A 70,292-nucleotide genomic window follows, 5' to 3' on the forward strand; every position below is an offset into this window, starting at 1 on the left:
GCAACCCCAGCCTCAGAAACCAAGGGGATTATGGCCCGCCGGGGTGCTGGCCTGACCTGAGGCCGCAGGGGCAGGCCGGGGCAGAGCAGGTGCAGGGAGCCCAGAGGGCTGGCCCGGAAACTGGGCTCTGGATGGAAAATATGTGGCTGGCTGGAGCACGTGTGTGCATGTGCGTACACACATGCGTGTGTGCCTTGTGTGTGCACATGCATGGGGGAAGGTGCCTGTGTGCAGGTGCAGGCGTGTGCAGGTGCTGTGCTGTGTGTGCGTGTGCGTGATTGGGCATGTGCATGTGTGTGGATGTGTGTGAGTGTGTCCAGGACTAGAATAATGTGCCCTACCTTCTGGGGGACCCCGTATTGGGAAACTACCTGGTCATCCATGGGACGGGACCGGCCCCCCAGGAGGAGTCTGTGCCTAGTGGCCTGCCCCCTGGGTGCCCTCGGCTTCTGCGAGGCTGGGCCTCCGGGCTGTGGGAGGCAAGGCCGTTCCTTACAGCGAGGACAGCGGGGCCCATGTCATGACCGAGGACTCTCCGTGGTGACGCCCCTGGAACCCGACTCAAGCCTGGGGAAGCCTTGAAACCCTCTGTGCCTGAGCCACCACCCCGGAACCCCCACCCTCACCCAACATTTATGTGGGGGCTTCACATGCCAGCTCTTCGGGTGCCCTGGGGGGAGGCAGTTGTCCCCAAGCGGCCAGCCAGGTGTGCAAGGGTGTGACCCCCTGGAGGCAGCGCCCTCCTGTCTGCACTGGAGGCCCCCATGGGCCCTGAGAGGCCGGGACACGGGCTGTGTGGGGGCTCGAGCCCGCCCTTCCCTCTCCCTCCCCAGTGCCTGTCACTGAGGCTCTCAGCAGACACGGGAGGCCTGGGGGCACGCGGGGCGTCCATGAACCGCCCTCTGGCGCGGGAGGTCACCTAAGGCTCCCCTCCCCGGCCTTGGGGGAACAGAGCTCCTGCCCTGCGGGGTGAGGGAGGATGCCTCCCGAGGGCACCCCCGAAGTGCCAGCGGCTCCGCCTGGAGGCGGGGTCACGTGGGGGGGTGCACGGGGTGTAGGCCGTTGCCTTCTCCGCCAGCGCTCGCCTCGCCGGAAGCCCGAGAGCCGCCCGCAGCCCCGGGTAGAGGAGGCGCGCGTCAGAGGCGCGGGAGCTGACGGTAGACGTCAAATATTAAATCCTATCTGGTTATTACCCGGAGTATTAGCGACGTAAGTAGCTTAACAATTACAGCTGTGATTGACGAGGCGGCAGCCGCGATCCCAAACACCAGCTGCCAGGAGGCGCGCTGGGGTGGCAGCGCCTGCTCCCCGGGACTGACGCGCCGCCTGCCCCCTCCCCGCCCAGCGCAGCCCGTGCCGGCCGGTCCTGTCCCGCCGGTGGCCTGTTCACACGCTGGGCAGCGGGACGTGGGGCCGCCGCCTCCCTCACCGGCCCCGCGATGGGAAGGCGCCCCGCGCCTCGGCTGCCAGGCTGGACCTGCGGAGGCCACGCCCTGGTCCCCAGGCCTCCGCGCCCCGGGCCGCAGCGGGAGCAGGCCCGGCTGGCCGTGAGGACGCAGCGCCCCCGCGGGATCCCCACCCGCCCCGTCTGCTGGGCTTGGCTGCGTCCCCAGGGTGCGGAGGCCACGCTCTCGCCAGGGCTTCTGCGCCAGGCTCTGGCCGCCGGCTCGCTGTTCGGGAGCCGCTTTGCTGAGGGACGCGCTCACGGTCGTTTCCTAGGATGGGCTCTGCGGGGCCGGCGGACCCAGAGCCCACCGGGGCTCCCCGGGAGGGGCCCCGGCCCGGGCAGAGCGGCAGTGAGCCCCAAACAGCGGCGTCTCCGCTGACGCCTCCGGGCCCCAGCCACGGGCTGCATGTCCCAGGGTGGGGGGCTGGTCCCCAGCTCCGCGGCGAGACCTGCGGCGTCGCTGGGGGCCGAGCTGAGGCAGGACCCAGGCTGGGCGCCGTGGCCACTGGCCCTGCTTGGCCACCCATCGCCGCGGGGAGACCGCTCGGGGGTGGCCCACCAGGCATCTGTTTGCAGAGTGAGCGCCTGCCCCCGCGATGGCCGCTGGCGTTTCCTGCTCCCCAGCCCACAACGTGCATGCATGGGGGGCGGACGGGCTGCCCGCGGGGCCGGGGCCGGGGGCTGTGGCATCAGATGCCACGTCTGGGCCTGGGTGGCCACAGCCGCCCGTGAGGAGGTCACTGACCGCGTCCTGGAGGTGAGTGGTCGGTCAGGCAGGGAGGTCGCTTCCTCCCCAGTTTCACCTCCGCAGTGTGGACACGTGAGGGATCACAACAGCCACGGCAGCAGACCCGGCTCGCGAGGGGCGGCCTCGGGGCACGTGGGCGTGTTTCCCTGGAGGGGAGTCTGTGACAGTGACTCTGCTCCTCAGGCGCCGCCGCCGCTCCCGAAGGAGCAGCCGGAGGGGCGGCCCGGCCCTGGGTGCCTGCCAGGCCTGGGAGGCCCTGGCGTGGGAGGCGAGATGCTGCCTGCAGGGGCGCGGGAGGGGGCCCTGCGTCGTGCTGGGCAGGCACCAAGGCCAGGCCGGTGCCCGCCGTGTGCGGGCAGCTGCAACCACCGGGCCGGGTCTCTCCCCGGAGCCCAGGGAGACAGCGCGGGGGACACGGACCCCAGAGCACCGTCCCAGGGGGGAGCCGGAGGGAACACGCCCTCCATTCCCGCGCGTGGAGCGGGGGGCCCCAGCTGGGCCTCCCTGGCCCGGGGGAGCCGGAGAAGTGGGGATGCGGAAGAACACCCTCCCCCATAGTCCTCAGGGGCTGCTCCCCCCTGTGCACCCTTGTTTTCACTTCTGCTCCCCAGCATGTCCTCGGGCTAAGCCACTGCAGCCGAGCACGCCCAGCTCTGGCCGTTTCGCCACGATGTGAGATGGGCAGAGGCCAGTGGGCCGGAGGAGGGTTCCCCAGCCGCTCCAGGGGGCTTCCTGGCCAGGCCCCATGGGGCAGTTTCCTGCCAGCTGGACCCCTGCCCGGCTCGTGCCCACACAGCCCGATTTCAAGCGCTGGGCGCACACCGGGCCGCAGGTACCAGCAAGCACAGCTGTTGCGGGCACCTGCAGGCCCTGGGGGGCCCTTCTCCGCTGCCTGGGATGGTAAGGGGGCGCCTGTGGCTGCAGTGGGGAGAGGATGCTCCTTACTCTGTCAGGGGAGAGGATGCGCTGTCCCCGGAGCCGCCGTATCCCCCTGCCCGGGGTCCTGCGCAGCCGCTGTCGGCTCCGGGTCAGCTTCGCTCCGAGGGGCATCGGGTGAGCCGGGCCTCAGGCTGTGCGGCTGAGAGGCAGCGTGAGGGGTGCCTTGGCCAGGGGGTTTTGCGGGCACCACTCCATGTTCCTGCTCTGGGCAGCCGTGCTCAGGCCCTACAGCTGCAGTGGCCGGTCTCCACGTGGCACCCTGGGGCCGTGGCTGTGGGCACGTCCTGAGGTGGGCGCGCCGTGTCCCGTTACGCTGTGCTCAGGCCACAGACGTGACTGCTGCCCTGAACCGAGCACAGCTCACCTGGGAGAACACAGGCCAGGCTGGGGCGGCGGCAGCCCTGGGAACTCTTGTCCTGGCCACGTGGATGCAGCAGCGCCGCAGCGGGGCCTGCCCTGCACATCCTCCTCCCGGGGGCCGCGGTGGTACCACTGGGACCACGTGCCCAGCGCCCCACTGCCTGGCGCCCACTGCGGTGTGTTGTGAGCGGCTTTCGGTTTGCCCAGCACCCGCCCGCACAGGAGACAGACTGCCCGGCCGGCTCGTGGGCTCGTGCCCTGCTGGGCAGGCGGAGCCAGGGCAGTGAGGCTATGGGGTGGGGGGGTGCGCAGGCGGGAGCAGGAGGCCTGGGTGGGGCAGCTGCAAGGGGCCTGGCAGAGGGGCGGGACTCAGGGCTGTTGGGCAGCCGGCCAGCACGGCCTACGTGAGGTGAGGGACCTCGGCTCTCAGGGACCTGTGGGCACGGGAAGGGCACGTTGGAGGACGAGGCCAGAAACGCCCTTGGAACCGACAGCAAGCCTGCCTGGCCGGCCTCAGCGAGGCTGGGAAGGGGCTGGGGTGTCTCTGGGCCCTCCCACCGCGGGGGCCTCCGGCTGTGCCCACGAGTGTGTCCAGCCCAGGCCTGGTCTCAGGTGCTGACCTGCAGGTGGGCACAGGTGTGGGTGAGATGGCGTGTGTGTTCGGGGAGCAGAGGGGGGCACAGTGCCGGGCGGGGATCAAAAATGTAGTCGAGGGCCTCCCTGGTGGCGCAGCGGTTGAGCGCTGGGCTGTGAAGCTGCTGCAGCCTCTGCAACGCCGATTCGATCCGCGGCCGCCGGCGAGGGTCCCACATGGCGCGCAGACCTCTCCTGCCGCCCGCTGCTCCCCTCACGTGTATTTCATCAGCCTGCCTGTTCAGCTCCCTGCTCTGTCTCTGGTGCATCCTCTCACTCCCCACACCTCTGGCCTGTACCCCGGTTCTTGCATAAATAAATAAATCAATAAATCTTTAAAAAAAATTTTTTAAAAATTCAGTCGATTCTCAGCCCACACTCCAAGCTCCCCTGAGTGAAAAGGGAAAGTGTGTTCCCTCTGTGTGGCCTGCGCCCCTGCTCCGGTCCCCGCCGTGTCACCTTTTCAGAATGTCCCTGAGGGGGGCCTGGCCAGGCCGTGCCCTCGAGACCAACATCTTGCACCGGGCAGGGCAGCTCAGGGCTCGTCAGTGGTAGCGTGATCCGCGAGTCCGGCCCCTCCTTGCTGCTGCTGTAAGTGCCCGCAAATCTGCAATGAATGTGGGGGGCTGGAGGACACGGGTCTTGAACTCACTGGGGTGCACGTCTGCAGGTGGGTCGCGCGGCAGTGGGGCTGTCTGTTCGGCAACTTGACGGCCTGACTGTCCAGAAATGTCCAGAAAGTGGCAGGACCCGCCCTTCCTGCCCCCCCCCCCCCTGCAGGGCACAAGTCTGCTCCTTGGCGCCCTGGCCACTGCGGGGCGCGCGCTCGCCGCGGTGCCTCGGCCTCCCTCCTGGGGGTGCAGAGGCTGGAGTCTCGTGGGGGTTGAATTTTCATTTCCTTAACGACGGCAAGTCGAGTGCTTTCATAAGCTTATCTGCCATCGATGCATCTTCTGTGGTTAAGTATCTGATCAGATCGTTTGCCTGTTTCTGTCTGGGGTTTTTTCCTGGCTGAGTTTTATAAGTTCATGTATTCTGGAAAGTCCTTTATCAGATGCGGATTTACAAGTATTTTCTTCCAGTCTCTGGCTTGTATTTTCAGTCTCTGAACAGTGTTTTCACAGAAGCTTGACTCTGACCAAACACGACGCGTCAGTGTTTGCAGAAGGACCTTGTCCCCGGGGTCCTGTGGATGGCGCAGCCCGGCCAGAGGCCCAGCGCAGAGCGAGTTTTCTTCTACGGTGTCCGGCTTATCCGGGCGGCCTCCGGACACCGCCCGCGTGGAGGTGACTGTCCGCATAAAATGCGAACACGTGTGAAGGTTTTGACCGTCTGCACAGGATGTCCCGTCTGCCCAGAAACCATTTTTGAAAGGATCTGTTCTCTCAGCCACGCCGCCCTGCCCCCGGGACCCGCGCCGCGCGGGGCCCTCCTCCGCGCTCCCTGTCGGCCCGCGGCTCGGGGCGGCCAGCCTCCTGGACCTTCCCGCTTGGCTGCTGTCCCCCGAGGTGCACACGGCTGGTCCAGCACACCCTTCCTCGTCAACTTGGGGGCATCTCGCCAACACCAGGAAATGCCCTGCTGAGCTCTGATGGCGACTGGTCCCCCTTTGCAGCCCCGGGAGCGCGGGCCTCGCCCCGGCCGGGCCTCCCTTCACCTCTGTCCTCCGCCTTCCCTCCTCGCCTCAGTTGCAGACCTCGCGTGTTTTGTGCTCGCTGCCCTCGTGGGGGTTATTTTAAGTAGCAATTTTTTTTAAATTTCAAATTCAAATTGTCCACTCCTGGTGTCCAGCTCGGGAGTGTCTGGGCCACCAGCTGTCTGAGCAGCGACTGGGCGCTCAGAGGGGCCTGTGGGGGGATGGCAGCGGCTTCTAGGGAGACCCCCCCGGGGCCTGACTGGCCCAGTGTCCTCCCTGGGTCCTGAGGACACCTTGACCCGGTCCTGGGTCCACGTTTGTTGGTTCTTGGCTCAGGCCTGGATCATGAATGGGCGTTGAGTTTTGTTTACTGAGGTGGCCACGTGGCTTGTTTTAGCCAGTCCACATGGGAGCTGTGGGCCTCGAACTGGCCTTGCATTCCGGGAACAAGCCTGGCTGCCACCGCTGGGTCCGTCTGCTCCCGTGGGCATCCTGTCTCCCTCCTCCCGTTCTGCGTTCTCGTGAGGTGGACACTTTCTGACGAGTCTGTTTCATCTCCTCTGTGGACTCTCTTGACAACATTTTAGTGGCCACCCTAGAGCGTGTGTGTGTGCACGTGTGCTTGTGCACTCACACGCACACGCACGAGCTCAGACACCCTTGAACAGCTGCCCTGTGTGGAGCGCAAGCCCCGTCACAGCGAGGCCAGCCCCCTTCCGCGCGGCGCTTCCCGACGGCCGCGGTGCTGCTGGGCGTGTAGACGAGGGCCTCGCAAAATCTTTCCTTAAAGGCCCAGATGGCAAATATTCCCGACTTCACAGGCTCTCTGGTTTCTATGGCAACTGCTCGATTTTTTGGTGGCAGCGGGAACATGGGCGTGAAGACTGCGCGTGGCGGGCGGGGGTTCCCGGTGAAGCCCCATCTGACCCAACACAGGCGGCCGCCACCACGCGGACGGTCGGCTCAGCAGGGCGAGGGTGACGGGAACCCCTCTGCTCCGCCCGTGCCCTGCCCCGGGCCGCGGGCACCCGCTCCTGGCAGAGGCGCTGCGTTGGCATCTTGTGGGCCCTGCAGCCTCGTCCTCTCCTGAGGAGCCTTCATTTCTGGCCCGTGTTTTCCGGGGCAGAGCCCGGGGTCACGGCCCCCCCTCCCTGGCAGGTCAGGGAGCAGCTCTGCGGGGACGCGCCCCCCAACGCCGCCTCGGGGAGACCTGGCTGTGCACCCTGAGGACGGGGCGCGGTCTCCCACGGTGTCTCTCGCATCCCTCCTGCGTTCTCCGCCGGGTCCATGGCTTGGCGTCTGCGTTGCTTTTCACTCTTGGAGAATCTCTGGCCAGTCTGACCCCAGGGTGTCCCCGCCCCGCCGGCCCCCGCTGGAGGTCCAGTTGCGCTGCTTTAGATGCTGCGCCTGCCCCCGGCCGCCTGGGCTCCGACCGGCTTCTTCCTGCGTCTCTTTGTGTCTCCCCTGGCGCCGGGCTGGGCTGCTGGGCACCTGCCGCCCCTCGTGCCCACCTGGCATCTCCGGCGGGGCCGAGGCTTTCCCGGGCATCCGTCCTGCCTGGTGTCTGGTTCCAGCGTCCCACGAGGTCTGTCCTCAGGCCTCGCCTCCGCCGACACCCGCTGCTGGGCTTGCTTCTTTCGGGAGCGCCTCCAGCCGGGGTGAGTGTTCTCCGCCGTCCGCGTCCCGTGTGCACACGCGTCCTCTGGGGTTGTCTCCTTGTGCTTCTGTGGGTCTCCTCGCTCCCGCGGGACGCTGCAGCCTGCGTGGGCCAGGGTGAGGCGAGACCATGTCTGGACGGGCACCTGCCTGCGAGTGTTCTCGGGAGGACGGGCCTGTGGGAGCTGCCCCGCCTGGCCCCGAGGGGCATGGGGCGGGCCGGGAGGAGGGCGAGCTGACACTGCTGGGCCCTCGCTGGACGCCGTGTGCAGAGGGTGCCCCGCGTGCGGCTGCCCAGCTGCGTCCTCAGACCCCGCTGTGGTGGGAGCGGGTCTGTCCCGCCCCAGGCCCCGGGGCTCTCTGCTCTCCTGCTCACCCCGTTCCCGGGGAGCTCAGGCCCGGCCCACCATGGTGAGAGCTCCCGGAACCCTGGGCAGGCGGAGCAGGAGCCTTCTAGAAAGGGGCTGGGGGCCCTGCCCCCGCCCTGGTCCTCTCGCTGGGCCCTTACCTCTCTCCTTGGGCTCTGTCTGTTCCCTCCACAAGCCTTAGGTGGGGTCACCATCTCCCTGCGTGTCTGCAGCTGCCCCCAGCCCAGCGCTTCTGGCGGGCACCCGGCGGCCTCGTGTCCCTGGGACCAGCCCCTCCAGCTGCTGGCCCCGTCCCGAGGCAGCCACCAGACCCCAAAGCAGAGGCCCCCCCAGCAGCCAGCCCACCCGCCAGGCCCGCTCCAGAGAGGCCTGAGCTCGCTGAGGCCTCACCTGCTCCCACCGGCCTCCACCTCCAAGGGCTCTGCTAGGCGCGAGCCAGAGCCAGGGCCATCGCCCGCTCCCGGCTGCCCTGGGCTCTTGTGCCAGGCCCACCACCGTTTCCGGGCCGGCGCTTCTGAGGCTGTGAAGCTCGGCAACGCTCCCAGGACCAGGTTCTGCTCCCCGAGATGTGCCTGCCCGGCGGTGTTGCCCATGACCTCTCAGCGGGGCTGTGGACACCCCCCCACCCCTGCACGGCCGCATCTGCAGTGCTGAAGGGCCTCCATGCCCCTGGCCCGGCTGATGCCCGCCTCCTGCTCAGGGGAAGAGGAGCCAGCGTGAGAGGCTCTCAGGTTGTCTCGGCGTTTGCTCCTGGGCAGTCTCAGGCGTGGAGGCCCGCCCGGCATGGACATACCAGCACGGAACCAGTGGGGCTGGGAGGGCCCCGGGGCTGCCCGGCCCCAGCCCTCGGGCGCCGCAGCCCCGGACCCCCGGGGCAGAGCCCGCTTGTCCCTTCACCTCCTATTTCTTCTTCAGGCCTTTCCAGGACGGCAGAACCTTCCATGTCGATCGCCTCGAGCAGTCCCTGTTCAGGAGAATGGCCCGGGGATGGGGTGACCCAGCAGCGGCAGCAGCCCCACCCCAGGGCCCTGGCCCGAAGCCCACAGCGTGGGCCATATTGGGAGCATGGGCAGAGTGCAGACCTGCCGCTGCCGCCCGTTGCCCACCCCCGCTGGCCCCGGGGCGGCTCTGAGCCTTTGCTGTGTGTCTCGCAATCGCAGCGCTAATCGCAGGGGTGCCCTGTCACCGGCTGCGGAGACGTGGCTGCACTGCTGGCCGTCCAGACCCCCAGGGAACCCAGGTGGGCCCACCTTCTGCCCGAGCCCCACCCTGCTGCGGGTGGCCAGGGGGGACCTGCCCTGGCGTCCCCTGTCCACGCCACTGTACCGTGGAATTGCTGGTTAGGTCGAGAGCCCAGCTTGGGCGCTGCCCGCTGCTTGCCGCCACGTCCACCTTCCCTCGAGGGCTGCGCCAGCTCCCCTCTGCGGTGGGCGGGAGTCATTGGGTTGCAGGTGGGGAAACTGAGGCGCCAAGAGGTATGTTCCCGGTTGAGCCAAATGGAATCCCTCGTCCCTGGCTCCAGAGCCCTGTGGGGAGCCGGGGGAGCAGAGCAGGCCCGACCGAGGCCCCGCGGCGCGTCCCACCCTGGCAGCGACAGGCGGCCCGGCGTGGTCGAGCTTGTTTGGAAACGCCGTCCTGTCTCTGTTAAGATTTAATTATCTGTTGCAAACAGCATCTGTGAATTAATGTTGCTCAACTCATTCCGGGCTAGAAACGATCAAATATTTGGTAGCAGGAAAGCCAAGTGGTGATAGCTGAGCAGCACAAGCGCCCGCGCGCATGCCCCCAGGCGCGGGCGGGTTGGGCCCAGCACCAGCACCCGAGCACCCGAGCACCCGAGCACCTGCGGGCTGGAGCTCTGCCGCTCCGCTCCCCTCCCCCTCTCGCTCCCCCCCACCCCTCCTCTCATGCCCCCTCACTTCTGGCCTCAGAACTCCACAGACTCCCGAACCCTCCCAACAACAGTCCTGCTAGCCTGGCAGTGTCGCCTCCGGGCCCTCAGCTCCTGTCCTCCGTGCACTGGACTCGCAGCTCCCGGGCCGCTGGCCGCAGAGCCTGGGTGTCCGCGTGGGGCAGTGGACGGGCGCCCGGCGTGGTGCCTGAGGACACTGACGGGCTGCCTCTCAGCCTCTCCGAGAAGTTGGGGTTCAGAACGTGGCCCCCGTGGGCGGGCAGGACTGGCGGGAGACCGGTGCAGGCTGGCTTCACCCGTGTCCACCACCAGGTGGACGGCCCAGCTAGTGGGCTCCTGCCCTTCCCACAGGCAGCTCCCTGGAGCCGTGAGCGGGTGTTGCGGCCCTGGGACGGCCTGGCCCTCTGGGAAGGGCCTGGCCTCTTGCCTGTTTGTCTTAAATTCCCACGTGAAGTGACCCCGGCTCAGCCTGGACCCCCTCTGCAGGGCTCGGCGCACGCCACCCACTCCCTTCTCGGGCGCCGCTCTCAGCCCTGGCACCACAGGCCTGAGGGGTCATCCTCTCCCGCGGTGTCGCCCGCCCGCCCGCCCACGCCAGGGGGTTCCACGCGGGGCTGCGGCCTCGGGCCCAGCCGCAGTGCACACGCCTCCCCCGCTAGCCCTGTAACCGATCTCTGAGGCCCACGGCGCAGGCGGGAGGAGGGGGGCATGCACCCACTTAAATGTCGAGCTGCCTGCCGGGCCGTGGGGCCAGGGTGGCGCCTGGGGGGATGCCCAAGGCTCCCCAGAAGCACCCTCGGGTGGCCTCTGCTCACCCGGCCGGCCGCTGTCTTGGGCTCCTGCCGATGGCTGATGGGCGCGGGACTTATGAAGGGCAGCCAGAAGCGCAGAGGGGGGGACGGATGGCGACTTGGGTCCCCACAGCCCCCCAGTGCTGAGCTAAAGAAGCCGTTTCAGCGTGTGGCGCGCGAGGGCGCGAGGGGGCCTCTGGCACCTCCAGCCTCATGCCCCCACCCTCGGCCCCACACCCTCAGCCCCCCAGCCCGGGGATCGGCCGTGAGGCTCAGCGCGGGGTGCTCTCCGGGGGCGCTGGCGGGGCGAGGGCCCTTGGCCTGGTGCTTCCCGCTGCGTGGCGGAGCGGCGGAGAGCCCGGGACCCCGCCGTCGGCGAGGAAAGGCCAAAGAGTGTTGCACGAATTCTCAATGACCCTGCGTCTGGAGACCGGGGTCGGCGCAGCGACTGTCCACCAGGCCACTGTGCCCTCGCACACGCGCAACCCGCAGGCTGGGCCGTGCCTGTCCGCCACCCATTCCCGCACGGGCGGAGCGGCCCCGGGAGCCGGCCAGCTCCTGCACATGCCTTTGTGGAGGCGTTTGTGGGCGTGTGAGCTGTGTGCACATGTGAGCTGTGTGCACGTGTGAGCTGTGTGCACTGCGAGCTGTGTGCATGTGTGAGCACTGTGTGGTGTGCCTGTGTGCTGCGTGCCCACGTGTGCTGTGCTGTGTTCTGTGCGTGTGCCCTGCACGCATGTGCTGTGCTGTGTTCTGTGTGTGTGCCCTGCACGCGTGTGCTGTGCTCTTGTGTGCTGTGTGCGGGGTGGGGGGCGGCAGGGCTGCGCCTTGCAGAGCCCCACAGCCTGTGCACCCACAACTGCGAGCCAGGCTGGAGCCATCGCAAGGCAGGTGACTTCCCTGCCAGGGCCGACGGGGCCGCACGCCCCATGAAGTCCTCCCGCCGGGTGACGCAGGCGCCTCCACGTGTGTCCTGACGTGGGCCTGGCGCACTCCTGGAGCTGTGGGCTCTGCGTGTGGGCGCCCGGGGTGGGCGCCCCGTGTTTGTGCCATTAACCTCAGGGGCGAAATTGGCACAGAACCGTGGCCTCGAGCCTGAGCCTCGTCCGAGCCGAGGAGCGGGCGCCTGAATCTCCCCACCCCTGCCCGCGGGAGCCCTGGGGCCCAGGGTGCTGGCGTGGCAAGGGCTGTGCCGCCGCCTCTGTGAGGGCTGTGGGGGGGGGGGTGAGGGCAGGGGCTCGACGCTCGCGGGGGACTGCCCCGGAGGAGGAGAAAGACACGCCTTGCTCCAGGCGGCGGGCCAAGTGGGTGCCGGCTGCAGACGCCCGGAGCGGAGAGCAGAGGACAGCAACTGCCTGCGCAGGGCGGCCTCTGGCGGGAGGCGGGAGGCCCGTGGGCTGTGTGACCAGGGGCGGGGGCCTCCCGGGAGGGACCTTGGCCTGAGATGGAGGGGAGCAGAGAGGCGCCGCCGCGTTGAATTAGCTGCACAGTGTGTGCAGGTGTGTGCAGGGATGGGGTGCGTGCAGGTGTGCATGGGGGGTGTGTGTGGGGTGTGTGTGGGGGTGTGGGGTGTGTGGTGGTGTGTGCAGCTGTGCGTGTGGGTGTGCAGGTGAGTGTAGGTGGGGGTAGGTGGGGATCAAGAGCCCCCCTCGGAGTCGCACGACAGACACAGAGGACCAGCAGGACGGAGGTGCTGCCCCTCGGCAGTCTGCCAGATATGAGGGGCTAAGGATATGAACCTCACTTCTGAGACAGGTGGCTGCCTGGGAAAGGAGGGGGTTACAGCCAGCCTGCCCCTGGGGCCCAAGAAGTGGGGGGACCCCCAGTCCTAGGACAGGTCGGGAGGCTGGTGACCCCACTGTATGGTCCAGGAGCTTTGCCCTGGAGCGGACGAGGGGCGGGACCCTCCCCCTTGCCGGCCGCCGGGGGCCGCTGTGTGCGGGGAGGTGCCTGCTCCCCAGGTAGCCTCCTGGCCTGGGAACGTCTTCTGGGGGACAATTGACAGGCGCACTGCTCCCCACGATTAGACGGGTGATCAGATACACAGGGCGGCCGGGCCCCGCGCTCCCGGCTCTCAAGGCACCCGACGCCGATGGGTGGACGCAGCCGGGCCCGGCGCCAGCGACAAGGGCAAGCGAGAGGCTCCTGCATCAGCTGCAGTGGCCGCAGCTCTTATGCAGTGGGCTCTTATGCCTTGAGGGAGCCGTTTGGGGCTGGTCCCCCATGGCTTCTCTTCTTGGCAGCCCAGGCATTGATCCCCTTATTTCGGCTGGCACATACAAGCTACCCCCACATTTAATAGCTACCCCCCCAAATTTAGGTGCTTCAGGCAATGTGCATCGACTGAGTTCTGAGTTCTGGGGGCTCTGATCCTGCCCTGCTCTCGCCCTGCGGTCGGCAGCACGGCTGGGACGCCTTGGCAGGCGGGGCCCGGTGCCAGCTGGTTGGCGGCTCCCGGCAGCGCCCGGTGGTCAGGAGGGGAGGCCCATGCAGGGCCCTCCTGCCAGGCCAGTGCAAGGCTGTGCACCCAGAGTGCTCACCACCCTCCCTCCCTCCTCCTGTCTCATAGCGCAGCCCGCGTGTGGAAATGGGGGACCCTCGGTCTTAGCCGTGTCGAAGCCCCGACATGAGCTCCCTGTCCCCACACCCCGCCCATGGGTTCGCTCGCCCCTCACCTTGACTGGACTCAGCAGGCCTCCGGGGTCCCCAGTGGGTGTCCAGGTTACCCAGCTCTCTGGCAGGGCCCTTGGAGGCGAGTGTTTGGGGTTGAGCACGCCGTGGGTGTTGGAACACGAGGTGCACGCATGCCCATGGCGGGGCCGGGCCCTGGTGACGCTGCCACTGGGAGGGCGCAGCCAGTGGGCAGAGCACAGAGGCCCCACAGCCCTGTTCGGCCCTGCCCCACCCCCAGGTGCCACACCTCCGCTTCCAGAGTGCCAGCTTGGGTGCAGAACACAGAAAAGGGGCCCTGGAGCTGGAGTTGCGGCCTGGGATCTCCGCAGGAAACCAGCTGTCCCAGGCTCCATCTGCGCCTGTTCCGGGCTCAGGGTCTGATGCATCGAGCCCGGCATGCGTGTCCAGGGGCCAGCAGGGCTGTCCAGGGCCCCTGCGGGATGAACTCCCCTCACTTGGCACTGGTGCCTGGGGACTTCGCTTTCACCAATGACAACTTGTGGCTGCACCAAGCTCTGTCCCCTCTGGGGACCTGAAAACTGCAGCCATCCAGAGACAGGCATGTGCGGGCCTTGAATTTGGAACCTGGGCTAGAGATCCAGGAGCTCGAGGCCTGGGGGCGTGGCAGGAGAGTGGGTTCCACTGGCCTCCCTGTGCTGCCGTGGGCTCTGCACTCTGTGCCCTTGCTGAGACTGACCATCCCTGGCGGCTACCGTGGCCACACAGTCCTTCCCTGAGGGCCAGAACAACTGGAAATCAGTAAGACGGTGTGATGTGCATATTGAGTGTGGTGTCCAAGTGGCTCTAACAAATGCTGTGGGAATGTTCTAGAAGGAGGTAGCTCTTCTGAGGTCGTCAACAATTATTTCACTGAGGAAGTCACCCTAGAACTGGGTTTTAAGGCTGTATAGGAGTTTGCAAGGCAGGTAAGGGTTAGACAACCTTTGTAGGTGAAGAAAAAGGCGTTTGTAAAGGTGGGATATGCTGGGTGCGGGGAAGGTCAGTGTAGGGAGACCTGGCCCGGCGGCATACAGAGCTGACAGTGTGCCCCAGCTGGACAGGACGTGCAGGCGTCGGACATAATCAGAGTTAATGATGTGGAAGAAGTAACATCAAGCCTGTCTCAAATAACAGTAATGATCATAATTTATTGATTCAATATACCAAGACTTCACCACCACCGTCACCTCCAACGTCACTACTTCCACCACCATCACCATCACCACCACCACCACCACCACCATCACCATCATCACCATCACCACCATCACCACCATCACCACCACCACCACCATCACCATCACCACCACCATCACCACCATCACCATCACCACCATCACCACCACCATCACCACCACCATCACCATCACCATCACCACCACCATCACCATCACCATCACCATCACCATCACCACCACCATCACCACCACCATCACCACCACCACCACCATCACCACCACCACCATCACCACCATCATCATCACCATCACCACCACCACCACCATCACCACCATCACCATCACCATCACCACCATCACCACCATCACCACCATCACCATCACCATCACCACCACCATCACCACCACCACCACCATCACCACCACCACCACCATCACCACCATCACCACCATCACCACCATCACCACCATCACCATCACCACCACCATCACCATCACCACCATCACCATCACCATCACCATCACCACCATCACCACCACCACCACCATCACCACCACCACCATCACCACCATCACCACCATCACCACCATCACCACCATCACCACCATCACCATCACCACCACTATCACCATCACCACCATCACCATCACCATCACCATCACCACCATCACCACCATCACCATCACCACCACCACCACCACCATCACCACCATCACCATCACCACCATCACCACCATCACCACCGTCACCACCATCACCATCACCACCATCAGCACCATCACCATCACCACCACCATCACCACCACCACCATCACCACCACCATCACCACCATCACCACCATCACCATCACCACCACCATCACCATCACCACCATCACCATCACCACCACCATCACCATCACCACCATCACCACCATCACCACCATCACCACCACCATCACCACCATCACCACCATCACCACCATCACCATCACCATCACCACCATCACCATCACCACCATCACCACCACCATCACCACCACCACCATCACCACCACCATCACCACCATCACCACCATCACCATCACCACCACCATCACCATCACCACCATCACCATCACCACCACCATCACCATCACCACCATCACCACCATCACCACCATCACCACCACCATCACCACCATCACCACCATCACCACCATCACCATCACCACCACCATCACCACCATCACCATCACCACCATCACCACCACCATCACCATCACCACCATCACCACAATCACCACCACCATCACCACCATCACCACCATCACCACCATCACCATCACCACCACCATCACCACCATCACCACCATCAACATCACCACCATCACCATCACCACCATCACCACCATCACCACCACCATCACCACCATCACCACCATCACCACCACCATCACCACCATCACCATCACCACCATCACCACCACCATCACCATCAGCACCATCACCACCACCATCACCACCACCACCATCACCACCACCATCACCACCATCACCATCATCACCACCATCACCATCACCACCATCACCACCATCACCACCACCATCACCACCATCACCACCATCACCACCATCACCACCACCACCACCATCACCACCATCACCACCATCAACATCACCACCACCATCACCACCACCACCACCATCACCACCATCACCACCATCACCATCACCACCACCATCACCACCATCACCACCACCATCACCACCACCATCACCACCATCACCATCACCACCACCATCACCACCATCACCACCACCATCACCACCACCACCATCACCATCATCACCATCACCACCACCATCACCATCACCATCACCATCACCATCACCACCACCATCACCACCACCATCACCACCACCACCACCATCACCACCACCACCATCACCACCATCATCATCACCATCACCACCACCACCACCATCACCACCATCACCATCACCATCACCATCACCACCATCACCACCATCACCACCATCACCATCACCATCACCACCACCATCACCACCACCACCACCATCACCACCACCACCACCATCACCACCATCACCACCATCACCACCATCACCACCATCACCATCACCACCACCATCACCATCACCACCATCACCATCACCATCACCACCATCACCACCACCACCACCATCACCACCACCACCATCACCACCATCACCACCATCACCACCATCACCACCATCACCACCATCACCATTACCACCACTATCACCATCACCACCATCACCATCACCATCACCATCACCATCACCATCACCACCATCACCACCACCACCACCATCACCACCATCACCATCACCACCATCACCACCATCACCACCGTCACCACCATCACCATCACCACCATCAGCACCATCACCATCACCACCACCATCACCACCACCACCATCACCACCACCATCACCACCATCACCACCATCACCATCACCACCACCATCACCATCACCACCATCACCATAACCACCACCATCACCATCACCACCATCACCACCATCACCACCATCACCACCACCATCACCACCATCACCACCATCACCACCATCACCATCACCATCACCATCATCACCATCACCACCATCACCACCACCATCACCACCACCACCATCACCACCACCATCACCACCATCACCACCATCACCATCACCACCACCATCACCATCAGCACCATCACCACCACCATCACCATCACCACCATCACCACCATCACCACCATCACCACCATCACCACCACCATCACCACCATCACCACCATCACCACCATCACCATCACCACCACCATCACCACCATCACCATCACCACCATCACCACCACCATCACCATCACCACCATCACCACAATCACCACCACCATCACCACCATCACCACCATCACCACCATCACCATCACCACCACCATCACCACCATCACCACCATCAACATCACCACCATCACCATCACCACCATCACCACCATCACCACCACCATCACCACCATCACCACCATCACCACCACCATCACCACCATCACCATCACCACCATCACCACCACCATCACCATCAGCACCATCACCACCACCATCACCACCACCACCATCACCACCACCATCACCACCATCACCATCATCACCACCATCACCATCACCACCATCACCACCATCACCACCACCATCACCACCATCACCACCATCACCACCATCACCATCACCACCACCATCACCACCATCACCACCATCAACATCACCACCACCATCACCACCACCACCACCATCACCACCATCACCACCATCACCATCACCACCACCATCACCACCATCACCACCACCATCACCACCACCATCACCACCATCACCATCACCACCACCATCACCACCATCACCACCACCATCACCACCACCACCATCACCATCACCATCATCACCATCACCACCACCATCACCATCACCATCACCATCACCATCACCATCACCACCACCATCACCACCACCACCACCATCACCACCACCACCATCACCACCATCATCATCACCATCACCACCACCACCACCATCACCACCATCACCATCACCATCACCATCACCACCATCACCACCATCACCACCATCACCATCACCATCACCACCACCATCACCACCACCACCACCATCACCACCACCACCACCATCACCACCATCACCACCATCACCACCATCACCACCATCACCACCATCACCATCACCACCACCATCACCATCACCACCATCACCATCACCATCACCATCACCATCACCACCATCACCACCACCACCACCATCACCACCACCACCATCACCACCATCACCACCATCACCACCATCACCACCATCACCATCACCACCACTATCACCATCACCACCATCACCATCACCATCACCATCACCACCATCACCACCATCACCATCACCACCACCACCACCACCACCACCACCATCACCATCACCACCATCACCACCATCACCACCGTCACCACCATCACCATCACCACCATCAGCACCATCACCATCACCACCACCATCACCACCACCACCATCACCACCACCATCACCACCATCACCACCATCACCATCACCACCACCATCACCATCACCACCATCACCATCACCACCACCATCACCATCACCACCATCACCACCATCACCACCATCACCACCACCATCACCACCATCACCACCATCACCACCATCACCATCACCATCACCACCATCACCATCACCACCATCACCACCACCATCACCACCACCACCATCACCACCACCATCACCACCATCACCACCATCACCATCACCACCACCATCACCATCACCACCATCACCATCACCACCACCATCACCATCACCACCATCACCACCATCACCACCATCACCACCACCATCACCACCATCACCACCATCACCACCATCACCATCACCACCACCATCACCACCATCACCATCACCACCATCACCACCACCATCACCATCACCACCATCACCACAATCACCACCACCATCACCACCATCACCACCATCACCATCACCACCACCATCACCACCATCACCACCATCAACATCACCACCATCACCATCACCACCATCACCACCATCACCACCACCATCACCACCATCACCACCATCACCACCACCATCACCACCATCACCATCACCACCATCACCACCACCATCACCATCAGCACCATCACCACCACCATCACCACCACCACCATCACCACCACCATCACCACCATCACCATCATCACCACCATCACCATCACCACCATCACCACCATCACCACCACCATCACCACCATCACCACCATCACCACCATCACCATCACCACCACCATCACCACCATCACCACCATCAACATCACCACCACCATCACCACCACCACCACCATCACCACCATCACCACCATCACCATCACCACCACCATCACCACCATCACCACCACCATCACCACCACCATCACCACCATCACCATCACCACCACCATCACCACCATCACCACCACCATCACCACCACCACCATCACCATCATCACCATCACCACCATCACCACCACCATCACCACCATCACCATCATCACCATCACCACCACCATCACCATCACCACCATCACCACCATCACCACCACCATCACCATCACCATCATCACCATCACCACCACCATCACCATCACCACCATCACCATCACCACCACCATCACCATCACCACCATCACCACCACCACCACCACCACCACCATCACCACCATCACCACCATCACCATCACCACCACCATCACCACCATCACCACCACCATCACCATCACCACCATCACCACCATCACCACCATCACCACCACCATCACCACCATCACCACCACCATCACCACCATCACCACCATCACCACCATCACCATCACCACCACCATCACCACCATCACCACCACCATCACCATCATCACCACCACCACCACCACCACCACCACCACCACCACCATCACCACCATCACCACCATCACCACCACCATCACCACCACCACCATCACCACCATCACCATCACCACCATCACCACCATCAGCTCCACCGTCACCTCTACCACCCCCACCAACCTCCCTGATGAACATGTGAGGAAGCTGAACTCCAAGGAAACCATGTAATTTTCCAAAGTTTGCACAGAGAGATAATGGCAAGGTCAGGCCCTGAACCCAGGTCTTTCAGCTCCAGACCCAACACAGTTTGCACTGGGGTCTTAACACTGGGCTGCCTGCAGCCCCCGGGCATACGCATTCTGGAAGAATGGGCGCCCTTGACTCCAGAGTGAGAGGGCTCTGCGCCTGCAGGGCGGTGGGGGGCAGGGCGAGGGCGGCACAGCTCCCTCTTCTCCCCCCGCATGCCCTCTTTCCAGGGGTATTACTGCAGAACCACGACCTGCTGTGGGTGCAGTGAGTCCCCAGGGCACACGGAGGCCCAGGGCGGGTGCCTCCACAGACAGGGCGCTGGTGGCTGTGCAGGGGCGTCCGGCGCATCCCGTGCGGAGGCTGTGGGGACTGACCGGCAAGGGTGATTGGAAGGCGGCTCGTCTGGGCTGAGGAGGAAGAACATCGCAGAGATGGAACTCACCCTGACTGTCTCCCTTGTTGCTGCAAGCCCAGCTGTCTGGGTGGGCTGCAGCAGGCGAGGTGAGGCCCTGTCCTACCCAGCAGCTCGCAGCCCCGGGCTAGGCTACTCAGTATCTGATCAGGCCTGAGGCGGCAGGTCCTTGTTCGGGGGGTGCCACGGTCCTTGCGGTGCCATGATCTGTTGTTGCTGTAGCCTGAGGGGTGCAGGAGGCAGGCGGCCCTTGCTCCTGTCCAGTGCTATGAGGCCGGGGCACCGGCGCTGGGTGTGGGGGTGGCCCGAGCTGGCCTCGCCCACAGCCCCGCTGCTAGGCCGGCTGCTCCGCTCGGGAGGCTTGTGCCCGCCATGTGATATGACCGTGGCCGCCGTCAGTCCTGGACGTGGTAGAGTCTCAGGTACAGAGCTGGCCCGGCTGCACCTCTGAGTCCCGTTCTAGGCTGAGATGGTGAGTGGGGTGTGGGGCAGGCCCTAGCATTCACTGGCAAGCTCACAGTCCAGAGGGCGTGCTCTCTGCCCCCCAAGCCAGGTCGCACATGGCATGCACATTTTCACACAGCACACAAGCACTCACACGGCACATGCATGCTGGCACACCCCCCGTGGCAGCGCATGGCCTCAGCCCCTCCGCTTCTTTCTCCCTCTCCTCTGCCTTTTCTGGGTCAACAGTGTCCACACAGGTGGCGGAGCCTGGAGCAAGAGGCCGCGGGGTGGCAGCGCCCAATGTCGGCACCACCTGTGGGAAGGTCGTGTCGGCCAGAGTCCCGGGTGTTTGGCCTCACGCCATGCCCTGGTGGAGGCTGGGAAGTCACTGCCGGAGCGCAGGCCCCTCACCCCACAGTGGGGAGGACACAGTGGAGTGGTACTGGCTCCCGGTATGTGGACGAGACAGTGCCCATGCTGGCCCCGGAGGGGGCCAGTGCCCCCGCAGACGCAGCACATGCCGGGCAGAGCTGGGCAGCTGGAGCTGCGAGAGACGATTGCCAGGGAAACTGGTCAGTCAGGAGGCGATGGAGGAGCGGATACAACACACGCCTCTGTGAAGAAGCTGCTGGGTTGCCACTGGCCTGCCCAAGCCTGAGGGCCTCACTGACCCCCTGCCAGAACATTCCATGCACATGGCCCCAGGTAGAAGGCACCTGCGTGCAGCCCCAGGAAGCCAAGCTGCAGGTGCTGAGGGTGACCCGCACCCGTCCCTTCCGGCCGCGCCCAGATCCCGGGCTTGGATCCTGCACCCCTCCCTCGCGGGGCCTCGCCAGCCGGCCGCGCAGCAGAGTGACGGCTCCGCCGGGAGTTGTGTGGGCTGCCGGGCCCACAAAGGCCCGCTCCCGTGATTGGCAGCTGCTTCCACTCAGCCTCCCACTGAGCTATTGGTGAGCAAGCTTGTTCTCTGCAGTTTACACTGTTCCTGGCCTGAATATTAATATGTGAGGTCCAGTCCATGGGAAATAATGGCATTTAAACCCTTCACCATGGAGTCTGCACACAGCCAAGCGGCGTGCGGCCTCCCCAGAAGGCTCCTAATTTAAGGCTTGCCGGGCACAAAGGGCGCAGGCGGCGTCAGGCCCCCGCACATCCAGACCCCCTTTATCTGGCTCCTGTGAGGCCACTTTTGAATGAGGAAGCTGGAAAAGACCCCACTCACATTCACATGGAGCGCGATTGCTGTGTAGTCTCTTTATCCTCCGTCGGGTGCATTCAGGCTGTTACACAAGACATTTTAAAAACTTGTCACGGGAGGGACGATTTGGAGCCAATTATACGTAACGGATCATTCTGCGCGTCTTTATCTGAGATGTAAAACAACTCTTGCTTTTAATATCCTCGTGGTGTGTAATTTTTTTAAGGTAAATTATCCAGAATATAAGAAAACATGTTTTTTCTCATTCAAATAGATCAAGCCGCATCCTTCTGCCTGCGTGACTGGCACAAGCGGGCTCCAGAAGGCGGGTGTGGGGGCTGGGGGAGCGCGGAGCAGGGCTCACGGGCCACCCTCAAGCCCCCAGATTGCCCGGGGCCTGCAGACACTCAGGGCTCATTTTCTTATCCAAACCGCCTCCAAACCCCACCTCTATCTCATCCTTAAGAAAGTGACTGTGCAGAGCCACTTGCCGTGTGCACCCCCCTCTCCTCACACGGCGCCATCACCTGGCCCAGGTGCACAGTCTCCCCAGGACCGGTGCCTTCTCCCTCCCTCTGAGCCAGACCTGGTGTTGGGGGGATGCAGCTGCAGAGCTTGCCTGGAATCCCTCTGCCCGGCAGGCTCCTTCCCCAGTCTGTTAATGTGCTTATTATTTGTGTATTTTAGTCTGGACTTGGGGATATGGGAATCACCTGCTTTGGATCCCATCCTTTCAAAGCAGCTCCGCCACGGGGGACGTCACAAGGCGGGTAACACGCTCAGGGGTGCCCTTCCCTCTGCTAACAGCAGGAGCCCGGCCGCGTCTCCTAAATGAAGCCTCGCTGGGCCTGGAAGTGCCTGGGAAGGAGGAGGTGCCGCGAGCCGCATGGCTCCACTGCCCGAGGCCCGGGTGTCCCCGGCCATCATCCCTCTTGGACGCGCTCAGCCCCGCCGGGTCCTCACAGTTGAGGGACGTGACGCCGAGGCTGAGCCTCCGTTCTGGCCCGAGTCCCCTCACCGGGCGTAGCGAGTGATTTCTCAGGGCCGGGGGGTGAGGAGCAAGTGCGCAAGAGTCCCCAGGGCTCTTGGGGGGGGGCGGGGCACGACCTGCAGGACAGGCTGCAGCACTGGGGGGTCGCGGAGGGCCGAGGATCTCACGGGACCCGTCTGGCTGCCGCCTGCAGCCCCCCAAGGAGGGTGTGTGCCAAGGGGCTGGACGGTGGTCGCCTCCCTTCGTGCCTGGATGCGCTGGGCCGGAGGCCTGGACTGGCCCTGGGCTGGGAAGTGCCCTGGGCCGGTCTGAGGGGCGAGTCGGAGCCGCGTCGCCAGCCCTGCTGCGAGGAACACGCGGTCACTGCGGGCTGCGTGCACGCCTGGGCACAGCCGGGCAGCCGCTCTGGAAACAGCCCATCCCCGGGACCTTCGTCTCGACCCCGGAGCGTGCCCCTCGCACTGTGTGACCGTGGGAGCGCCCAGGCCGGGCAGCAGCGGGGAGGCCGCGGGGACGCCAGACAGCGAGGACCCTCCCCGGCCCCGTAAGTGACGGCCAGCGTCCCGGGGGCAGAGCTTCCCAGAGACACCGCGGGCCCCGGGGCGGCGCTGACCTGGGCCATGAGACCTGGCCTTGGCACCGGCCCGGCGCTGTGACTCAGCCGCCGCTGGGCTGTGGGCGTCTGCCCAGGTGAGGGCCGCCCCCCGCCTCCTTCCCCAGCGCCGCGCCCGCTCGCGCCGGGGGACACAGCTCGAGGAGGACACCTCCCCCGGAGGGTTGTGGGGAGTCGCTCAGAACAATGTCCAAAGTGGCCCGAAGAGGCCAGTCGAGCGTCCCCTTTCCAGGGCCCGAGGGTCATGACCCTCCTGGCCCTCAGGCAGACGGCCGGGCCGGCCGCGCGGGTCAGTGCCCTGCAGCAGGCCTCGGAGACACGTGGAGGTGCGAGGCGCCTCCTCGCCCAGGGCCTGCGCAGTGGACTCCCCGTCGGGGGAGGACTCCGGGGGCGCCGCTCCTGCTGCACTTTGGGAATGAACTAAGCAGGTGGCGCGTCCTCCGTGTCCCCGGGCAGCAGTGTCAGTACTCGGGCCCGCGGCCCCTCCTGGCTTTCAGGGGCTCGCAGCCCTGTAAGGGGCCTCGATGCGGAACCTGAGGGAGGGCACGGGCAGGTGGCAGGGGTCCCAGCAGCGCTGGCGGAGGCCTCAGCCCCCGTGCCCCGTGGCCCGCTCGAGGAGCCCGGGCACCCCTGCCTGGAGGGCCAGGCACAGGCGGAGCTGGCGGCCTCCTGGGGGGCCCTGCCCGGGGCCCCGGCCCCCACCGTCCCACTCGGAGGGACCGAGCAGCGGTGGGGGGGGGGGGTTGAGATGAGCCGCCGCCCCTCTCTCCCTTTGGTTCCATGAACGGCGCCGGCTCCAGGCTTCCTCTGCACCCACAGCTCTGCGGGAGCCCCGGCCCGCGCCAGCGCCTGCTCACACGCGCGCTGGGGTCTGGCTGGCACCCTTGGGGCTCGCAGGTGGGGCCCCAGAGTGCACCCCGGGAGCAGAGCGGCTGTCCCTCCCTGCTCCAAGGAAACCGCTTTCTGCATCGGGAGAGATGGCAGATTGTGATGCCGTTTGCCGATTTTTTTATTGTTCAAAGAACCAATCACTAAGGAACGGTTTGTGCGCAGCTGATCACCTGCCAGGGCTGCGGCGGGGCGCGGGCCGGGGGCCGGCGCTGGGGGACAGGAGCAGGAATGGCGCCCGTCCGCACCCCTCCCTGTGTGGGGGAGAACCCCAGGGGCAGGCGGCACCGGCCCTGGTGGGGCTGCAGAGGAGGGGCCCCGCGCCCCCGGCCTGGCGCCGCCCCCACGGCCCTCCTGGAGGAGTTTCTCGAGGCCCTGGTGGGCCAGGCGCACCCTGGGCCTGATGGTTCCTCCTGAGGAAGCCCCTCAAAAGGCGCCTGCACCCCGTGAGGCCGGGTGTGCCCCAGCAGAGAGGCCACGGGCCTGCCCCAGTCCCACCCTTTGTGCTGGGGGCTTGGGGTGAGTCCGCAAGACCCGCCTCCAGGGAGTTTCTGAGGGCCCAGAGGGCTTCTGTCCCGCTTGACAGCAACGCCCGAGGGTCACAAACGCCTGCTGCGTTTCCTTCGTAAGGTGTCCTTGTGTCCTCAGTGCTGGTGACCTCTGACTGCCCTTGGCGGGGGCATGACTTTGGGCGGCGACAGGGCCGGGTGGGTGGCCGGGACCGGGCCGTGTTCCCCGCTGGGTCTGGCCGTGTGGACGTGAGCGGAGGGGCCGGGTCTGCGGGCCGCGCGGTCCTCGCCGTAGGGGGGCCTGGGGGCGAGTGCTGGTCTTTGCTGAGGGATGTGCTTTAGCGGGTTTTTTGCTGCTAGCGTCGGAGCCCCGGGCTCATGCGGATCAGCCGCGGCCGCTGGCAGCCCCTGCCTGGAGCCTGTGGCCCGGGTCTCCAGCCGCCTCGGCCTCGGCCCTGCTGCACGCCTGTGAGGTGAAACTCTCGCCACGGCTTGAAATCCGTCCTGTGTCTTGTTCTCTTCAGGCGGCTGCGACTCTGACTCTGCCTGGAGTCCGAGCTGGGGGCTTTGCCGCGGCCAGCCGAGCTTGGGCTAACGTGTTGTGCGAGGCCCGAGGCACCCAGGGGCTGGCACAGGGAGGAGGGCGCTGGCGGGGTGAGGCCGCCGGCCCCGACCCCTGTCTCCTCGGTCTGGCTTGGTCTGGGAGGGCAGTCACGGGCCAGAGGCCCAAGCAGCGCGGGCCGTTCCGGGTCCTCGGCACGGAGGCAGCCCCTTCCCCTCTCCATGTGGGAGTCCAGGACTGGGGCTCCCCCCGGGGAACCGCGGGCAGCGGACAGCAAGCCCGGCCCTCTCCAGGGCTAGATGGTGCAGGTGGCCCGGTGGGTCCCGCGTCCTGGCCTGAAGAGCCGCAGTGAGGGGCCCGGCTCTGGCGCAGGAGGGGCCATCCCTGCCCCCCACCCCAGTGCCCGCCCGCGGGGCCCACTCTGGGCTCCTTGCCCGCCCCTCCAGGAGAGAGTGGACGCTGTTGGAGACCCGGTGCTCCCTGCGCCCCTCGCGAGCCGCCTGCACAAGCGCTGTATCTGGAAGACAAATTAGCGCTTCTGAGTTCAAATGTTTTGATCTGGCGAGTCATTTGTCTTTGCTCTTTGTTCCAGCTCCTTTTTAAAATTCAGATTTTTCAAATGTTTAGCGTAAGGTGAGGCAGAGATTTCTCCGATGTGGCACCAAAAGCATGATCCACAAGAGAACAAGAAGATAAATTGGACATCACCAGCGTGGGGGCCTTAGGGGACACTGGAAGGTGCTGGGGAGACGGTTGCGGCCGGGGACACGCGCGCTGCCGTGTCTGGGAAAGGCCTTTATCCAGACTGGCCAGGGAGCGCTCACGCTCCGCCGTGGAAAGACGAATAACCCCTTTTTAACGGGCTGATGACTGAATAGACGAAGGGCCGGTGAGCCCGTGCGGAGATGGAGGACGCTGCCCACCGCCGGGACATGCAGGTCCAGACCCAGAGACGCCACCCGGCCCCGCCCCTGCCAGCTCCCCCCACCGTCGGGTAGGGGTGTAGCCGGGGGTGGAAGACAGCTCGGTAGCCCCTTCGCAAGTTGAACAGCACTGGCCACCCCTCCCAGGTGTCGCCTCTGCCAGAAGCGGAGCCGTGTCCGGGGATTGGCACCCACGTTCCCAGCAGCCTCAGCTCACAGTCTGAGGGAACAGCCCCCCAAGTCTGTTGCATGGAGGAGAGGAAGGCGTGTTTGGTGCATCCACGCGGTGGAATATTAGTCAGGAGTGAAAAGGGAACACACTGCTGACACATGGCAGCTATGCCCAAAGGGACCCCCCTGGGCGGGGTGGGGGTGGCGGCCGTGGGTCCTGCCCACCTCGTGGGGACGGTCAGGAAACCCAGCCGGTCCCGGCCACAGGAGCAGGGCGCTGGGAGCTGGGCGGGTGACGGAGGCCCCGGGTGCTCTGGGCGGGCGGATGTCCACCCTCTCGTTGGGGCGATGGCCTCACGGGTTCGCGTGTGTGGTCAGACTGTCTAGCGTGTGCCCTCTGAGTGTGAGCTCGCCTGCGGCCGTAGGCAGCCCATGGGCTTCATCCCCTCATGCCCTGGCCAGACCAGCCAGAAGGCTGCGACGTGGCTTCGGGCCGGCTCTGCCTCGCTGTGGACATCACTGCCCCTGGAGCTGGCTTGTCCTCGGAGGAGGGTCCTGGGTCTCTGGTTCTGCGGAGGCCCAGGTTGCCCTGTGCGCACGCCACAGTGGCAGATTCTCGTGGTCAGTCCAGGGTCTCTCCTGCCCTGTTGCTCTTCGGGGAGGCGCCGGAGAGGGGGGTCCTGTGGCCAGCAGGCACCCGCCCAACCTCCCGAGGGTGAGCGAGCTTGCTGGCCAGTGATGGCGGCAGGATGGGGGCTGGCCATGGGGCGGGGGGAGGCACGGGGTGTGGGGGGGAGGCCCCGGCTCCCGGGAAGGCCTCGCGCTGTGTGGGGCCCAGCTGCGATCAGCGCCTGTCAGTCCCTCGGGTCCCGGCCGACTGCCGCGGGCTCCAGGGCGCAATTACAGTCACAAGTGCTTTGGCACTAAGGTGCATAATGATTCATGCTGAGAATGTAATTAAAATATTGTGGTAGTTTAAAAATAATACTCTATTAGGATAACACACCTCGCGGCTGATTCCGCGTGAGGGTGAGAGCGAGGGCTCCGGATTGGCCCCAGGAGGGGCTGCGCCCCCCACCCCGCCCCGGCTGCTGCAGGGTGTGGGCCGAGCTCCCTGAGGAGGAGGTCCGGGGAGAGGCACCCTCGGGGCTGAGGCACGTGGGTGGGCCCTCTGACGCGGCTCCGCTCGGCCCGGCAGGGGCCGGCCCAGGGTCCTGGAGAGCGGCCACCCTTGCAGGGGGAGGCTGGGCTAAGCCGCCGCCGACCTGTGGGCTGCGCCCACCCTCACCCACTCCCGGCTCCCCGGGTGCCTGCTGCACGCCGCCTGCACTGGGGCGCCCCGAGTGCCTGCGGGCACCTGCCCGGCGAGGGCCGCGGGAGCGGGAGGCCGTCCTCTGCTGCTTCTCCTCCCCGGCGGAGCGTTGGGAAGGTGAACGGGCGTGGTGACAAATGCGCCCTAAAGTTGGTGGTAACAAGTCCCTCCTCGTCAGTTTCTGTTCTGGGTCATCGAGCCCGACTCCCCAGTGGGAGACGCTTGCTCCGTGGACACCCCTCGGGCCGGCGCCCAGCCGTGGGCTCACCCGCCGCCGTCTGTCAGGCCCCACAGCAGCTAACACTGCTGGAGCGTGTGGCCGGCGGCCCCCCTGGCTTCCAGGGGCCTCTGCTTCCCGGGACCACCGCACCCTCGCCCGCCTGGAGCTCGGCTGCAGAACCAGCACCTTGGAGGGGCCGGTTACCTGGCTCAGGGCCGCTCCTCTTGGTCAACCTGCTGGGGAGGCCCCGTCCCCGCCCCCACAGCTGGCACCACTCTGCTGCTGACCCCCGCGGCTGCGTGCAGGAAGCTCGGGCTGCTCCCCCCAGCCTCGGGCCCTGAATGGCATCCAGCCTCCCGGCGGGCTCCACCCTGGCCTTGTGGGGGTCGATGGTCCCTGCCCTCAGCCCGCACCCTGCTGCGCCCCCGGCCGGGGAGGCCAGCCCCCTGAGCGGTCCCAGGCCTGCCTGTTCTCGCGTCTGCTGCCCCTGTTTGATGCTGACCGAGCCGCGGCTGCCCCTCTCCACGGCAGGCTGCCCATGTGCTGAGTGTCCCTCCGCTGGGGTCCGGGCTCGGCGTTGGCCCCGTCCTGAGAGCAGAACCCTCCCCGGTCCTGGTAACGGTGGCCCAGAGAGAGCTGGGGGGGCACAGGGGGTCCAGGGAGCCTCTGCCGCCTGGAGCCGCCCACCTGCCGCCTGCTCGGGACCGCTGGAGCTGGGGGCGTGGACGGCTGGCGCCCACGGCCACTGGCACACCCGGCCGCGCTTCGTGCGTGTTCTGGCCTCACACGCTTGGCGGGTGTGAAAACTCAGCTCTGGAGGCCGTGTTCCTGCAGTTCACCAGAAAACATTACCTGGCCTTTCCCCTCGGTCCCTGACTGTCCCCTGTGCCTCGACTGTCCCGGGCCTGGCGTCTGCGGGCGGCGACTTGCTGGAGCCGGCTGTGGCATTGGTTCCGCCTTCGCTGGGCCACAGGGAGCACTGTGACCCCGGCAGATGCTCAGCCCCTGGGCTCCGCCCCGTGTCTGGGCAGAGCACCCCGAGTGGCTGGAGGCCGCTCTGCTCCACGGAGAGCTGCTGGAGGGCGCTGCCCCGGGAGGAAGGTTGCGGGGCCCTCGTCCTTCTTTCTTCTTGGGCCCGAAAGACAAGTGTGGAGCCCCAGGGGGCACCGCAACTGCCAGGAAGCTGGTGAGTCTGCAGCCTGCCTCTGCTGGCCCTCCTGGTGGACACGCTGTCCCTGGCCTCCTCGTGGGGGCGGGGGTGGCCGGTGCATGTTGGGAAGCTGAGTCCAGACACTGCTGACTTCTCAGAGCCCCTGGCCCCAGCCATAGATGGGACAAAGGAGCCCTGGGCTGGGGCTCTCGGTTCCTGAGGGGTCTCCCAATAGCGACGCCGTCTCATGTCCCGCCAGGATGCAGCCAGAGTCCACTTCCCTCGGCGTGGCTGAGGGACACGCACGCAGCGTCTGCAGGAGCCCCGGCGCTGGGCCGACACGCAGGGTCGCGGTGGGGGCAGCTGGAAGTGGCACGCGCGGCTTGGGGGAGATGGTGCGGCACAGATCGGTGCCCTGGTGTCACGTGCGTGAAGGCCCTGCTCTGCCGGGCGCCGGGTGCAGGGCGAGGGCAGACAGCCCGCACCGGGTGTGGGCCACCGGCTTGCTCGGGCGCTGCCCAGGGCTCCGGCTCCGCGGTCTGGTGATTAGAACCAGCCGGCAGGACAGAGACCAGCGAGCATGGATCAGGCTCCCCCCCCCGCCCCGCCCCCAGCCGCTCCCTCCGCCCACCCTGCCTGTTGTTAAGCGTGACAGGTGGGGAAACCGAGCGCACGGGACTGGGGTCTTGCCCGACACGACAACTTCCAACAGCCAAGCAGGGAAGCGCCAGGCCACTGTCCCTCGGACAGGTTCGTGTGCTCCCGAGTGGGGTGAGGGTGGGGTTTCGGGCCGAGGTTGGGGTGCACTTACTCGGGCTTGGGGCTTGGTGGGCAGCCCGGTGAGCCTCTGAGGGTGGCCTCAGTGCGCTGGATCCGTGGCCTGGGCTCAGGCCGCCATCAGCTGGGTCTGTCGCCTCTTGTGTACCCTGGACCCTGGCCTTTGACCTTCCAGAGCACCTCTGCGGTGCAGGCGTCTATGGGGGGCCCAGTCTCGGCAGCAAGGGGTGCTGCCCTGTCCTGTGCCCTCGCTCCTCCCACCCCCAGGCAGGCTGGGGGGAACGGGCCGTGGACGCCGCCGCAGAGCCTGTCTCTGCTGCTCGACTCCCCGCCTGTCAGGGACGGCGCCCGGCTGGGGGAGACACCGCTGCGGGCACCAGCGCGGCGCTGCATTGAGCCGAGCTAATGTACCAGAAAGCTGCATGAAAACACTAATTTTCTCGATATATATTGGGAGGCGCGGTGTTTACCGATGGGAAGTGACGATGTTTTGAAACAGTTTGTTAGCGCGGAGCCTTGGCCGGCTGCACCTAGACGCGCCGGCGGGCGGCGGGCGGGCTGGGGAGGGCCTGGCGGCTGCCCGGCAGCCACACTCTCGGGACGCCCAGCGCCCACTGCTTCCTGCCCAGCCACCACCAGCACCCAGCTGGCCGGCGCGAACAGCCCTGCCCCTTCCAGCGGGAGACCCGTCGCCCCGGGGCCCACGAGCAGTTGGGGGGCGGGAGCTGTGACCACGGGTGCGTCGCAAGCTGTGAGCAAAGGGCTGGATTAATTCAATTTATCTGGCCTGTGAGAAGCAGAGACGTCCGCGGTGCGTCACCACTAGCCCCGGCGACGACTAGCGCTCAGGCGTGTGGTCTCGTTACTGAGGGCCGGGCCTGCCCTCCGGCTCTGAGGAAGGAGGAACCGTCGTCTGAGCCCAGGAGGGAAGAGCGTCCGCGGGCTGAAGGCCGTGGCTGTGCAGTGGCCCACACGGCACACACTCAGCACACACGCTCGGCACACGCTCAGCACACGCTCGGCACACGCTCGGCACACACGGTGGAGAGTAGCATCCCAGCGCAGGGCCTGCTGCTGGCCAGCGCCAGGGGCCTGGGCCGTGCCAGACAAAAGCCATGTGGGGTTCCCTGCCCCAGGAAAGTGCGCGCACGAGCCAGAGCTGGCGCTGCCACCAGCGCCCGGCACGATGACGCAGCCAGTGCCCGGAGGCCATGCGGAGTGGACGCGCCCAGACCCCCCCCGCAGACCGCGAGCTGTGCCAGGCCAGCGGAACACGGCCTTTTCTACCAGGTGGGGTTTGAAAAAGTCACACGCGGCAGGACAAGTCAGCGAACTGGACACTTGTAACAGGCAGTTCAGCTGCAGCGACGGACACTGCTGGACCCCGGGCACCTGAGGGCCACAGGCTAAGAGGGAGGGGATGGCCGGGGACCCCAGGGGCTTGTTAGAAAATAAGTAAGGAAACGGGAGAAATGGCAACATGGCAGCAGGCGTGTAGCTCGCCTGGGTCTGCAGGGGGAAGCCAGCCGCTCCCCTGAGCGCCAGGTGACGTTGCGTCCACGCTGAAGCTGCTGGTCCAGACGAGGAAGACACTTGAAACTCCAGGGGGTGGAGCACAGGCCGGAGGCCCCAGGGCGCCGCAGCGCGGTGCAGAGGCCTGCTGGGCCGGGGCAGGCTCGCCAAGCCTTCCGCTGACAGCCGCAGCCGGGGCCGGCAGACAGGGCGGCCTCTGACGCTCGGGGACGGGTGTGAGTCACATGTTGAGAGGCGAACCCCGTCCACAGGAATAAACCTTTTCATTTTGTTTACTTACTTATCATACAACATAGATACGTGCATCAGAAAGAAAACTCAATTCTAGAATTACAAGACACCGGCGGCCTGGACGCCCTGTGGCAGCCGGGCCATCCTGCGAGACCAGGGCCGGCCGGGCGTCTGTGGGCGTCGGCGCTGCTCCTGCAGACCCTCAGTCCTGCGACTGTCAAAAATAGGGCCGGGCGGGGTCTCGAGTCCCCGTAACTCGAGCCCGACACAGCCCCCGGGGCCTGGGGCCAGCCAGGTGGTGGATACCCCGGACGCAGCCCGCAGGCCAGGCTGCCTCCGGCCACACGGTGGCAGGACCCCGGGGCTGGAGGGGCCGGGCGCGTGGCGAGCGGGAGCTGCGCTTGCGAGTCCAGGCCCCTCGCTGCCCCGGCCGCTCCGGCATCGTTCGCCAAAAAGCCCAAGAAACCTGATTTTATTTTCTTAACGTTCCTCCTTTAAAATCGTTCTTACAAAAACCCAACGCCCGCCTCCTCCCAGTTAAAGGATTAAGGTCTTGCTAATTGTCTTTGCATTGATCTGCGGCTTCTGAAAAGCCCGCGTGTGTGACGGCCGCAGCGTCTTACAGGAAATGACATCTGGATTCAATAACGTCTAAATGAAAACCCCCAGAGCCTTGGCAGGCGGGGGCTGAGCGCCCCGGGGTCCGGGGGGCTCTGCATCCCATGCCGGCCTTCCCGAGGGGAACTGAGCGCCCAGTCCTAACCGCGGAGGTTCCCGCAGGAGCGCGTGCGGGGTCACCTTGGCCCGTGCGTGTGGCCACAGCACCTGAGGGCGCCGCAGGACTCCAGCCGGAAGTTAGAGCGTTCCCGGGAAGGGCAGAGGCTCCATCCTGCGTCGAGCTGGTCACGTTTCCAGCCCCCAGCCTGGCGGTTGCGGCCTCTGCGCCAGAGGAGGGCGTCCCCGCCACCCTGGAGACAGTCGTCACCCCGGCCGGACGTGCTCCCAGACCCCTCCAGGTGCCCCGCGGGCCCAGGGCAACCTGTGCATCTGCACAAGACAGAGCAGTGGCCACTCCCCCCCAGAGCACCCGCTGCTCCCCCTGGGAGGCCGGGGGGAGGGCGGGGCAGCCGAAGGGGACAGGGTGAGCGCCCGGCCCCCTGCCCAAGGTGGGGGGGCGCTCGAGGCCGCTGAGGGGAGGGCGTTCAGGAGGGCACAGGGCCAAGGCCGGAGGGACGGGCTGACGACCCCGCACAGCTGTGCAAACCAGGGTCCCTGGCCCAGCTGCGGATACGCGGGTGCTGTGGGGCTCCCGCCGACAGAGGTGGGCGCGGAGACGGGGTCACTGCAGAGACTCCGGCACACCTGGGTCCCAGCAAGTGAGCAAGTTGGCCTGGAGTGATGGGGGGTGCTCGGGTCCCCCCGCCTCCGCAAAGTGGGCACCCACCCCTGGAGTCGGGTCACAGGCGCTGATTTCACTTGTTTCCAAGGGGTGATGAGCCCCCGAGCTCACCCCGTTCTTGATGATGAAGTGGGGGGCTGTTGAGGGCAGTGGGTTCCGGGACTGGGCATTCCTGGCGCTGCTTGGCCCTCGCCCCCCATGCCGCCCGCCTAGCACCCCGCCGAGGTGACCAGGTAAGCCTGCGGCGGGAGGCAGCTCCTGCTGCTGAACTGCCTCCCCCAGAGCGGGGGGCTGGGCGCCCCTGCGGTGTTCTCGCAGCACTGCTCCCTGGGGCCCAGGCTGGGCTGGTGACGCGTCCGCAGGAGTGACGCCATGGCGGGTGGTTGAGGGGGACCAGCACCCCAGCCCTCAGCTGGCCTTTCCTGCGGGCCCAGGCCTGGTCAGCACGGGGGGACTGCCCGGCCTGCCAGGGCACCCCACTTCTCAGGACTCTGGGTTCTCAGGAGGCAAATCCTCCCGGTGGGGAGCCTGGGTGGGGAACCATAGCCCGGTGATCCCAAGGCACGTGCCAGGCCCAGGCACCTCCCTACGGTGCAGCCGACCCCCAGCGCACCCCGGGCCCGGCCCGGCCTCACAGCTGCCGGCTGCTTCCCTCCTGCCCCGGTTTTGTTCCGCACAACCTCTCTGCGCTGCGCCCAGATGCCAGCGAGACGGTCACAAAGGAAGTATCTGGGTTAAATGCGCGCAAACAGGTCGAAATCACAGCGTATTGTCTGGAAGCAGATGCAGGCCCCAAACAAATGCAAAACATCGCGCAGATGCAGAAAGGGGCAATTTGAAAATGGGCTCCTAAGTGCCTGATTCTCGGGGGTGAAACGGCCGCCTCCGGGAGGCTCCGCAGCTGCCCCTCCCACGGAAGGGGGCGCGGGGCGGCCCCGGGCGCCGTGGTACGGCCAGTGGCCACTCCTCAAGCCAGGGTCTCAGCATCTGTGTTCGCTTAGGGACGCCCGTGTCACGAGCATCCTGCTGTCCTGCTGCCACTGTCCAGCGGCTCTCGGGCCCCTGGCTCTCTGCACACACCTGAAGCGCCCCCCAGAATGGCCAGCCTTGGGCCTTCGCCTTCCCCTGTGTTGATGACCGTCCACTCCGCCTTGTGCAGGCAGCCAAGGAGCAGGTTGGTGCTTCTGCGGCGCAGCCCCAGCCAGCCACGCGGGCCTGGGACACGGGCAGGCGGGCCTCTGAGCCCCCATGGTCAGGGGCCCCGCCAGGCCTTGAGTCAGCTCTTGAACTGCCCCCGTTGGTGCTGGGCTTTCCTCGCCTGACACCTGGGACACTGGGGTCCAAGTAGGACCCACCGTGAGGCCCTGGAGTGCGCCCCAAGGCCCTGCCAGCCAGCCCGGCTGTGCCCCAGAAGCAGAGGTGGGGCCAGCTCAGCCTGTCCGCTTCCAGCGCTTTGGGTTCAAGACAGCACCTGGGGGGAAGTGCTACTTCTTTTTAAGATCTGATATTTTCTTGTTTAACTCTGCTCCATGGGCGTTTGAGACGGGGCTCGTTCCTCAGGTTGGCCTTCACCCCTCGCTGCCCCTCCCTCCCGCGAGCCCCGTCCCGGCCTGGCCATGTGCCTCGGTGCCCTAGTGCCACAGACGCCGGCCGTGCCCCACGAGTCACCGCACAGAGAGCTGCATGGGGTGGGGGGGGCAGCGCACAACTCCCTTTACACACCTCCTGGGGGTGGGGGTGGTGAGAGGGCGGTCTCCCCCGCTCTGGGGCTGTCTCCCCGCGGCCTGGAGCGCCCCCCAACATCCATCCACACAAAGCAGCCAGGTCCCAGCACTCTGGGCTGAGCTGAGAAACCGGGGTGGGCCACGGCAGCCCCACTGGGAGCTGTCTTCTCCCTGCAAAAAAATAACATTAGTGCTGCTGGGAGAACAGCACCCCCACAGCACAACTGGGTGCGTGCCCCGAAGCGGCACCATCTGGGAGTGGAGGGTGCACGGGGCCCGGCCCTTGGGCGGCGTCTTGGCTGTGTGACTCCCGGCACCCGGCGCTGGCGGGGGTCCAGCCCTCACCCCCTGTGCCGCTGCTGCAGGGTGCCCGGGGCGCCGGGCTCTGGCATGTCGTCTGCCATTTGGGCGCAGGTCTGGAGCCGGGGGGGCGGCGCACGCCGGCCCCGCCAGCAGCCCCCGCCCCGTCCGCTGCGGCGCGAGCCGGCACCAAGGAAGCCGCATAAGGACAAGCTGCGGCCTTGCTGCAGCCTCGCTGCCCGCCCAGTCCACATGGCGCAGGCTGAGATTCCCTGCGAGATCCAGGCTAAATATAGAGAACCGCGTCTAAATTTAGTAGGATGAGTCTCTCTATTCAACTCTGGATCTTTCACTGTCACAGCCGAGCTCCCCACTGAGATCTAATGAGGCAGACCTTTCCTCCGAGCTGCAATAAATGCCCTCGCTCAGGGCTTCTGAGCAAAGGCGGGGGAGAGCGCCGCGGGGCAGGGCCCCCACCCGGCAGCCCCCTGTCTGATTGCTCCAGGCCCGCAGTGGGGAGGTGGCACAAAGCGAGGAGTCAGGCCCGATTCCGCATGTTTGGCGAGAAGACAGCCAGGGCGGGGAGAGCTCTGACTCACGGGCCGCGGAAGCTGGATCTTTTCCATGCACCGCCTGCGGCCTGCAGGAGCGCTACCGGCGCGGCTAGGGTTGGCGCCAAGGAACAGAGGCGTGAACAGAAAAGATAAAATCATAAAAGAGAAAGAAAAAGGAAAAGTAGAGCCGAGTGACCAACTGGCATGGCGGGTGCCTGCGCCGCAGGGTCGCACTCCTGGCCCCTTTTGCTTCGCCTTGGGGTGACCCTGGCCCTCGTGGCCCAGAGGGCTGCTGCTGCTCCGGCAGTCACATCCCTGTTCCGGGCAGCGGCTGGAGGGCAGGGGAAGAGGCACACGTGCTTTGTTCCCAGGAGACCACTCGGAGGTCTCGGCCATGCAGGGCGTCTGCACACACCCCTCCGGGAAGGCCCCGCCCCTCGACCAGTTGTGGGGGGCTGGGAGGTGCTGGGGTGCTGGGCCCAGTGAGTATCATGGCTCAGCCCATTTTTGAAGAAAAGGTGAGTGGACATTGGAAGGTGACTTGAGCCGCCTGCCCAGACAAGTCTCGGGCGGGCTCCTGACTTCACCCCCGGGCAGGGCTCCGCGGAGGCTGACCGCTTGCGGCCGCTGCCCATAGGGCGCTCCCTCCTGGGCACCTCCGCTGTGCCCGCCACGTCCCGAGGGAGGCCCATGTGTCTCCTCCCTCCGAGTCAACCACTGTCTGCGCTTTCCCACGGAATTGGGGTCTTTGTTGATTTGTAAGAGCTCTCTGTAGCCTCCGGAATCACCTTTTGGCGCGTTCCAGTGCGTTCCCGTCGGCCCTTCGCCGTTTCACTGTGTGTCCGCTTGGGGCGCCTCAGCGCAGTCACGTGCTGGTGAAATCGGGTGATGCGTCACCGCAGCGCTGCTCAGCCGGAAGGACCGTCTTACATCGGTGTTGTTCAGATCCCAGGGTTTGCTCTATTAAGGTTACTGTTTATTGCGTCTGAAACGACGACCTGCTGTGATTTAACCTCGTGAAAGGGGGGCTGTGGCTCCCCAGAAGTTTCAACACTTCAAGCCATCCGTCCCCCTCCCTTACTGGGAATGGGACCTTGGTCGGACCGTGACTGCGGGTGGCCAGCCGTGTCCCGGGGCTCCTGGAAGCTGGAGCTGCCGGTCAGGGCTCCAGCCGCAGGGGTTGGTTGTCTGCCTCTGTGACCGCTTAACTGTCTCCCGGGACTGACTGGGAATGCATGTTTCTTTAAAATGATGCTCTTCCGGGCCTCCGTGGTGGCGCAGGCGGTTGAGCACTGTGCTGTGAAGCTGCCACAGCCTCTGCAGCGCGGGTTCGATCCCCAGCCGGCCTGTGAGGGTCCCGCATGGCGCGCAGACCTCTCCTGCCGCCCGCTGCTCCCCTCAGCAGTGTCCTTCGGTCCTTCTGCCTGCTCTGCTCCCCGCTCTGGCTCTGGCGCATCCTCTCACCCTCCCACGCTTCTGACTGTACCCAGTGCTGGTATAAATAAATAAATCTTTAAAAAAAAATGCTGCTCTCCATGGTGAGGGTTAGGGGTGCTGTGCTGGTGGGGGGTGCAGCAGCACCCATCTGATGTGTGCACCTGTCCCCTTAAGTCACACACAGTGTATGAAAAAATCACACAGTCTAAAAGATAAAAATAATGTTCCAGCTAGTCCTGGGGACTATTTTCCAGACGAATCAGCTTAGCTCCCCCCAGGAAAAGGGGAGTCCTAGCACCCCTGGGGTGGCGCCGAGGGCCCGGGGGCCTGCTGTGCATCAGCACACGCCACGGTGCACCCCCTCCCCACTCAGGCCCCGCCAGCCCCGGGAGCGGTCACTTCTCCGCGTCTGCGCTCTGGTGGCCGAGCCTGGGCCTCTTCCCTGTGCGCCTGTGGGAGCCTTTCGGACGTGCTGCTTCTAGCCGGGGCTCCTGGGCGCTATCACAGCTTCGCCTCAGTCACCTGCTTGTTTCCTGGGCGCCGGGTCTGCAGGACGCCGCCCTCGGCCAAGCCCCGCCCCCACCGGCTGGCCGCGCCGGCTCCCTCCTGTCCCGGGCCTGGCCGGAGGTGGCGGCCGCTGGGGAAGCTGCCGGTGTCCCTCTGCGCAGCCACCTGTGCAGCATCCCAGGGGTACGGCTGAAAACAAACCAGCAAGAGAACACCGGAATTTGGAGAGGCTGTGGCGCAAAAAAGAAAAACCCACGACATGACGCAGGGGCATTGGGAGGTCTCCAGGGCATGCGCGTCAGGCGCCTGGTCAGGCCAGGACGGGGCCGCGCTCCCCAGCGTCACCCTGGGGCTAGCGAAACTGCGTGGACATGGGCACGTGATGTGGGCGGCTGTGGCCCGATGGCTTAGACCTCGAGCCGTCAGGCCAGGGTGTGGGGCCTCCTGGGTCAGAGGGAGCCGCTGGCCTTGGGGGGGGGGGGCAGGCGGGGCGGGCCTGGGGCTCGTCCTGGGGCACGCCGCCCAGAGGAGAAGGTCAGTGCGGAGCTCCCTCTGGACGACTAGCCGTCTCGGTCCAGTGGCCGCCTGCTGAGGTGACGAAGCGGTGGTTCACAGATAGGACAGTTGTTTCCTGACGCCGCCATTGCGCGCGCGGCCCGTGACCGGTGTCCACTGCAGCCGGTCCTTTCCTTCAGCGGGGAGGGCCGGTGTTTGCAGAAAGGAATTTGGTTGCATGTTTCAGGGCTGCCGGAGAGCTCTGGGGAGCACCCTGCCAGCAGGCAGAGGACATGGGGTGCGCCCTAGGGCCCCGTGTCCAGTTCTCCACCAGCAGAGCCTGGGACTCTGCCCCGTGAGGCGGGAGCTCCATGCGCCGCATCACCCGGACGTGCTGGGCTGGACGTGGCTGTGGACTGCAGACCTTGCACGGGCGGCGTGGGGCGTGGTCAGGTCCGCCTCTGTGTGTCCCTGGGCGAGAGCCACCACCCCTCCCTGCCTGCCCGCCCCTCCCCGCGGTGCCTCCCGGTGGACCCCGTGGCCCCAGCCGTCCCCAGGACCCAGAGCGCGGAGCCCTCCTGCTGGGTGTCCCCGGCCCAGGGGGGACGCGCCTCCGCGGCGCCCCCTCACCTGCGCGCGAGGCCCGCTCTCTCCAGCTGCGGCGCGTGGCTTCTTCCCACAACTGAAGCTGCACGCGCCGAGCGCCGCACTTTAACGTGGCCAAGACAGTAAATTATATGTTATGTGAGTTTCACCACAATAAAAAAGCTATTTGCAGCCTTTTGTACAAGTGAAATATTCATATTTCCCCCACTTGACAGTGGAGAGGTTCCCGGCTGTCTCCGAGGATTCGCGCGGGTTTCTCGGTAGACGGTCTCGTTTCCGCAAATGAGGAGAACACCGGGTTCTCCCCAAGGGCGCTGGAGCCCGGCCCTCACGGTTGGCTTGGAGAGGAAGCCAGGTCCTCCTCCCCCTTTTTAAAAGCATGTTTTAATCAAGACGCATTTTGTTTCCCTGAGGCCGCTGACACCGGCCAGGTCTCCTCGCTGCAGCTGGTGAGCCCGCTGGCGTGGGCAAGGGTGGGGCTGGGGCCGGGCCTTTGCTCAGGCGACCCTGCGGGGGCAGGCTGCAAGCTGCAGGCTGCTTGGGCACGTTCTTGCCTTTTGCTGGCAGGTCCTGAGCGGGACATGGGACAGGCCCAGGCCGCCGGGCCACGGCTGCAGTTGTTGCTGCCTGCCTGGGGTGTCGGGAGGGGCAGCGGCTCTTGCCCGGGCCCTGCCCTCGGGCAGGCTCCACAGGGGACCGCTGACTCGGGAGGCCCGGCTGCCTGCAGGGCTTGGCCAGTCTGTGCAGAGTCCTCCCTGCGCGCCTGGGCCGTCCGTGTGGCCACGAGCTGCCAGTCAGTGGCAGCTCTTTCGGGGATTTGGGGTTTCCTCAAAGTCTTCCCACAAGGAGCAGCCTCTCGAGCAGCCTGGGATCTGGGGTAATGCCCGCTGCAGGTGAGGGGACTCCCCTGCTGGGTTGTCTGGAGTCCCCAGAACACAAGGCAGACACTGCTTCCGCGGCCCTGGGGGGGCCGGGGTGACCGAGCCGGGCGCGCTGGAGACCAGCCCCGCCGAGGCGTCTGCTGCATGTGGCCTGGACACGTGGTTCTAGATGCAGCTTGGCAGGACGGGCCCCGGAGCGGCTCTTCCCGAGCGGGCGGTGCCCCCGGAAGGACGGTGGCCCGGGGGGTGGCGAGGCCTCTGGGGCCAGGGCAGGCCCACACGGGCTGTCCAGTGCTGTCCCTGCCAGAGCCTGCCTGGGCGCCCGCCGGGGCTTCAGCGGGCACCGAGCCCGCCACGCCAGCTCTGCGGGAGACGCAAAGTCGGATTTGCTTTTATCTCAAGTAGAAGAAATACTTTTAAAAGCATTTAAAGAATAAGTAGAAAAAATAGTAGCTTCTTTCTTGCCGGTCTCTACCCTGATGTGTTGACGCCCGCGTGCCTGTGCCCGTCCCCGCCGGGCCCCGCCCCGCCCGCCCTGCTCCCACGGCCGCCTCGGTTCCGGGGACCGCGGTCACCCGCGGAGCCTGCGCCGGCCGGACCTGCTCACCCGCCCCAAGTCTTGGTGAAGGCCCAAGAAAGCCCAGGGCCTGAGAGCGCGGGAGGGAGGGCGGGGCGTCGGCGGAGTGATGATGGAGGGGCGCGGGCCTGCGCGCTGTGATTTATGGGCAGATATAAAGAGCAGATAGGGGGTACCTTAATTGTGGGGCGAGAGGCATTCAGAGGCCGGAGACAGAGATGGATGTCGGAAACGTCTTCCCGCGCGGGAGCGTCGGGGGTGATTAAACTCTGCTCGGGCTGGGGACAATGGGCAGGGCGGCGAGGGGCGGCTGCAGAGCGGGGCTGGGAGCAGCGGGGCCCCCGTCCGGGCCATCCCATCCCCGCCGCCCGCGTCCCGCCTGACTCTTCCTTCCCACCGTTGCCAGGTTGGCGTGTTTCGGCCGCGGCCTGGAGACTTCCCGCGCAGTGGGGCGTGGGGCGGGGGAGACCCATCTGAGGCGGGGTGGCTCACGCGCAGGGGGGTGACCCTCTGGAAGCGGGGCTCCGGGAGGGCTCCCGGCCGGGGCGCCTCTGCCGGCGACAGGCCACTGAGCGGGGGCTGTGCGGGAGACACAGGCCCTTCACCCTGTGCCCACGTCCGAGTGCTGAGGCCCCGACGCCTGAGTGTGGTCAGCTGGGGACTGGCCCCGCACCCCACACGGCCTCCGGGACCAGGCTGCGAGCCAGCCTGGAGGTGCCTCCTCCCTGGAACGGTCAGCGGGACCTGGTGCCTCGAGGGCCGCGGGTGCTGGGGCGGCGGGGGCGGGTGCCTGGCGACACGTCCGCCCAGCACGGGCCCTGTAGCGCCTGTGCCCAGCCAGCCCTTGCTCCCCTGCGGGGAAGCCTTCACCCACGAGCCTGCACCCACCCGCCCTCCGGGGCATCTGTGGCCCTCACCGTGAAGCCGGGGCCCCCGCCGGGAGCGGCGCTGCTGCGGGGAATGGTGGGGACTGTGCTGCCCGCCCAGGGCTAGCGTCTGGGCTTCTCTGCCTCGGCCGCCTGGCGTGGCCTCGACCTTCCTCGCCAGAAAGCCTCGCGGGTCCACATGCCCGGGCACAGACGTGGGCGTCAAGCTCACGCCGCCCGGCTCGAAGCAGCACTTTCCAGATCAGGGTCCAGCATGGGTCCATGGGCAGCGGAGGCCCCTGCTGTGTCACGGGCTCTGGCCTTTGGCCTCAGGGAGAACGGGGGTCACGCCCTAGCCGGCCCTGAGAGAGCCACGGGCGTGAAATTGGGTTGATTTTCTGACTGACAAATTCTGGTTGCGGGCGGCAAAGAAATAATCATGTTTAAAGCCGCAACAGCTGCTCTGTCGTATTATGTTTAAAGCCCTTTAGAGGAATTAGTTAATTAATTTTAACATTGTTATTCTCTCCTTAATAGCGCTGCGAAAACACCTCCGGTGATTAATCATGATCGGAATTTTTATCAGTCATGATCTAATATATTTTTCCAAAAAGAAGATTTTATTGCACATTAAAATTACTTCATTTGAATTCTTTAATTGTAGATCTTAATCTTGTTTGAAAATATAATCTTTATCCATTCAGAGTCACACAAAGTTAGTGCTTCTCCTCAAAAAACATTTTCAAACTTTGCTCGGTTCCTTTCTTCTTCTGCGCTAAGCCACATCATTTAATTTCATGTGGCTTTAATGAGTAATTGTTTTCAGCAGTTTCTAAGAGTTTCTGTCAGCGATATTTCATCCCGGAATACAAGGTAATGATCCATAAATTCTTAATGCCATATTTTTATAGCCAGTAAATTAGTCTTTAATGGGTTCAATAAGTTCTGTGATGTATGTCGTTAATTGTTCATGGTGTTTTAACCAGATAATTGTTCCGAAGGGCTGTTCATCACTGGGGCCGCGCCTGCTCCGGTCCCCGCCGGCGCTGATCTGCCCGGGCACCCTCGGCGGCCGCCCCGCGCAGCCTCCTCCGCCTGAGCCCCACTGGCCCCGAGAGGCCGCGCGCGCCCACCAGGCCGGTCCCGGTCCCAACCCGCAGGGCCACCGCGAGGGCACCGTCGAGCTCACGGGCGTGACTCCAAGTCCAGGCTGCCCTGGGTGTGGGGCTGTGCGGCCGTGGGCCCGTGCGGAGCGTGGCCGGGCCGGATGCCCCGTTCCCGTGTCAGCGGGCCTGCGGCAGGGAGCCGACACAGGACTCGTGGGGATGGTCAGGGTGGTGGCCAGGCTGTTGGCTGAGCCCCCCCACACACACACACACACACAGTCCCCAGGGCCACGCGGCGGCAGGCGCTCTGGGCTGCCTCTGCGTCGGAAAGGTACCGAGGAGGCCAAGCTCACGGCTGCTGGGTCATGGCCTCGAGGGACTCGGGAGAAGAGACACCCGGGTGCCAGCTTCTGGCTTGATTGCTGGGTGGAGGGTCAGGTCCTGCCTGCCCCCGGGGCCGGGGCTGGAGGTGAGCACGGCCGTGTGCGCTGGCCTGAGCTCAGATGTCAGCGCCCTGCAGCCTGCAGCCGCTGTGGCCACCTAGGAGGCCACCCGTCCTGCCGTCCCCAGGCGGCCACAGTGCAGAGCCACTCAGCCGGGACCCTCCACCACGGGCAGCTGCGAGCCGCTCGCCATTGCCCGCATCTCGAGGGCGCAGGCTCCGCTGTCCTGCTCATGTGACGGACGCCCCAGCCGGCCACGTCTTCACGGGCCCGGAGACCTTGTGCAACTCAGGCTCAGCAGCGCGGGCGGCACGGTCAGCCCCAGCACCTCCCGCTCCCCGACAGCGGCAGCGCTGGGCAGCGAGGAGGGCGGCGGGGCGTGACCGCGCGGGTTACCTGCCCGCAGGGACCAGCAGCAGCGGCGTGCATCATGGAAGGGCGGCCTGACTCCTCCGGAGGAAAGCGTGAGCCGCCAGCTGAGACGCAGCGGAGCTCCCCCCTGGGTCAGGGCGAGAGGGGGGCCCGCACCGTGGCCTCAGGGGGGGCGGGCGCAGGGGGGGCGGGCGGCCACACCGACAGCCGGGACAAGCAACCGATCCCTGCGTCCTGCCTGAGCTCCATGAAAAATAATGAGGCATTAAGCAGACGGGCTGGATAGACGGCTGCTTTATTTTTAATTACCATCAAACCTGCTTAGCTCGGTGCCAGCTGCGTGCGCTCCGGCCGCAGAGACAGTGCAGCCCGTCTCCCCAGAGCTGCCCGGGGCTGAAGCCCCGCTCGCACCCGTCCTGACGCCCGCCCGGCTCGGGAAGGCCGGGTGGCACCCTGAGCGCATTGGACTTGGTGGGAAGTGGCTGCGCGCCCTCCTGGCCACATGCCCGCCCACGCGGGTCCCTGCGGGCGCTCGGAGCCCTCACGGAGGGGACGCTGGTTTCTCCCTGCTCCCACCTCGCCCCCCCACCCCGGCGCTGGACGCATCTCCCGCCCCCCGGCTGGCCGAGCCAGCAAAGGACGTGGGGTGTCGGATGCTGTTTCCGGGGCTGCTGAGACCATCGTGGGGTTGTCACCCCCTCGCCGAGCGGGTTTGCCGCGCGCAGGTCTCTGCCTTTCTTTTCTTATTGCGTTTTTGTCTGGTTTTGGCATCCGAGAAACACCGGCCTCGGGGGATGAGCTGGGACGCGCTTCCGCCTGGTTTTGGAGGGGTTTGTGGACAGCGTGTTACCTCTTCTCCCGGTGTTGGGTAGAACTCACTCCTGAAAGCGTTGGGGTTTGCAGAGAGCGAGGCGATTCTGCGTTCAGTGAAGCTGAAACTCCAGGCTTGGCTTCGTCAGTTTTGGTGGCTCCTTCCACTGCAGCGCTTTCGGGCTCTCCTCCCTGTTGGCCGGGAAGTTCGTGAATTTTGTGGATCTCGAAAAAACAACTTCCGCTTTCTTTGATTTTCTTTGTTGTTTTTAGTTCTTTGTTTCCCTTATTTCTCCTCTGGCCCTTACTGTCTCCTTCATTTTGTTACTTTGGATTCATCTCCTCCGCGTTTTCCGGTGGCCTCGGCGGCGGGCGGGTTGCCTGATTTGCGATCCTTTTCGCTGCGGGTCTGACAGCCAGGCCTGGCGCTGTGAGCACCGCCCGAGCCCAGCCCATGCGGCTGGTTTTCTGGTGTTTTTGCTTTTGCTCATATCAGATTTCCCCCGAGCCCAGGGACTAGGTGGGCGTGCGTGGCTACGTCTCCACGGGGTGGTGAGTTCCCTGCTTTCCTTCTGTTCTAGATTTCTGGTTTCATTGCACGGGGATCAGAGACCATAGTGTTTACAGTTTCAATCCTTTTAAGCTTGTGGGGTGGCTGAGTGGCCCGGGGTTCAGCGTGTTGCTTGCAGGGCGTCTGCCTCTGCGTCTGGGCTGGCCCCCTCACCTCCGGTGCCGAAGGGCGGGTTTGCTGGACGCAGAGTCCTTGTCGCACGGCTCCTTTTTAAAAATCAGCATTTTGAGGGCCTCCCCGGTGGCGCAGCGGTTGGGCGCTGGGTTGCGAAGCTGCCCGCGGCCTCTGCGGCGCCGGTTCGATCCCCGGCTGCTCCCCGGCCACCGGCGAGGGTCCCGCATGGCGCGCAGACCTCTCCTGCCGCCCGCTGCTCCCCTCAGCAGTGTACTTCGGTCCTTCTGCCTGCTCTGCTCCCCGCTCTGGCTCTGGTGGATTCTCTCACCCTCCCGCGCTTCTCACTGTACCCAGTGCTTGTATAAATAAATAAATAAATCTTTTAAAAAAAAATCAGCATTTTGACAATATCATCCCCCTTCCTGCTGGTCTCCAAAGTTTTTCACACGAAGCAGCGCCCGTCTTCCCAGGGCCCTGGCCTGTGCTGAGTCCCCGCTCTCGTCTTTTTTCCAGGACTGTCTTACGCGGTGTGGGGAGGCACCAGGGTGGGAGTCTCTGAGTTTAGCTTACTTGGAGTCTGATGCGCTCGTTAGCACTGCATGTTAATGTTTTTATTCTATTTAGGAAGTTTTTGCCATTTTGTTTCAAATATTCGTTCTGTCCCTTTCCGTCTCTTCTCTGGTTCATACGTAGGTGGACCCGTGTGCGTGTGTGTGCGTGTGTGTGTGCGTGCGTGTGCGTGCGTGTGCATGCGTGTGTGTGTGTGTGTGTGTGTGCACCCAGCGGCATCCCAAGGCTTTCCAAGGCTCTGTGTCTTTCTCATCACTCTCCCGCTGCGAGTCTCAGGATGGATAATGTCGGCTGACAGGTCTGCAGCTTCCGGCTCTTTCTGCTCCAACTCCTGTGAGCCCTTAGTGGTTTTTCATTTCAGCTACTGCTCAGCTCTAGAATTTCTTTTTTTAAAACTTCTGGTTTTTTACCAATTTATTTTTCATTTATACAAGAGCTGGGGTACAGGCCAGAGGCCTGGGGGTGAGAGGATTCACCAGAGACAGAGCGGGGAGCAGAACAGGCAGAAGGGCTGAAAGCCCTGCTGAGGGGAGCAGCGGGGAGACAGCAGAGGTCTGCCGCGCCATGTGGGTAGCTCCTTGGATGGCCGGGAATCGAACCTGCCGAGGCTGCGGACAGCTCCACAGCTCTGTGCTCAACCCGCTGTGCCACCAAGGAGGCCCCAGCTCTAGAATTTCTGTTTCATTCTTTTAGAATAGTTTCTATGGATGCTTTCTCTGGGGCGAGACGTTGCCCTCACACACTCCGTCTGTTCCCTGAGCGTGGTCGAAGCGGCCGGCTTAAGGCTTTGTCTGGACAGCCCAGGCAGCTCTTCCTCCGGGCAGTGTCTATCACTCGATTTTTTTGGACACACTTTCTAGTTTCTTTTCATTTCATGATTTTGCTGTTGTTAAACATGGACAGTTCATGTGCTACAACTTACCTGCCGCGTCGGCAGCACCACACTGGTGAGAAACGGGCGTCTGGAGCAGGCTGCACAAGGGGGACGCTGCCGAGGAGCGGGCCCGGCCTTTTTAGTCCAAGAGCAGTCACGCGGCATGGGGAGGGGGCAGCGAGGAAAGGGGGGGAGACGAGAGAACGGGCTCTGTCGCCTGCAGCGTCGGGGTCCTGAGCGTCCCCAGCGCGTCTCGGCTGCTCCATGACTCAGTGTGAGACGGAGACCAGGCCCCGGGCCCGGCAGCGGCTTCAGTCTCGGCAACAAGGCGTCCACTGAGCGGCTCTGGGGTCCCTGTCACACCCCGTCCTCGGCCCCGGGCGTTCCTGGTCCCTCCTCGTGGCGCCCGCCCTTCCCAGGGTGACCAGCTTCTGCTCCTGGCTGACTTGAAAGGCACCTCGCAGGGTCGGGCTCCTGGAGCCAGCAGGCCGGGAGGCCCTGGCCCTGTGCGGGAACGCAGACCTGCAGGTGGCAACACGGCGCCGGGCAGGCCGCTCAGGGTCAGCCACCCACGCAGACCAACATGAGGTCGGAGTCTCCTCCTGCTCAGGGTTTGCTGTTGCTGGTCGTTTATTAAGCTCCCTGAACTAATTCCGTCACGTTTTCTGTCATCCGTGACCGCTGAGTCTCTGCTCGGTATCCGAGTGGTCAGATCGCGATTAGATAAAAACGTCCCTGAGCGCTTGAAGCCGCATGGCTCGTGGCCGAGGGCCGGCTGGTGGCCTCGCAGCCCTCCCTGGTTTCGGCCTCTGCCCCGCGTTTGCTCAGCTGCACGTCTCAGCTCTTCCTGATTTTCAGGTTCATTTTTCCAACTCTGGGTTTGCTATTCATCCCTTCAATCAAAAACATTTCAGAAGCTTTTATGTCTTCCAAGAGATTTGCCCAGAGAACTTTATCTATCTTGGATCAGACAGAAAATAGACACGATGATCTTAAATAAGAATTTTTCCTTTTTCGTTCTGGAGAGTCTGACAATTTTCCTTCAGTCTCGCTGAGGCGCGGTTAGCACGCGGCGCTGCCCACGTCTTAGGTGCGGAGCCAAGGGACTCAGTTGCTAACGCTGCAGGTCGCCATGGCCTTCATGAGAGGAGCCGGCCACGCGCAGCGAGGTGGACGGTCACCACGGGCAGCTCCGGAGGCTGGACCCGGACCCTCCAGTGACCACCCCGATGGGTCCCCTGACGGGCGTGTGTACCGTGTCACGTCTAGCGCGGGCTATGGCGGCGTCGCCCCCCCCCCCCGCAGCCCCTCCCAGGGCTGTGCCTGCGGACCAGGTGGTTCCGGTGGCGGGGGGGCGGGGCAGGGGTCACACTTCCACGCTCAGGCCCTCGCCGGCCACTCCTGCCTGAAATAGCCGCTGGGACTCCATCCCTGCCCCGGCCTCGTTGCTCTCACTGCGAGGCCGAGGCTGTACCGTCGGTGAGGAGCGGCGCTGACCTCCCCGTGGAACTCCCTGCCAGGCAGCCTGAACTCGGCTGGGTTTAGATTTGCAATGTGTGATGGGGAGGCTCGGTCGCCTCGCCCGAGCCCGGGCTCTCAGAACGGACGCTGGGAAGCAGCTCTCCCGGAGCCTGCGGGCAGGGCCCGGGCGTTCCCTGGGCCGCGGGTCCCCTACCCACACGTCCCCAGGGAGGAGGTGTCCAGCTTAGCCACGGAGTGGATCTGGCCAGAGTGGGTGGCCCTCGCCTCAGTGCACACGCCCGGAGCCGTGGCCTGGACACTGCGGGATGAGGCACAGGGACGGGGCGTGGGCAGCCCCTGCAGGGATGGGGTGCGCGGTCAGCACCCCACGGGGACACGGTGAGCAGGCAGGAGCAGTGCGCGGTGCAGAGCCAGCAGTGAGGTCGTTGGGTCCCCCCACGTGACCCGGGGAGGGGCAGGCGGTTGGCCTGCCAGGGCTCCCTCATTACCAGCACAATTCACCCCAGGGGCCGCCCCCGCTGAGCGAGGGAGAGAGGGAGAGAGGCTCAGCACTCCCACCAGTCGCCTGGGGGCGGCCCCCTGCGGAGCGGCCTCGGGCCTGTGATTTCCTGGCTGCTGTTTAATGCGCTGACTGGCGGGCGGGCGCATTATTTTTAGCCTTGTTGGGGAGGGTTCAGTCCCCCGGAGGCTGCTGTGGAGGTGCTGGTTTGCAGGAGCCCAGCCTGCCTTTGTTTCCCCACAGCCCCCGGCCCCGGAGCCCGGTGGGAAGGGGCAGGGGTCACTGGTCCATGGCAGCCGGCCCGTGGGCCTCCTCCCTGGCCTCGCCTGCTCATCTGTCCAGGGACCTTGGAAACCTGGCCCGTTCTGCAGCAAGGACGCCAGGAAGGAACAGAACGCGCCACGTGCGGCGTTCCCCTGGGGCTCGCGGGCTCTGAGAGGTGAGCAGATGCCGGCGCAGCAGGTGCCGGGCCCCAGCTCAGCCCAGCCGCGTGGCTCCTGCTGTGTCCAGTCACCCCAGTGGCGTCCATTCTTGGTTGGTTAAAATAAATTCAGAGCTGCTGCTGGGGCGCGGCTGTCACCCACCCGCCAGCGCCACACCCTCCACCTGGCACCGGCGTCCGGCCCCAGCACCTGCCTAGCACCGGGCGGCAGATCAGCAGGCCGTCCCCTCGGCAGCTCCCCCAGAGCCACTGTCCACCTGGTGGCCGTGTCCTTCCCGCCACTTCCTCCAGTGCCTTCAGGAGCAGAGATCCACTGGCGCGAGCACGCTGGGGCTGCCCAGGGCGCAGGCCCACAGGCCCCTTGCAGGGGGCAGCACAGCCTGGCCCGCGCCCCCCAGGCTTCAGCACCCATCATTTCAGTGGGCCGGCGCCAGGGCCGCTCCGGGTGGCACTTGCCAGCGCAACCTGGAAGCAGCGGCGGACGCGGGGAGCGGCGTGGGGTGACCGCGAGCCGTCCCGCCTCCTGGCCGCGAGCAGATGTCTCCTGTCGCAGCGACACCCGCCCAGCTCGGGCCAAACAGGGCACGCGGGCCGGAGGTGACAGGCTGGCACGCCTGCCTGGTGCCGGAGCCACCTGACCCTGCGCCCCGGCTGACAGCGCGCGCCCCATGGCAGGCGCTCGCAAGCAGGCCTCTCCGCTCATCACACGCCGAGGGCCAGGCTGGCGCCTAATCGCCCCTTTCAGCGCCTGCCGCCGCTGACTGTGGAAAGTGTGGGTTTGGCTGCGCTGACGGCTCGGGTAATGGCTGTGATTACACCCCTGCACATCTTCCTCCCAGGCCAGCCTTTCAGCCGAGCGCGCATTGTGCCTGGATGAGACTCAAAGAGCAGCTTAATATCAGGTTCTCGGGGCGGTAATGAGGGGTTCAAGGTCGGGCAGACCCAGCGCCGCAATACTCTGTGCTGTCCGCGGGGTACAGCACATCCGTCCGCGGCACTTTCTGGAGTTAAAGCTCAACTTCTGCATCTGCCTGGAATGGTGGGAAATGCATGAAAATAAACAACCCCTGCCTCCAGCCCAGCGCAGAACCCCCCGCGCTGTCGCCAGCCACCCACAAAGCCACTCGGGGTGACGCGGCCGCGGCTCCCTGCACCGCGTGCCACCTCAGCTTGTGATTCCACCCCCTGTAGGCCTGTGTCCTGGCACTCGGGGTGAGGAGGGACGTCCGTCAGTGGCCGGTGCTCTCCTGCACTGACCAGAGGGGGCCTGGCCTCAGCAGGCAAGCTCCTCCCTCCCCGGAGGCCTCGGTCCAGCCACAGGTCACCTGCAGGGAGTGTCCGCAAGGGCGGCTGGGAGTGGCAGGGCCGGCCTGGCCCTGGGTCTCCTCTCCTGGCCGCCCCTTCTCGCGGTTGCAGGGACTGACCTCATGCACCGCCCAGGGCAGGGGCAGGCCCGGGTCACAGGCAAGGCTGCCAGCGGCCTGCCCTTGCTCCAGGGCCAGCTGCAAGCCTGGGGTCCTTGTGCCCCCACTGGCCCTCTTGGGGGGCAGGGGTTGACGGGGTGATGCCTGGGGCAGGGGACGTGCCATGGGCACAGCGCTGCCATCAGGACGCACACGGGCAGGACGTGCCCCCGGACAGGATGTGCCCCCGGCCAGGCAGCCGACCCCACGTGGCAAGGCCTCCAGGCCAGGGCACACAGCTCAGGTCATGGCCCAATACTCCATCCCGAGATTTTACTGGGGGTTCGTCAGTACGTAGGGGTGACTGGTGGGCCTCCCGTCCAGCTGGAGGCCAGAGGTCAGGCCGACATGCGTGCGCACATCCTCTGTCACGGGAGGTCTCCTGCGGGCCCCGCCCTCGGGGAGCTCCCGGGACTCGGGGGTCGCCTCTGCAGCCTGGGGGAAGCGGGGATTCCTGTTACAAGCCGGGGGTGAGCTCTGGGGGTGACGATCGCAGGAGGAGACCCCCAAGCCGGACCACACAGGGCTCAGGCAGCGTGGGTGCATCTGACCGGTCTCCACACCCACTGACACCAGCACCTTCCCTGCCCTGCCGCGGCCACCACCCTGCGCTGCCCACAGCTCTGGCTCTCCCGGGGCGCTCAGCCAGTGCCGTGCTGCCCACGGTGGCGGGGGCGGGGGGACTTCTCGAGCACCCACAGAGAGTTGCCCAAGACCTGTGCTCCCTCAAGCGCTGCGCCTGGGGAGAAGGGGCGGGACCTTCCGCCCCAGAAGGGCCGGGTTCCTGCGGACAACACGGACAGGCGGGCAGGCCCAGGGACGCCAGGAGCAGTCAGACCCCGTGGCTCGAGGCCCGGCCTGGGCTCCCCTGCCGGAGCTCCGTCGGGCCCTGTCTCCACACGGAGGTTCCCTTGCGGGGGCGTCTCTGGCCGAGTCCCCGGCAGCGCGTCCTGTCCCTGCCCCTGGCCCCTGGCCGCCCATCCGGTCCGAACCCGCTAGAATTTGAAGGGTTCGTCAGCGAGGGCTTCTTAGCCACCCAGACCTCAGCTCTCCCTGGCCTCTGCGCTGAGTGGCGCGGCCAGGCCCGGCACCTTAGCACGGCCTGTGCCCCCCCCGGCCCGGGCGCCCCCCGCAGCAGCCCCCAGGAGCCCACCGCGGGCTGGCCGGCGGGCAGGCGGGTTCCCACGGTGCCCCGGTGTTGGGTGTCGGTTCCCAGAGCCGAGCCCTGACAGCCCAGGCCGCAGCGCCATTCACAGCTGAAAGCCACCGTGTGACGAGCCCCACATGATACTCATCTTGAGGCGAGATGAATGAGGCATTGTGCCCGGCGGGGCTTGTGCCCGGAGGCTCGGGAGGCAGCCTGGCAGCGGCGACGGGCGGGGGCGGGGGCGGCCCGATGAATGCGCCCTTCTGTTCGTCCCCACGAGGGCCCTGGCACCTGTTGAAACTAGACCGGGGCACCGGGCACGGCCCCGAGCCAAAGAAAGACGGCGGAACAAAGCTGCCCCCTGTCCGAGCGCCGCGGCCAGGCAGGGCGGCCCGGCCCGGCCCCATCCCGGCCTGCCCGCCCGCCTGGGAGCAGCTGCCCCCCCGGGGCCCCAGCCAGGGAGCCGGCGGCAGCTTCTGTCCATCCCCAGGGGTTTGCCTTTTAAGCCCAGCTCCCCGCGGCTCCCATGGGGAGGCCAGGGTGCCCTGCTGACGGCGGGCCTGCCATGTCCAGCGCGCCCTGAGCACACCCCCGGGTGCGGCGGTGCAGAAGTGCCCGGTGGAAGGGGATGCCGCCACGTGGCCCTCGAGACCAGAGGTCACGTCCCACCTTGGGGTTAGGCCCAGGCGACCCCTGCTTCCTGCCCGCAGGTGGGCCGCGGGACCAAGCCACGGGGACACCGGAGGCCACCGCGGGGCTCCTGCCTTGACCTGGGCGGGGGGGGACACTTAGTCACGATGTTGACTGTTTTTTTTCAAGAAACAGAATCCAGACCACAGCCCAGCCCAGCACGTGCCATCCGGTGGGCGGGGCCAGCTCCCCGGGCACTGCTGGAGGCCAGGGCTCCGGATCTGGGCACTGCCGCGGCCCGGCCATGCAGGCAGCACACTGCACCCTGGGAGCCCGTCCCGCGCCCCTCGCCAGCTTCTGGAGGCCCCCGGTCCTTGGCTGCCGAAGCCGCCTCCACAGTGCTCAGCGCCCGCGCAGGTCTCCTCTCCTCTCCCCGGGCCTTGGGGTCAGGGCTGGGACTAATCACCCCTGCAGCCACCTCACTCCAGAAAGGCCCCCTCCAGGGTGCCGGTGTGAGGGCTCGGGCTGGGGGGTCACACCTCGAATAGCCCACGTTCCCGGCTCTAGATCTCGAGACTTGGGGTCTCCGGGGGTTTCTGAGGTCCCCGTGCTCCTGACACTTTAGAAAGTCTCCTTTCCTGCTCAGGGTGGCGTCTGTAGTGTGTACTGTCCCATAGCCACCTGGCGCGGCTGCTGCGGGCAGGTGCTGCACATGGGGGCTGGGCGTGGGGGCTGGGCGTGGGGGCTGGGCGTGGGGGCTGGGCGTGGGGGCTGGGCATGGGTGCTGGGGGCTGTGCATGGGTGCTGGGGGCTGGGCGTGGGGGCTGTGTGCTGGGCGTGGGGGCTGGGCGTGGGGGCTGGGCGTGGGGGCTGGGCGTGGGGGCTGGGCGTGGGGGGTGGGCGTGGGTGCTGGGTATGGGTGCTGGGGGCTGGGCCTGGGGGCTGGGTCCTGGGCATGGGTGCTGGGGGCTGTGCATGGGTGCTGGGGGCTGGGCGTGGGTGCTGGGCATGGGTGCTGGGTATGGGTGCTGGGGGCTGGGCGTGGGTGCTGGGCATGGGTGCTGGGCTGCGGAGCATGGCCTGTCTGGTCTACTGCACGTGAATTAGGACCCCAGCCCCAGGTGTGCCCCTGCTCCTCGGCGGGTGGGAGGGAGGGAGTTGTGCTGTGGCGCCTGCGCAGCGGGGAGGGCAGGGCCTGCCCCACCCAGGCTGGAGGTCTAGGAGTCAGGCGCAGGAATGAACGCGTGTGTCCCTCCACTCACCGCAGTGTCCATAACCACCACATGGTCACCCTCGATCCAGGCCAGGGAAGTGGCCTCACCCCCAGGCCCCAGCGGGGAGAGCCACGTGACGGGGCCAGCAGGACCGCGGTCAGCCTGCACGCCCCAGGCCAGCTCCCCTGGGCGCCCCGGGTCTAGTGGCCGGCAGGGCGGGGACTGCAGCCTGGCTGCCCTCCCCTGCCTGCTCCGCGGCGCCCAGAGATCTGCATGCCTGGGCGGAGAAGGGCTCGCGCGAGAGGGCACAGAGTGGGCATGTTGCCAGCTACGGCGGGAAACGGGGTTCAGGATCTGGGCTCCAGTGATGCCAGGGAACCCACAGACCCTGGGGAGATTCTGCGCTCCCCAGGGGTGCGTGAGGCCCCTCTCGCCTGCCCATTCCTGGGTTGGCCTGTGGCCTCTAACTTTGGGGCTCAGCCCTGCCCACTTCAGGGACCCCCGTCTGCCGCTGGTAGCCCCAGCCCTGGTCTTTCCCCGAAGACAGCCACTCCCAGACGTGGCCAGACCAGAGCTCCCCTCAGGCCACTGGTGGGGGCGCGGGCCAGCAGCCGGGCCGGCCGGGCACCGCCCCCCAGCGCCGGGGCCTGCAGCAGCAGGGCCGCCCCTGGGCCCCTCCGCGGTGGCCGCGCCCGCCGGGGCTGCCATGTGGCCGCGTGCAGAGCGTGGTGGCGCTTCAGGCGCGTCGCCGTAAAGGATTGTGTCAGCATTTCTGTTCTGAATTCCTATTTTCAATGATTTATAATGAAGCATCTTTTTAAAATGGTTTCAGCTGTCTGAGCTATATGCAGGCAAGAGAATAGACCCTACGGCTTTTTTAGCGCTCCGCTAACTATGAAATTGTTTGATTTTTACAAAACATATTTAGCAAATTGTTAAAAGTATTGGCTAAACACAGCGTTTCATAAATGAAATGTTGAAGCGATCAAGATGTTGAACTTTAAAATCATCTGCTTTCGCTGAACACTGCCTTTTTCACAAAGTTCAATAAGAATTTTTAACATAATTTTATACAACATTATAAGTGCATCGCTCCGTGTTGTAAATATCACGCCACCACACATTCTAATTACCTGATTACATGCATTTACATTAAATTTGTGATTAAATGTAATTTCGTGCTCATGAGTGACAGGCCTCTGGAAGCGCCATCGCGCTCCGCCGCGCCGCCTGGAGCCCCGGCGTCCCCCGCCCGGCGCAGAGTCCGGGCCGCTCGGCTGGCCGGCCGGGGCGGCGTGCAGAGCCAGGCCGCTGCCTCCCCCGCCTCGGCAGCAGGCGGCCGGGCCGGGCCCGCGGACCGCTGGCGGGCAGGCGCTGGCCTGGCGCGACAGAGAGCCCGGCCGCCTCGGCCTTCTCCCAGATCCGCCCCGCTCTGCCGCCGCCGCAGCGACCGGTGCCTGGCCGGAGGCGCGTCAGATCCGCTGGGGGTGGGCAGCCCCGCCCTGGGCCCTGAGTGACCACTTTTGCCTCCTCCTCCGAGGCTTCGCGCCGGGACGTTGCAGCGGCCGCGTGCGCAGTGGACGTCCTCGGGCCGGCCGCGGGGGGCTGCTGGGCTGGCTGGCGACTCCCCTCTGGGATCCCGGGGCGAAGCCGCGTCTGTCTGCTGAGTCTGGCAGGAGAGCCCGAGGCGGTCACACCCCTGACCAGCCCCGCCCGTGGGCCCGCGGGCCCTGCCGCCAGAGCCGGGAGTCGGCAGCCCCAGCTGGCCTCTCAGCGCGGCACCTGGCCCCCCCGCCGCAGGCAGATGCGGGGCCCCGGGCGGGCGCCTGAGCACACCCGAGCACCCCCAGGCCTGCGAGCCCCTGCTGCCCGCGCACCTGAGCTCCTGGTCGGGGCTTGGGGCTGAGAACTGCTGACTCGCCGACCTCGGTGCTGGGGCCTGGGTGGAGGCCCAGCATCTCTGGGGGGCTCTCGTGACCCCACACAGGGCATGGGGGGGGTCTGAGGTTGTGCAAGAGTTGGAGTCAGGCGCCCTCCGGGACACGCCCCCGCTCCGCGCCCGGCCGGTGCCCTTGACCAGCTTCTCCTGAGGCTCCGGGATGGTGGGAATGGGCGCGCTGACATTTCGTTCCGGAAGCCGGAGCTCTGCGCCTCGGCTGGGGGACGGGGGTTCCCTCCAAGCCAAAGCTCCCCGTCGCTGTCCCGGCTCAGCCAAAAGCTGTAGTCAGGAGTCCCCTGTGCCCCGAGCCCGGACACCGGCAGGCGCAGCGGTCGGGGCACCGGTGGGCGACGGTGGGGGCGCAGGCACCGCTCGCCGTTGCTGCTTTGCTGGGGACGGGGCCGAATAAAGCAGCAAAAATAGCGCTACGGGAGCAGGTGATTTCGATAACAGGATAATCACAGCTCGGAGGCCTGCCCGTGTCCCCACAGAGCGGAGTCCCTGGCCTCGTGGGCCCCGCAGGCCGCCAGCCGTGGGGGCACGGGCCTCCTCACCCCAGCACAGCCGCTGTGGCCCGGAGCCCCGCTGGCCACGCACCCGGGCCTGCCCCGTGCCTCCCAGCGCACTGTCCCCAGCGGGCCGCGGGGCTCCGATGTGTCCAGCCCGGGCGGCCCGACGTGTGGCCGAGAACGCGTAGTGGAGGGACTTTCTGCAGGACGAGGCCGGCTCGGCTGGGGCTGGCCCTGCCGCCCGCGGTGCTCAGGGCTTGGCCTCCGCGGAGACGCCGGCTGCCCGCCCGCCCGGTGATGGACGGATGAGCCTCCGTCTCATCCAGGCTCGAGGCGTCAGGTTCATGTTGATTCCCAATTTAGTTGTCCTCTGCACTCGAGTTAATCTGCCAGTCAACAAGCCGTTGCCTTTGGCAGGAGGGAGGGCAGGTGGGGGCCGCGGGATCTCCAACAAGGGGCGCTGGGGGGTGGGGGGAGGGGCGGGGGCGGGGCCTGAGCTGGAGGCCCTGGCGGGGAGCAGGTGGCTGCGGCCCTGAGGTTCACCGGGAGGGTTTCAACCTGTGACTGAGCAGAAACGCGCGGTGCTGCCGAGAGCGGCGCTCCAGAGCCATGCCCGCCTCAACTGCAGCCACCGCGAGGGTGGCGGCGGGCGGGCAGCCTGGGCACCGAGCGGCCGGCGCTGGAGGGCGTTCTGAAGCCCCGGCCACCGAGGCAGGCCGGGCAGAGCCTCCTGCAGAGGCCGGGCCGGCGCCCACGTCCCCTATTCTGCTGCCCCCTGCCCCCTTGACGCCCTCCTTGCCCTCCGGTACCTCCTGCAGCTCCCCACCCCACGCTGACCACCAAGACCGACGGCGTGGCGGCTCTCGGGCCCCGCGGCCTCTCCGCCCGGCGGCGAGCTACAGCACCGCGGCCTCCTTTTCTGTTTGTTTATGAGAAGGGACGCGTGAAGCCGTGGGGTGCAGGGCACCCCTGTCCTCCTGAGGCTGTGGGGGCCACGTCCTGACCTACAAACCCTCCCAGGGGGACGCCCGGGACCCCCGGCATGAGCTCCGGGCAGCGGTGCTGGCACGCGACGCCTCAGGCCCTCTGTAGGGCAGACCCGCCGCCCGCAGGGCAGGACTCCAGGCCGGGCGGGTGTGGCCCGTGCCCCCCGCGGGCGCCGCCTCCTCCCGCCGGCTGGTCTCGCGGCGGCTCCGGGCGGAGGGCCTGTGACGAGTCGCTGACATCTTTGGAGCCGGAGCAGGTGCAGCCGAGAAGAAAGGCTGGAGTCAGATGGCGATTGTGCAGCGAGCAGGAGGCGAGCGGCTGCTTCCAAAGCCCCAAATCAAATCCTTTTATTTGTGTAGAATGTATCAATTTGGAATGCGCGATGTGAAATTGCCGGTTCTAGAATTTGATACATTTGATTGTAGTATAATTTCCCCGGCCTCTACCCCGCCCCGCCCGCTCAGGTCTGGTTCTCGGGGAACCGCCACCTGGGCTCCCGCCGGGACCCCGCGTTCCAGCCCGGGCGCCGCCCTCTGGGGACCTTTGTTTCTGCGAAACATCAACCCCGAGGCTCCTGGGGGCGAGCTCACCTGCTCACCTGCGTTTCCACTTTCCTCTCGCTGATTTTTGGGCGACCGAACCCTCGCGTCACCGCGGGCCCCGGCGGCACCTGCCCCCAACCCCGGCTTCGCCCTGCGGCGCGCGGTGTGTCCCGGAACGCACGGTTTGGAGCTTGCGCTTGAGCCGCGCTGAGCCTGAGGGGCGCGCGGCGTCGGCGCAGAGACCCCTTGTCAGGTACCTGCTGCGCTGGCTCCCGCCCTCCCCGCCGCGGTCAGGGGGCTCCGGCCGGGGTCCTTGTTGGGGGCTGGGGCTGGGTGAGCCCCACTCCCGCAGTCACAGCCCAAACCGGAGGCACCACAGGGAGGACATGGGTGGTCTTGACCCTCCAGCAGCGCGAGGCTCTGTCCGGCCATGTGCCACCACGGGGCCTGCGTCTCTGCAGGGCCACTGGGCCCCCCCAGCCCCGAGCGTGAAGGCATGCTGCTCGCGCTGGCCATGGAGGCCGCCGTGGCCACCCTGTCCAGTGCCCAGACCTAGCGGGCGCAGGGCAGGCTTGCTAGGTGAGGGATGAAAGAAGAGGCCCTCTTGTGTTTTGTTTTGCAATTTACAAATGCCAGAGCAGTCGTCCTTGCTTCACTTATTTATTTCTACAAGAACCGGGGTACAGGCCAGATGCGCGGGAGGGTGAGAGGGTTCCCCAGAGACAGAGCAGGCAGACTGATGAAGTGCACTGCTGAGGGGAGCAGCGGGCAGCAGTGGGCGAGACAGGAGAGGTCTGTGCGCCATGTGGGCATCTCCCTGGCCAGCCGGGGATCAAACCCGCGCTGCAGAGGCCGCGGACAGCTTCACAGCTGCGCTCAACCTGCTGCGCCACCGGGGAGGCCCCTGTGGTCCTTGCTTTTTTAAGTGGACCGTGTTCGTACCTTCTCCTCGCCTGTGGCTCGGCGCGAAGCTAACGTGTGTTGAGGGAAGCACGATGGAATCTGGGTTCGCCAGGACCAGGCACGTCTGCGCGCGCAAGGCCGTCTCACGGGGACTGACTGCAGCTGTCCGTGCATCCATGAGAACCAGATAAGGTGACATCAGGGATTTATTTTAACTCTTTATTCATTCATCTCACCATTAGAAGAGACTAAGAAACCTCAGGTCGCGCTCGCCAGCCCGCCGTTGTCGACACCGGCTGCCCGTGGCCGCCCCTCCCGGCCCAGGTCGGTCCTGGAGCGTTCCAGGGAGTCCCTTCGGCGCCCAGGGTGCCACCTCAGGCCCAGGGTCCCACGAGGCGGCCCCGGCTCTGGGGAGGCCAGACTCTGCCCGGGGCACTTAGGGTGCAGACTCCCCCCTTCCCAGACTTTGACTTTTTAAGTATAAAAGAGCAGAAACGCTGGGCCCAGGTCCCGCGGCCTGCCCCGCGCACACCGCGCCTTCAGCTTCTTACGAGAACAGCTCCCGGGCGCAGCGCAGCGTCCAGCCCCACGTGTCCTGCGCGGCGCGGGCAGGGGCAGCCTCGCGCAGCTTCGGAGCCGTTTCTCAAAAGCGAGAATGTCGTCCTGGTTAAGTAGACCCATCAAGGAAAACATCTAATTTCTCCCTGAAATGCCCCACTGGCCGGGCCTCTCTGTCCCTGGGCCTCCCCGGGCCTGCCCCACCCGCCGCCTCCGCTGGCAGCACAGCCCCCGGCCAGGCCCCGCACCGGCAAGGCCGCTCGCTCGGAAGGCTGGGGCGGAGGGACAGCGTCCCCCCTTCAAGGGCCGCGTGCTCGCTCACCTGCCCGGGGAGAGGCCGGCAGGAGCCCTGACCTCGCGCCCGGGGCCTGCGGATGGCTGGGCCTGGAGCGCGGGGGGAGGAGGCGAGGAGGTCCCGGGCTCGGAGGGTGCGGGGGGGGGGGGGTGGGGGGAGGCGCCCACAGAGGGCGAAGCGCAGTGACGAGTGGCGGCTTCTGCTCTGGGACTCGCCGGCTGCCACGGGCCGGGCAGGAGGGCGGCGCGGGAAGGCAGGCAGCGTGCCGGGTGCCGCTGGGCAGGGCGACGCGGGGGCGGCAGGCACAGACCCCGCCGCGCTGCGGTCTGGCGGGGAGGAGCTGGCCGGGCCGGCTGGTGGCGTGGGCCCGCGGGGGCGGGCGTGCGGGGCAGGGCGCGGGGAGGGGCAGAGCAGGCCCGGAAACCAGCCTGAGGTCGCAGGAAAGCGGCCTTGGGCCAACCACCCCGTCTCCTCGCAGCAGGAGCCCTGAGCGTGACCACGGCCGGCCTCGCAGGGCGGTGCCTGAGACTCTCCTGGCGGGGGAGCCCCCTGGGGCTGGGGATGCTCCCCAGGCGCTGCGGGCCCCTGAGGGCCACCAGGGCTCCCGCCGGGGGCTCTTCGGAGCCGGTGAAGCCTCATGGCAGACACCACGGAGGCCCTTTCACCACGCCCTGTGTGCCGCCCCCTGGCCGGAGCCCACTGACGTGGGACGTGGCGGGAGGGGCCTGCAGCGAGCAGCCAGGAGGCTCAGGTAGGAGGCATCGAAGCCCTGCTGAGGGGAGCAGTGGGCCCTGTCCTGGCGCGGCTCCTGCTCTGGGCTGCCGTCCCTCAGTGCTCGCCCCTGCACTGGCCCCTGCTCGCCACTGCAGGGCCTGGCCCCTTCAGCCGTCCCCGCGCCCAGAGGGCAGCCACGCCAGAGCCCTCTCCCAGGCGGGCAGTCTTCATGGCGCCAGGGAAGCTGTGGTGGCCCCGGGCGCAGGACACACCCTGCCCCCTGGGCTTCTGTGCGGGGCCTCGGCAGCAACAGGAGACAGCAGGTCCCAGGCCGTCCCCTGTGCTGTGGGCTGGGGACCGGCCGGAGCCTCTGGGGAGGCAGGCCCGGGACCGCCCCGGGGACCCCGCCAGACGCCCCGTGGGGCTGTGCGTCCTCGGCCCTGCTTCGTGTGGGGAGTCGCTCGTCCCTCATCCGCTTAATGGCTATTGATCGGCGGCCGGCAGACAAGGTCAGGAGCCGCGATAAAACCGAAAGCAGAACAGACATCTCGCCCTCGGCGGGAGGGGGAGGCAGGGGCAGGGGTGCACGCCAGGGAGGCCGAGCGAGGAGGGCGCCCCAGGGGAGCTGGGCCGGGCGCCTCCGGGGCAGGAGGGAGGCGGGTGCAGCCTCGCTGGGGGTTTCCCGAGTCACCACAGCTGCTGCCTGGTGGGGCCCCGGCCGGGCGCCCATAGGTGCCACCTGCGGGCGCCCAGGACTTGAGATTTGCTGCCCCGCGGCTGCTCCGGCAGGCGGGGCCCAGGATCCATCCCCAGGGTGGCACTGCGGTTGTCCCCTCCCCGGCAGGAAGGACTAGCGTGGCACTCCCGCCCGGCAGCTGGCCTGTCCTCCCGGCGAGCCCAGACTGGCTGCGCCGTGTCCCAGCTCAGAGCCGCAGCCCCACGCGCTCCCACGCGGCCGACGAACCCGCGGCCTGGGCGCTCTTGGGGGTACAGACACGGCGGGTGCCCGGTGCCTCCCCGGAGCACGGAGACCAGGCCTCTGCCGCGGCGGAGCTCAGGAGGCGTCTGCAGGCCTCGCTGCTCTCGGGGCTCCGCGTTTCTCCCCGAGCTGGAGCACGGAGGGCACCGGCCAGCAGCTCGGGTGCCCCGGCCCCACCACCCCCTCTATCCCGGGAACCCCTGATTCATGCAAGGGGTCAGCGGCGCTGGCCTCTGGGCCGGGTCACCTCGCTGAGCGCGTGCCTCCAGGTGCCCCAGCCAGCGCCCGGCTCCTGCCCCGGCTCGTGCGGCTCCTCCCTGGCTGTCGGGAGAACCGCGCTGACACACGCCGCGTGCGAATCAGAGCACCGGACGCCTGGTCCTTCTTCTTTTCAGAGATTGACTTATTTATGCATATGGGAACTGGGGTACAGACCAGAGGTGCGGGGGTGAGAGGACTCCCCAGAGACAGAGCGGGGAGCAGAAGAGACGGAGCCCCTGAGACACACTGCTGAGGGGCAGCGGGGAGACGGGAGGGGTCTGCTGCGCCCTGTGGGTCACTCCCTGGCCGGGATGGACTCAGGCGGCGGTGGCTGCGGACAGCTTGATAGCCTGAGACTCAGCCCTGAGTCCCCAGGGAGGCCCCATGTTCTCACTTGCTGACGGCAGGGGTGCTTGCTCGTGTGCTCGCTCTGGGTGCTCTCCCCGCACCCCTTCTGCTCTTCCCCGGGTGCTCCTGCTTGGCACGCTCCTCCCAGGGTGTTGCGCCTTGTGTGCCCGACTCTGAGTGCTCCCCCCGGGTGCTCCTGTGCCGCTATGGGGGAGCTGGGGAGCGCTCGGGCCTGTCATGGAGTCGCCCTGCTCGGTGGCCCTGGGCTGCCAGTGGCGTGGGGGCCTCAGGTCTCGTGACTCCTGACCGGGGCTGGGCAGGCCGTGGCGCGTGGGTGTCCCCGAGGCCGGCCGGTGGGGCCGCAGGACAGGGCAGTCCCGGGCTGGGCTCGCCGGTGCCCGCCCCTCGGCCCTCTGCGCCCCCGCAAGGCGGCCCGACCCCCGTGACGCCCGTGGCCGGCCCCGCCGCGCTCCTCTGGCTCTCCGCCCCCGAGGGCCGCGCCTCCCCCAGCCGCGCGCTATCCATTACACTGTCAGCGCGGGCGCCTCCGCGGCCGGCCTCGGCAGAGGTGAGAGGAAATCAGGCGCGATCTGAAGCTAATTACCCTGCCTAGAAGTTAATTAAATACTTGTTAGGAACAGCAGGGTAGACCCTAATTAAACTTGTCTAATAACAGCCCCTGACATCCCGGACCCGGGACCCCCGCCGGGCGCCAGCACCTCGGCCGAGCCCGTCACGTGCCCCGCCCGCGCCCGCCACCCCCCTCCGGCCACCTCGCGCCGTCCCAGCGGCCGCGCCCGCGCGCCGCCATGTCCTGCTCCGGAGGGAAGAAAGGGCCAGAGCTGGGCGGCCGCCGGCGGCGTCTGTGCGGCTGGTGATGGTCGTGATTAATGCCGCTCGCTGTCCCCGCTCTGCGTTTGTAAATAGAGCTGTGGCCTCCCCCCCATTCCAGGGGGGCTGCAGGGTCACGTGGGGACGGGCGGCCGGCGGCTGTGCCACGTGTCCCCCGCCCCCGACAGGCCCTTCAAGGGGAGGCCCAAGCACCAGCCGCCCAGCGAGTAGGGGTTGCGGACCTGGGGGGTCCTTCAGGCGTTCCCTGAGCCTCAGCAGAAGGCAAGGAAACGGGCAGGACAAGGCCGCGTGTGGGGTTCGGTGCGGCCGGCCGGGAGTGCCCCGCCTGGGTCACGTGGCGCGGGCAGAGCTGCAACGCTGCCACCACCCTCGCCACCCACTCCTGGCCGGGCTTGGGGGCCCCGGGCACCTCAGGGGACACGCCACGTATTAGAAGGGCCCGGGCTATGGCCAGCCCTGCTCAGCCAGGCCTGTGCGCTGCTCACAGGAAGGTGGTCGGTGCCCAGCGCGCCGGGGGGAGCATGGAGGGCAGGGCGGTGGGGTGCAGGCCCCCCCAGTGAGGTCCCCGCAGGAGCCGGAACCAGCCCACGTGGGCGCAGCTGAAGTGTCCAGTCCAAGGGGCTGCCGATCCCGGGGCGTCCGCCACCGCCCAGGGAGGAGGCCTGTCTTGGGGTGTCCGGGCCCCAGGAGACGTACCGTCCTGTCCCCACAGGGTCAAGCTGTTGTTAGGTGGCCAGCGACCCTCTGGAGGACACCCAGGGAGCTCTGCCTCGCCGCCCCCTCGTGCTCCGCTGGAAGTGGCCGGGCAGCCGTGCAGGCGCGTGGCGCTTGCGCGTTCACAGGCCCTGAACTGGACTGTGAGGGGGGCTGTAGCACGCGGCCTTGGGCAGGCGCTGGTACCCGGCAGTGCCACCCCCGCTGTCCTGACCAGGACGTCGTCTGGCGGGCCCGGGCCGTGCAAACCACCCTTTTTTGATTACTGTCCGGCCAGGGCTTGGCTTTGAAGGGAGTGACTGTGCGGGGGCACAGCCAGGGCTCTGGTGGAGGGGCCGGGCCTGGGCCCCGAGTATCCGCCTGGATCCCGCCCGTGGGCTCATGTCTGGAGTGGACGGGCCTCACCGAGCAGGAGTCACCCGCTTAGGAGGCCGTACCCAAAGGGAGGCCCACTTGGTGGGGCTGCTGTGATGGGGCCATAGTATAGGGGTGGGACTGCTATGATGGGGCCCACAGTATTGGGGGCTGTGATGGGGGCTTGTAATACTGGGGGATTGCTAAGACAGGGAGCTGTTGTGTTGGGGGGCTGCTGTGTTGGGGCTGCTGTGTTGGGAGCTCCTGTGTTGGGAGCTCCTGTGTTGGGGGGCTGCTGTGTTGGGGGGCTGTGGCATCAGGGGCGCTGTGGCGGGGGTGCTGTGTCGGGGCTGTGCAGGAAGCCTGGAGGGGCCTGGTCCCTGTGGGAACAGCCCGCTTGCCGGGGCCCCCTGAATGAAGGGGTATTTTCCTCGGCAATTTGTTTTGATTGTGTCGCTCCGGCCGCCCCCCGCGCCGGTCTGCGCGGTGCCGTCTCGCACATCAAAGACACATCAGAGGCAAGTGGAAAATGAAATTCTCCAAGAGCTAAACTCCTAATTTTTGTGACAAAATGTGAATGAAAATGATGAACTTGCTGGTGCGAGGCGCGCGGGGGGCGCGTGGTGCGTGGTGCGGCGCGAGGCCGGGCGAGCTCAGCGCCGAGGCGGGGGCGGAGATGCTCTCCGGAGGAGCGGTCAGTGTCCGGCGCCGGCCGGCCTCTGCGTGGGGTGCCGAGCCCGAGGCCCCGTGGTCACCCCTCCAGGGCTCGGGGGCAGCTGGTGGCGTGGCCAGCGCGGGTCGCCCGTGTGGACGCGCCGGGTGATCGGGGCTGACTGTCTCACTGGTGGTCCCGGGGCCCCGTGCACAGAGGGGCGCTCACCCACGCGGCTGCAGGTGCCGGTGCTCCCCCCCAAGCCCAGAGGCCCATCCACATAAGCAAGTGCCCCTGCGGGCAGCCGGAGGCCCCACCGTAACCCACCCCCCAGGGCTCATGGCGCCGCTGGGCCTGGGCAAGGGTGGCGCCGGGGTGGGGGGAGCTCCTGACTCAGGCCCCCCACCCTTCCCAGGCTCTGCACTGTGCGGCGTGTTCATGGTTTTCTGCTTGCAGTGCTTCTGTTACCGAGGGCACCCCAAATTCTGCAAGGTCAGCCCCGTGAAGTCTGCACCTGCCTTGGGCCTCAGCCCAGCTCAACTCACTCTCCAGGCGGGAGCCTGCTCAGGTGCCCCCGCCCCGGCTCACAGTCGCTGCCATGGGGAGCCCCGGGGGTGGGGCGGGCCGACAGCACAGGCCCAGAGAGCCTGGGGCTGCTCCCCTGCCACGAGGACCCCCCAGACGCAGCTGCCAGCCCAGTTCTGCTCGGGGTCCCGGGAACTGCCCCGGCCAGTGGACGTCTCCTGGCCTCCCGAGGCGCGGGGAGCTCAGAGCCCAGGCCAGACGGGCCCGAGCAGCGCGGCCCGTGCCCCCCGCGAGCCCTTGAAGGTCGGCGGCTCACTGACATTGCCCCTGCCCTGGACGTGCTGGGGGCGCAGGGAGGGCCGGGCGGGGGGGGGGGGGAAGGTGAAGGGAGTGAGGGGCGGCTACGGGGTGGGTGGGGCGGGGAGCGGGGAGGCCTTTGCCTTGCATGTTACCCCAGCGCCCGACGCCTCAGCCGCTACACCTGCCGCCCGCCCAGTGTGGGGTGAGGGCCTTCCGCGCAGCCCCGCCCGCCACGGAACGTTCCAGAGTCAGGCCGGCACCCTTGTTTGCTGCCTCCTGGTCTTAGAAAAATAGACCTCAAACCACTTGTTCTTTGATTTTTTACCAAATTTTTAAAAATCCATTGAAAACCAGCTTGTGGAGCCGCTGCACGAGTGTGGCCAGGGCAGGGGGCTCGCAGGTGCTCGTTGCAGGAAGCAAACTGCAGCCGCGTGGGGCGTCGCGTGGGGCGTCGCGGGCCGCTGACCTTGGCCACGCACAGGCCGCTCTGTCGGCGCCGGCACTGGTGGCGTCTGTGCCCGTCGCGCCTCAGTTTTAAGATGTCTCTGAGAAGAAAAAGAAACGAAAGCTGAGGCGGTTGCAGGCCCTTCGGCGCCGCCTCGAGGAGCTGTGCCCCGAGGGCCAGGGGTCGCGCTGGAGCCAAACATCAGCAAAAACGTGTTTCCTCCGAAGCCTCGTCTGGGCATGTTCCCGCCGCTGTTCCGCATCTCCGTGGGCATCACCGGGCGTCGCAGACAGCGCACCCCTGTTCTGGCTTCCGTGGGCGCCCCAGGGCTGGGGGTAAAGGGCACTATTGACCCTCTCTGCTGCCCCCTGACTCAGCGTCTATTTTTCTAAGACCAGAGGCCCCTGGCTTGGCCATGTCCTGTGGGTCAGCACCCTGCTAACGCCTCAGCTGCCCGCCACCTGCCCCACAGGGCTCTTGTCAGGGGCGACCAGTGACGGGCCCGTAGGTGGGGCAGGATGGACACAGCGGGCAGGGGCAGGACTCTGGGGCCTGGATCCACTTGGACACAGTCCTGTGACCTCCCGGGACGCCTGGGCCCTGATGCCAGAGCCCCAGCCATGAGACGTGGCGCCCACCTCTCCAGCCAGCGCCGTGTGCCCCCGTCCCCGTGACAGCGGCCAGATGCCAGTGGGGTGCAGCAGGTTCTGAGGGTGGGGGCGGAGGGGCTGCCTCTCGGGGCCTGTTCGAGCTTGTGCATGTGGCCCCCATGTAGGGCAGGGAGCCTGCAGCGGCCAGCCCCAGGGCTCCCCGACCTGCTGTGTCGGAACCAGATGCAGGCTGGGGCCCCGGGGCGCCCTAAGCCAGAAGGCTGGGCACTGCCTGGTCAGCCGCCAGGCTCATCCCAGCCCCTCCTGCCCATGCTCTTCTCCAGCACGGCCACCAGCCCGCCGGCACTGCCCGCCACGGCTGCACTCCGGGGCTGAGCCAGGGCCCCCCCAAGACTTATTCCAAGTCCTAACCTCGCTGTCACCCGCGAGGAAGACACACAGACACGCTGGAAGCCAGGCCTCCGGGCCCCACGGGCCAGGCGGGAGCTGAGCTTCGCCGACAGCAGGGCCCTCGCCGCCGACTGTGCCCGGCCGAGGAGCTGTCCACACCCTCAGCGCTGGTTCCTCCCCTCCAGCCCCGGGCGCGGGCTCCTTCGCCCCATCCAGGCCACCGGGTGCACAGGAGGGCCAGGAGGCAGCTGTGGGGTCAGCCATGCACACTGGGCCGTCCCACGGGACCTCCCCGACCTCCCCTCAGACCCCGCAGACGTCCCCCGGGAGCCCAGGGCCGGGGGAGGCAGTGGACGTGGGCAGGGCCCATGCCCCGGGTGTGCGTCTGCGCCCGAGCCTGGGAGGCGCGCGGCGGGTGAGCGCAGGCCAGTGCGGACGCTGTCTCCGCCTGACTCGGCGGGCGGGCAGATGCCGGCGTGGGGGCCCGGGGCCGCCCCGGCGCTCGGGCGCGTGCTCTGAGCTCGGTGATGACTGTTATTTTAGAACAGGCCTGCATTTTAGGGCAATTTAATAAACAGTTATGAGAAATGCTCTTACTTTGCTGTGTGATAAGGTGGGAAGTTAGTTTTAAAATAGACCTTTAGAAAAATCCCCAATCCTAAAACAGCAATCACCCCACCTCAGGGAGCCGCGCTCCGTCTGGGGCCTTCGGCGGGACCTTGGCTGTCAGCTGCTCGGCCCCGAGTTGCGCTTGTTGCGAGGAAGCTGGGGTCAGCGCACTTGTTTGAGGGCGATGTGGCCCCGGGGCAGTGACCAAGAGCTCCCTGGGGGCGGCAGCTGGGCTCGCTGGGCCTGGGGGCGGCCGTGGCGCTGTCCACGCCACAGGTGCTGAACAGCCCCCCCAGCCCCCAGGCGTGGAGCAGGGGCCGCAGCCTCAGCTCTCATGGGACGGGGCGGCAAGTGGCCACGGCCGCACCGGGTCCTGACCCACTTCCCTCCCACCCGCAGCCACCACCTTCCTGCACAGGACGCTGGGGCTCCCGGAGGGCGCCGGGCAACGAGCAGGGCCCTGGCAGCTGCAGCCCTTGCCGTGGGCCCATAAGACGCTGCCCCACGTGGCCAGGGCGCCGGCGGCTGCTGCCCGCCCAGGAAGTGAAAGGACCGGCTGGTTTTTAGGAGCTGCGAGAAGAAATGAGCGTGAAGTGGGGAACTGGAGAAAAACGAAGGGAAATTAGGATCTGAGGACGGGGGACGGGGGACGGGGACGGGGAGGGGAGAAGCCTGGCTTCTGGAGGCGAAGGCAGGGACCGGCTTGCCGGGGAGCGCCAGGGCAACACGCCAGGTTCCGCAATAAAGAAGTGATTAATTGAGGCAGCCAGGAAAGGATTAGCAGAAAGCTTTGATATTGTGCAGCTAGGGAAGACGACTGAAGAGAATTTAAAGCATATGGAAAAAAATAAGGAGAAAGAAGAGCTGGAAAAAACCACAGAGGCTGGAAAACTGATCCTCCAGCGGCTGCCGTTTCGCTCACGAGCTCCTGCCGCGCCCGCGGCCAACCGGTCCTGGCTGAGGCCCGAGGCGTGCGGCACCGAGCCCCGTGCGGGGACATCGGGAAGCCGTCCTGCTGCCGCAGCTCTTGAGGGGACTGGCGGGCGGCAGCGGACACTGGGCTTTCCTCCAGAAGGGGGGCGTGTGTCCCCGGGCGAAGCGGCAGCCCGAGGCGTGGTGGGGGGGGCAGCACATTTCTTCCTCGGAGCTCAGAATGAGCTCTTTTTTTTTTTTTTTTATAAAGGCATGCCTTATTTATTTGTTTGCTGGTTTGTTTGTTTGTTTTGTTTATAGAAGCTCTGGGTACAGTCAGAAGCGCGGGAGGGTGAGAGGATTCACCAGAGCCAGAGCGGGGAGCAGAGCAGGCAGAAGGACCGAAGGACACTGCTGAGGGGAGCAGCGGGCGGCAGGAGAGGTCTGCGCGCCATGCGGGACCCTCCTCGGGTGGCCGGGGAGCAGCCGGGGATCGAACCGGCGCCGAAGAGGGTGCGGGCAGCTCCGCAACCCAGCGCTCAACCGCCGTGCCACCGGGGAGGCCCAGAATGAGCTCTTTCTAGTTGACCTTCGCCAAGGTCACCGGTGCCTGGCTAAATGTGCAGGAGGGACAGTCTGCGTCCCGGGAGACGTGGGTGCTGGGGTGTGTGAGCAGACGCACGCCCATCCACAGGACCGTTGTGAGCAGCAGAAGCGGGAGGCCCCGGGGCCCCGGAACCTGACGGGATCCTGCCACGGCTCAGCCGTGGGGTCGACCCGCCCCCTGGCCGCCTGCCAAGGAAGCAAAATACTTGAAAGTCGAGGTGCGGCCCCCGAGCCGTGGTAGTCCTGCGGGCAGAAAGCCGGCCCGTGTGTCCGCTGCGGGCGAGGAGGCAGTTCCGCAGCCCGGACCCCGGCTCTTCCACCAGCCAGCGTGAGCCGGGCCGAAGGGAGGCCCCGACACGGGGCTGTCCCTGGACACTCAGCCCACTCAGCCTGTCGCTCGCTTCCCAAGCAGAAGGGGGCTCCGGAACTGAAGGCCCGGGGGCTCTGTGAGCGGGACAGGTCACTGATGGCCAGGCAGGCACAAGGAGGCCCTCAGCGGCCCGCATGCCCGTTGCGATGCCTGGACCGGAACTCACTCAGCGAAACAGGCACCGCCCTGCCGGAGCCCCAGCCTGCTGACCGCTGCCCTGTCTACCGTGGTGAACACAGCACCTCCCACGTCCCGCCCCCCCACTTCCCGGCCCCCCAGGCGCTGCTCACGCCCGGCCCCACCCTGGCCAAGCTTTGTCCTGGTCTCTCTCCCGTCTTCCTCCCATCTCTGTCAGCCTTGCCGCTGCCCCCAGGGCACCCCTGTGTTTTCCTTGAAAGCTGAGACCCGTCCTGTGCTCTCTGTCCTCATAGAATGTTCCAGAATCTGCTGCCATGCTGACTTCAGAGCCATGCAGGACTCCCCATTAGCATCAGTGCCCTGACATCTGTTTTGATCGGGGAAATAAACACCTTTTTTTTTTTTAAGATTTATTTATACAAGAGCCGGGGTACAGGCCAGATGCGCGGGAGGGTGAGAGGATTCACCAGAGACGGAGCAGGGAGCAGAACAGGCAGAAGGACCGAAGGACACTGCTGAGGGGAGCAGCGGGGAGACAGGGGAGGTCTGCGCGCCATGTGGGGATCTCCCTGGCCGGCCGGGATTGAACCCGCGCTGCAGAGGCTGCGGACAGCTTCACAGCGCGACGCTCAACCGCCTGCGCCACCAGGGGAGGCCCCCGGGGAAACAAATGACTTTAAAAGAAGTTTTACAAGTATCTTAGTGCAAAACCTACATCATAAGTGCACGGCTGCCAGGCCCTTCTGCAGGGTGGTCTCAAACGTCGTGGGCTGCGGGTGCCGCAGAAGTACCCCCACCCTGGGGCACAGGCCCCCCGAGCCCAGTACCTCATGGCCACGCTGGCAAGAGGCGGGGCCCTGGGTGGGAGGCCCCAGGTGCTGGCTGTCCCGAGCAGGTGAGGCGCAGGTGCTGGCAAGGATGTGGTGGGAGGGGGCCTGGCCCAGGGTGAGGGGCGCAGCCACCGTGGGGAACAGTGGGGGGACACCCAAAGATCCACAACAGCTCGCGTGCCACGGCGGCCCCCCTGTGTGTCTGCCAGGAGGGAGCGGAGGCAGCGTGTCCCGGAGCGCTGTGCCCTCGCTCCCTGCGGTGTTCTCCCGGCCGCAGAGACACGCCAGGGCCAGGGGGCCCGGAGGCCTGGGGGCCGGGGGAGGGAGTGCGGTGTGTCCACGTGGTGGCTGGTGCTCAGCCGGGGGAAGGGAGGCCGTCCTCCCCCTCCGTCATGCCACAGGTGGGCTTGCGAGCTCGTGCTCCGAGGAGCAGCCGACAGGCGGAAGCTGCCTGACGCCGATTGTGGGATCTGGACACACAGACAAACTAGACTCTAGGTACAGGGACAAGCTGGGGGCTCCGGCGGCAGAGGGTGGGGAAAGGTGTGCAAAATAGGCGAAGGGGGTGGGAAAGTGCCGACTCCCAGCGTCACCGGAAGCCGCAGAAGTGTGCCTCAGGAAAGAGCGCGCAGCGGAGAGCTGCTTCCTCAGCCCCGGGGAGGACATGTGAATCTGCTGGACTGCCATGAAAAAGTGAAACACCCACACAGAGGCCGCCGCTGCCGCGAGGCCCTGAGACCTCCGACCTCTGACCTCAGGAGCCCGGCTTCCTCCCAGGAACACAGGCGTTGCTGGAGCTCCCGCCAGGGGTCAGAGGAATTCCGGAGCACGGCGGCCCCAGCTGCCAGGACGGCCGGCGTGGACGTGTGTGCACACCCCCCTTCCCGTGACCGGAGCAGAAGACAGCAGCTGGC

Source organism: Talpa europaea (genome assembly GCF_964194135.1).
Source record: "Talpa europaea genome assembly, chromosome: 6".
NCBI classification, from domain to species: Eukaryota; Metazoa; Chordata; class Mammalia; order Eulipotyphla; family Talpidae; genus Talpa; species Talpa europaea.